This window comes from Aethalodelphis obliquidens, unplaced genomic scaffold (genome assembly GCF_003676395.1).
Source record: "Aethalodelphis obliquidens isolate GAN/ISIS:26980383/991018 unplaced genomic scaffold, ASM367639v1 scaffold15, whole genome shotgun sequence".
Classification (NCBI taxonomy): Eukaryota; Metazoa; Chordata; class Mammalia; order Artiodactyla; family Delphinidae; genus Aethalodelphis; species Aethalodelphis obliquidens.
Window position 1 is genome coordinate 32,754,491 of NW_020837959.1, and position 67,155 is coordinate 32,821,645.

Genomic DNA, 67,155 nt, shown 5'->3' on the forward strand with positions numbered 1-67,155 from the left:
TTCCAAGGGGGGAAAGTGGGAGGTGGGGGATGGGAGGTGGGATGAATTGGGAGGTTGGGATTGACATATACACACTAATATGTATAAAATAGATAACTAATAAGAACCTGCTGTATAGCACAGGGAACTCCACTTCACTGTACAGTAGAAACTAACACAACATTTTAAAACAACTAGACCCCAATTAAAAAAAAAAAGAAAGAAATGGACTTGTTAGCTAGAAATGTGATTTTAATGGAACTGCTGGGTAGTTTTTCTAAAGCAACATACAAACTTCGTAAATTAAAACAATGATACACAAAGTGACTTTTTAAAATATTGCAGTTATTTAATGTAGTATATAGAATTAAGTAAAGAGTAAACTTTTTCTAAAATAACTTTTGGTTTGTTTTCTGGAGTGATGTATCTTGTAAAGTAGTTCTATTTTCTTTCCACAGATGCTTGAGCAGGCAATGCAACACAGCACAGTAGTTAAGAGTATGGGCCTAAATGACATAAAACACTGGTTAAAGCAAAGAAAAAAATAGAATAGTCTGAGCCAATAACTGTTATTAATTTCATCTGTAACTACATCTATTCTTGTAAATCCTGACCTACCATATTTGCACTCACCCAGACACTCATGCATTTCTAAACTATTATAGGGGACTCCCCAGGGATGTTAAAATTATAGAACTTTGTGAGCTTAAAGGTCATTTAATTCAACTCTTTCATTTATAGGAGAGGAAATCAAGACACAGAAAATTGTTCCTTGCCTAAGATTACCCATAAGCCAGATCAACTTTTTTTAACTCTAATTTTGTTTTTCTCTTATACCATATTTCCTTGGTCCTTGACCCCTGATTTTGAAGATCTATAACCAACCTATATACCTATACTTAATATAACAAAACAAAATAAAACAAAAATGAGATACAGATCAGAAGTTCCAAATGGGTAAGCTCCAATTGAGCTTTGTTTGGATCACACTATTAAAATATTTTCTAAATTAGCAGTCAACATTCAAAATGTATGAGACTGCACATAAAAATACACATTAATAGCATCCTTTACGAAAAAAAAAATTATCTGGCAATCCTCAGCCCATATTTCCTTATGGGAACCATTAGGAGGAAATGAGTAGCAGCTGCCCCTCCTTAGACAAGGCATTTGTCCTTAAGTTCACCTTGGACAGGTTAGGTCTGAAAGTCTGAGACCAAGTGGCAAGTCTCATTTCCCCCATACCTTCACCATTGTTCTCTCTTTTTTTTTTAAAATAGTAGTTAAGAGGAAATGGAAATATTTCTTGTCCCCATGGGTCTGTCCAAATTGGAAAAACAAAATCACATTTCAAGAAAAAATTTTGTTTTCCACCCCAAAATCCTTCCTTTAGATTATGTGTCTAATTCTCCCAGGTATCAGTGTGCAAGGACTGTAGAGGGCAGAGCTTCTCAACTCTCCTGCTCCATCATCAGCCTTAAGGCCCCTGCAGACTCTCCTTAGGGAATGAGAGTTCTATTCTGAGGTAGATGGTGGGAGGTGCCCAAAGAGAGATGTATTAAAATCTTAGGGAGGAAAATGGAAAGTGTGTGAAACCTGAACAATTCTGCTCTCCTTAGATCTACTTGTCTGGGAAAAATGTGCTTTTCCCCATCTCTTCCACCTTAAAAATCACTGTCCTATAGTGTCTGCTTCAAAATAGAATTTCAGCTCTAAAGCTCTCATTTATATAGAATTTAAAACCAAAAATATCTAAACTTAAGTGAAATAATTCTACTGTATGTTTAATTTTTGTTAATCACTAATATATATGTGAGATTTTAAACTAAAGTCACTTTTAAATTATCATAACATTTTTTAAACTATTTGATTTGGGGAAATTCCTTTGTTTTATTAAAAGGAAAGAATAACTTATGCAAGTGAACAAGTCAGTGCTGAATTTATCAAAAGTTTCTGGAAACAATATAAACCATAAGATCAAAAGATCTTATGGGGCTGGGAGAAGATCCAAATTTCAGTAGACACAACCTGAGAAGCTCAATTAAAATCATAAAATAAATGCTCTCAATGTTCCACCAAACTATCAAAGCATTTCTCGGATTAGCAGACTGAGCTTTCACAACCCAGATAGAATAAATACTCTTCTAATTTCTTCAATAGTCTTCCATTTAACAGAACCCAGAATGTCATTATTGCCATTGCATAGCACTGAAAGGAAATTCCAGACACTCCATAAAAGCATAAAAGTCCATATTCACTTGAACTTCAGATAGACCATCCTTTTTTTTTTTTTTATAACCATTACCAGATTTCACTTTATATCTGAGAACAGAATGCTGAGAACTAATGACCTGGAAGTCAAAAATGGGTATTCAGGAAAACCTTACTAGTTAGTGATCAGATTATTCAAAGAATTGCCCACTCGAAAGTTACAAGCATTTCTGGGAGAACTGACGAGATAAAAATCTGTACCTTTGGGCTGCAGATCTTCCTTAGTATCCATCCCTTTAATACACGATATATCTGGGCCTAAGACAGTTAAATTGCTTTCAGCTCAATTATTTGCTTTCAAAGAAATTGAGAAGCTGTTCATTTTGATTACATATGACTGTGAGAAGACCGTGGTTACTTATAAACAAACTAACTTGACGTCTCCATAATTCTCTTTCTTTTTTTTTCCCTTGTCTTAAGTAAAGCTGCTTTTAGGGGGAACAAAAACCCTGGCTAGCTGCTCAGAATTGTTAAAGTTAACTGTGCTACAAATAAATTGGAATTTTTGCCCATATAACGTACGTCTCAAAGTCCTTGCTGGGAAGTCACAGAAAAAATGAGAGTTACAACAATAACTTACTTAAAACTACCTGACAAGATGTGTAGAGCACAGACAATAATGACAGAGCTGGGATAGGGGGTGAGGAGTTAATATAGATTTCTAGGACCAGGGAACCAGGAGAGGTAAAGATTTTAGCCTGTTTGTTCTTACTGAGGGGCTTGACAAGATTCGTCTCTGAAGTCCTGAACTTCGTCTCTGAAGTCCTGAATTCCACTTCTACACTAATGTGCAACACTAACTTTATTATAATAGCCACAGAATTCTGGAGATAGAAGAGAGGCTACAGGTAACTGAATTAAAAACGTTTGTCTCACAGGAGAAAATATCCAGAAGAGGATAATTAACTGACTCGCTCAGGGTAAGATCATTGGTTCACAGCACATGCGTCCATTCAGCAATACTTTAGGACCCATACCTCCTGACTCCTTCTTTTCATCATAGATGCCTTTCTTATAAATATTTTGTAAAACACGTGCCAACATCCTTACTGATAAGCAGGAAGATTTCATGCAATGTGTATTAAGGATAAGCACTACACACAAAAGATTCAAACTTACTGTCTCATGAACCGACCTCACCTAAGTTAAATATGTTGACTGTGATAGCATTAAAGATTGAATAAAGGTAATCCTCCCTTTCCTTATGATTTGTAGGACTGATTTGGATGATGTGTAGCCATTTAAAAAGAGGTGTCAAGGAAAGTTTGAACTACTATCTTCTTCCTAAACTATATGTAAAAATATGACTTTGTCCTAGTGTGATCCTCATCTACATGCATAGTTTTCCTCAAAGTCATCTTTTATATTTATCACCATGGAAGCACCCTTGCTGCCCTGGATGTGTGCCTGACCACCATGAAAATGGCAGACACATTTCCTGAAGTTACATCTTGATTTTTTTTGTCTTTGTATTTTCTTATTGCCATTCATGTTATTATATTAGAAGAGTAACAGCCAATTTCAAAGCAACAAAGTCCTAATTCAGAAGTGAAATTTTGTAAAGCTCTTCAGATAGTTCACATGCTTAAAAAAATTAAGCCAGCTCGATGGAGTGGAAGTGTTACTCCCTCACTCCCTATGGTTTCTGAAAAGCCATTAGCGACACATGTCTCTTTGGAAGCATTTATGCTTACATTACTCTTTGGTTTGTTTCCAAGTCCTGCTGCCTTCCTTATAAATAACACTTGCAAACAGGAACTTAACTGCACGTAATGGGGAAAAAAGTTGTCTGGGTTTTCTTTTGCAGCATCATAGCCCCAGATGGCTGAGAGGATGACTAGCAATTGCATCCTCAACCACTGGGGTACAGAGGTAAAACCATAGTGTCAGGACTGACTCTCATCTAAGCATTGTATCCTGAAGGTAAACATTTTAAATGCTATCTAATGGTGTTTCTGTGGATAATTTTTTCTGAAAGCTGGATTTAAAAATATGTGTATATGCATACCTATGCTTCACTAAAACAGTGATGGTGACTCAGTTTTTCATTTGAGAATTCCCCCCCACCAACGTAATACTTATTTAATCTAACCCTAATTTGTTAACCAAGTAGCCTGATTTTTCACCATTTATTATTGTTTCTTGTCTCTAGAAATGAGAGGACATTCATTTTTATTAAAATCATTACCAGTAGGGAAAAACTGGTCATATGGCATGCTAGGATCCAAGACTTGACATGAGGTTGGACATAACTCATAAGCTATGTTTCATTTAGTCAGTTAGCATTTTGAAGAAAGAGTCTTCTCCAACAGGACTTGTTAATGCAGCTATTCTGGAGAAAAGAGTAAAAACAGAATGTTTCCGGGAAGACTGCTTGGGTGGACAGTCAAGCTATGGTCCTGGGCTTTAAGGACAATTGGAGGACATTGGCACCAGAAGATGTAAATGCTCAGCAAAAGAGTAGGAGTACCTAAAGAAAAGAGGGGAAGAACACTATAGACCAATTTCATTAAAATGAATGACCCTGTCATTCCGGGAATAGTGTCATTGAAATGATGATGCTCTTATAATAATCATGGTGGGATGTACTAGACATTTCTTGAGACCAGCTGCATTTGAAAGTTACAGAGTTGCCTCTCTCAAAAGAGGTAAACAAGAATAGATGGCAAAGAACTATTTTATTCTGGATTTATTTTGACCTCAGTCACATCAGCTTATATTTTAACTACTGTTATTTTTCTACCCCAAATATAAGAAAACTGACATAGTAGTAATGCAGTTATTGGGTGAGGGGAAAAACAAAAGCAATGAATGAGGAGTAGGAATGAAAGGAAAACTGGAAAGGGAAATAAAAACATTTTTTCTATTCAACTACATTTTAATGAATTTGAAGAATATCATCAATAATATAATACAACTAATTATGTAAATAGTACTTCAAAATATGCCTTCCAGGCACATTTATCTCCTTTAATCCTAACAATAACCTCAACTGTTTCCCCAGTTTTCAGAAGGATGAGGAAATGAACACCAGTTAAATGACTTGGCCAAAATCTCTTTGTTAATGAAGAGAATGAAAAAAAAAAAAGGTTGCTCTCATTCATTTGTATTTCATAAAACTAAATCCTATGTTTTTTTTTAAATCACAACAAAATGTGTTTCCTTCTAATATTAACATTTATACACATCAAAATGTAAGGCATTCAGGTTTAGTGTGAATCAAAAAATCAAAAGAGTTCCACAAAAATCAGAGGCCAGGAAAGGCCATTTAGAAAGCCAAGCCTTGTAAGTATTCTGTTGTACATCCAGGTGTATTGCCCAGATGGCACAGGTATAAAACCTATGAAATGGGAAAAGTGAGATTGTGAGTGCTATTATGACTGTTCTACATCTATAATACATTTATCCCAAGAGGCTGTTGTACAGCTGTTAACATATATGGGCTTGTATTTTCACTTGTACTTGCAAAGAGATTTAAGATTTATAATGATAGGTATCTTTCTTCTGTAAAGACTGCAAAGTAAGGAAATTTACCAAGAGTACAATCAGGTGATGAGATGTATTCACCAAGGTTTATTGCAACAAATAAGTAAGAGAGTAAGACTTCTCAGTCCTGTCAGCTACAGAGGAATTAAAAATAACACTCTTGCTTCTTAGTTGGTTTATTCTGTTATCACATTATCTTCCACTGATTATGCTAAAGAAGAAATAGAAGGAATTACAAAATTGCAATTTGGTTTTCTGAAGAAAGACATTTAAAAATATACCTAGGGCTTCCCTAGTGGCGCAGTGGTTGAGAGTCTGCCTGCCGATGCAGGGGACACCGGTTTGCGTCCCGGTCTGGGAGGATCCCACATGCCGCAGAACGGCTGGGCCCGTGAGCCATGGTCGCTGAGCCTGCACATCCGGAGTCTGTGCTCCGCAATGGGAGAGGCCACAGCAGTGAGAGGCCCGCGTACCAGTAAAAATATATATATATACCAAAAAAAAATAAAAATATACCTAATTTGAAATCATTTTTGAACTCGAAGAAGAATTTTTCATCTTTAAAATGCAAAGAGATTTTGTACTGTTGTTTTAATATAGCTATTGTGCAATTGTAGTTAAAAAATAATTATAGCTGTGTGGTTTTAAAAATATATATGTTGAAACTGGCCCTTAAATGACACTTAATCTTCTTTAAAAAGTGTTGGGGAGTAGTATTAGTTCTTACTCCTGTTGTAACAAATCACCACAAACTTTATGGCTTAGAGTAACGCAAATTTATTAGTTTTAGGTTTATGGAGGCCAGAAGTCCAAAATTGGTCTCACTTGCTTAAAATCAAGGTATCACCAGGGCTGTGTTCCTTCTGGAGGCTCTAGAGAAGAATCTATTCCCTTCTCTTTTCCAGTTGCTAGAGTCCTCCCACACTCCTAGGCTCCTGGCCTTTTCCTCCATCTCCAAAGCCAGCAGCATCTTCAAATCTCTTTCTGACCCTTCTGATTACTTTGTGATTACTTTGGACCCACCTGGATCATCCAGTAGACCATCCCCATCTCAAGACCTTTATCTTAATTACACGTGAAAAGTCTCTTTTTCTGTGTCAGGTAATATATTCACAGGTTCTAGGGTTCAGGATATGGACAGCTTTGGAGGACCATTTTTTTGCCTACCATAGGGGATGAATACATTTTGCTTCCTTGTGAAAAGTTGATTTACCAACACTACCATTTTCATCCCCTACCTGAAATTTTTTAAAAAGCTTGTAGAAAATCCTCAATCTCACTATCACAAGTTCAGTATTGAATTCCAAACTCTATGCAATGGTTAGTACATTAAGAATGGTCAAAAATGCCTGTAAGATGATGAAAAATGATTCTCCAAGAAAGAGAACTATGTGTTCAGATTTTTAAATGTCACACTAGCCCTTTGCCCCCATCACAATCACAGAGTCTGAATTCAGCAAATGTGACAAAGAAGAGCAGTGTTCTTAAAGAGATGCTATCTCTGATTTTTCACTTAGCAGCTCCAATGATTATCAGGAAATAAATCAACCAATGGCAGTCATAGACAGCTATTTAAATCTGTGGTTTGAACATCTTAATTGGTGCTTTAAAAGTTACAGAGCCAAAGTCACATTAGATACATAAAGCTGCTAGTGTGCATAAACTATAGCACAATATTCCATGCTTAAGAAAGCATCACATAATTTTCTGCATTAAATTAACATAGCTTGAAACATTTATTTGGGAAAAATGAGGAAAACGAGAATAAAAATCTTAGGTATATATTACAATACAAAGCAATTGTCCAATTGTCTACAGCAAATTCAAAACACACATTTGGTAAATTTTAAAAAGGATGTTTTTTATTTTTTATTTATTTATTTTTTTTGCGGTACGCGGGCCTCTCATTGTTGTGGCCTCTCCCGTTGTGGAGCACAGGCTCCGGACGTGCAGGCTCAGCGGCCATGGCTCACGGGCCCAGCCGCTCTGGAGCATGTGGGATCCTCCCGGACCGGGGCACGAACCCGTGTCTCCTGCATCAGCAGGTGTACTCTCAACCACTGCGCCACCAGGGAAGCCCAAAAAGGATGTTTATTTTTAAGCTGTGTAAATATACTTCAAAATTGTCCTTTGAATTTCCTGATCTAGTCATCGTTGTTTAAATTCATCACACAATTAACTTTAATATATTTTTCTTTTTTAAAAAAAAAAATTTAAGGAAAATTTTAAAGGTGGACTTTTTTCTTTGTTAGTTTAAATAAATTGAAAATTTCAGGTGAAAATACTACATTAAAAAATTTTTAGACCAAATAATTAATTTCCCAAGGAATATGTTAAATATTGGAATCATCTTACTTTTTGAAATCTGTTTGAACTTTAAGATAATTATGGGAAGCCCCTATAACATAGTATTCTGCAGTTTTCCTTCAATTTCTTCAAAACCACAATCTTTGTTGGGGGGGACAATTAATCTAGATATGAGTTTTCTGTGCCATAGAATGAGTTGTTAAGAAGAAAGTCTGACCATCCACTGGATACACAATGAGTTTTAAATAATAAACTCCCTAAATGCTAAAGTCTTCTAAAATCTATTAAGACATTATCCCCTTTAGATCAGTACTAGTTAGTTTCAGAAAATCACAGTTTTACCACCTAATTAATAAGTAATATTCTCACTTATAGTTAATAAATTGTCTGTTTCCATGTTATTTTCATATATCATAAAGAAATCTAATTTGTATAATAAAGACATTATTTTAAATATTTCAATGTACTAACTAATCACTGAAATATTGAAAGCTATCAGAACTTCACATTTTGTAAAATTAAATAAAAACATTATTTAACTATATTTTCAAAAAATTGTTAATGTGGTTTTAAGCATCTCAGGTGTGAATTTTGATTCAGTAATGGAACTAGCACTTCTTTCCCACTGAACACATTTTTAATAGAGGTAATTATTCATTTTACAAAACTTCTTTTTACATTCATCTTTCCCCATGAACTAAAGATGTTTAAAAGTGGAATATTCCCATGCCAACTACTCAATTAAAAATGTGTGGGTTATCTATTTTTGGGATAATTCATGTCAATTTTTAAATCCTGGGTTAATTAAATCTGACCCCACATCCCAGCATGTTATTGGATATTTATTTAAGAAATGCAAATAAGTTTAAATCTAAATCTTAATATTAACTACTGCTTATGTAATTAAAAAGTAGAATCAACTGGGGAGAAATAGGAATGCATTTTTAAGTACACACACAGATACACAAAATGTTTGTGATGATCCACCATATGCCCTCCTCCTAGGGTGGATAATTTAAAGTTGATGAAATGGAGCTGTCATTTTTTTTTTTTTTTTTGCGGTACGCGGGCCCCTTACTGTTGTGGCCTCTCCTGCTTAGGAGACAGGCTCCGGATGCGCAGGCCCAGCGGCCATGGCCCACGGGCCCAACCGCTCCGCGACATGTGGGATCCTCCCGGACCAGGGCACGAACCCGTGTCCCCTGCATCGGCAGGCGGACTCTCAACCACTGCGCCACCAGGGAAGCCCAGAGCTGTCATTTTTATCTTAAAATTACTTTTGAGCAACATTTTAGACTTTTTTGGAAACATCTTCCTGGCCACAAGTGCTCATTAGGGGAAGCAGGGTGGAGGAGGGAAGGATTGGGAGTTTGGGGTTAACAGATGTAAACTATTATATATTGTATATAGGATAGATAAAAACAAAGTCCTACTGCACTGCACAGGGAACTATATTCAATATCCTGTGATAAAGCTTAATGGAAAAGAATCTGATATATGTGTATAACTGAATCACTTTGCCATACAGCAGAGATCAACACAACATTGTAAATCAACTATACTTCAATAAAATTTTAAAAAGTGCTCATTAGTCTTTTTTTGCTACTATTAAAGATTATATTTTTATTACAAAACACCAGCTTTGCTTTCCCAGTGTTCCACAGTTCCTAGAATATCACCTCCTGTAGTTCTAGAGACCATATCTGTTCTTAAGAAAGTCAAAGAGCAGCACTGATTATTGGGTGAAGACTCGTAACCACGCTACAAATATTCCTGATTTTGCAATGTAATAGTTGAATATTTTATAAAATCATGCATTGCTTTATAAAATGATTGAAAGCGATTGCTTACCAATAGATTTTATTCCATTTTAAAATATTAACTTGAATGTATCCAATAACACATTTTAGTTTCATATTTTCACTTGTCCAGTGGATTTATGACAATGCTCTTCATATTTTAATCATACACATGCTATCTTTTCAAATAAAACTTTTTAGCAACATTGTTTAATTTTTAAATATACCCAATCCTGAAAATACATATATTAAAATATTGTGTGTTTGTATAGATACATATATATGTATGTATTCAAAATAATGCTCTTACTAAATTCAGAATAGTCATTGAATATTGCAACACATTGACTACCACCTTCTTGCTAAGTATGTGATATGAACCATGACATTACAATCTTAAAACTGTAACAAGCATGAGTTATGTTTGTACTATTTCCCATTCTCATTATATTCTTTGTCACACAATGAATTAGTGTTGTGCCATTTTCTATTCTCATTACAACCTTTTCTTTATGAATGGGATATCAGAATTTTAATGTCTTTCATAATCTGTGAAATATAGTATGTGTTTTGTCATACTACTATATGACCTTGCTAATATTTTGCATTTTGATTGGTTATCCCAAGCTGTAATGTATAAAGTAAGGTTAGAGTGATTGGCCAATGAAATAATTCTTAGTGGTTTTGACTGCTTTGATCAAAGGATTTTAAGAAACATTAAAATATATTAATTTTTACATGCTTAAAAATGATCACTGTGGGATAACAGGCAAGTTTATTTGTGTAGAGAATGTATATAGTGACTTTTTCACATAAATTGAATGAACGTTAGAAAAATTATTTCAAATTAGAAGAAAATGTTAGAAGTGTGTTTTGCTTCATATTTCATTACTCTTTTAATTACCCTTTTCTGATTTGAATGTAAAGAAATGTGGCATAACCAAATTATTTTATTGTTTTGTCTACACCTTTATTCTGCATCTTCCTTTTAGTCTGTTATTTGAAAAGTTGCACTGATGGTAAATATTTTTTGCTCTATGAGATTTATTCTATTAGTACTTCATGCTGGAAATTTAAAATCTTGTCTGATATTGCATCAAATTATAAACTATTACTGTACAATTTCTAAAAAAAATAATGTTACTAAGAGAAATGATTTTTGAGCTAAGTCCTTTTCTGTTTTTTCGTTCCTCAACTTCTTTTAGAATGATGTTTCTAGTTGGCATTGTTACCTTTACATGTATGTGTCCTTCAAAATTTATATCTTCCCCTGTCCTAAGATTCTTTGGAAATTACTCTTGATAGCATGAGAAAGAAGTATACAAGAGTGGGTGCTTTTAGAAGAAAGTATATGACTGACATATAAATTGCTATGTGTTGGGGTTTGAAAATAATATGTAAATTTACAGAGGAGCAAACATGGACAATTAGAAGTAAAAATTGTAACTGGTGTAAAATGTCTGATATGAGCATTAATTTTACATAATGCATTTTTACTAGTTTTTTGGGAGTAGGAGTAGCAAAGTGGTAGGACAGTAGCTGGAAAAACATGTAGGTCCCACATTTTGATGAGTGCCCAGACTACTTTGAAACTGTAGGCAAACTATCAGGATATTACAGACACTAAGATATCAATCAAAATTTTGTCTTAAGTCATTTTAAAAACAAGGTGCCTCACTGGCCCATTCTGTTTCATTCAGTAGTGTAGCGTGTAACATTTTCATGGTGAATGGCAAGTATCAAAAAATTCTTCTGAACCTAGGGGCAGGACAGGAATAAAGACGCAGACGTAGACAATGGACTTGAGGACACGGGGAGGGGGAAGGGTAAGCTGACGAGGAGAGAGAGTGGCATTGACATATATACACTACCAAATGTAAAATAGATAGCTAGTGGGAAGCAGCCAAATGGCACAGGGAGATCAGCTCGGTGCTTTGTGACCACCTAGAGGAGTGGGATAGGGAGGGTGGGAGGGAGAATCAAGAGGGAGGAGATATGGGGCTATATGTATGTGTATAGCTGATTCACTTTGTTATAAAGCAGAAACTAGCACACCATTGTAAAGCAATTATACTCCAATAAAGATGTTAAAAAAAAATTCTTCTGGGCTTCCCTGGTGGCGCAGTGGTTGAGAGTCCACCTGCCGATGCAGGGGACATGGGTTCGTGCCCCGGTCCGGGAAGATACCACATGCCGCGGAGCGGCTGGGCCCGTGAGCCATGGCCGCTGAGCCTACGCGTCCGGAGCCTGTGCTCCACAACGGGAGAGGCCACAACAGTGAGAGGCCCGCGTACTGCAAAAAAAGAAAAAAAAAAATTCTTCTGATTTCTAGAGTCCCAATTTTTTTTTTATCCACTAGTTATGGAATTATATCAAATTGCTTTTCATTTTTAAATTAAACTGAATAATGTACATTCAGACAAATGCGAGTGATTTTTAATTCACAAATTAGTTACTTAGCAATTCTGATTTGAAAAATAAAAAAGTTTTCCTTACCAAATAAAGTTTCTCTTATCTCTGCTTAAGTATTTATTTATTTTTTATATTTTGAATTTTATTTATTTTTTTATACAGCAGGTTCCTATTAGTTATCCATTTTATACATATTAGGGTATATATGTCAATCCCAATCTCCCAGTTCATCATACCACCACCACCCTCCCCTCCACCTTCCCCCTTTGGTGTCCATACATTTGTTCTCTACATCTGCGTCTCAATTTCTGCCTGCAAACCAGTTCATCTGTACCATTTTTCTAGGTTCCAAATATACACATTAATATACGGTATTTGTTTTTCCCTTTCTGACTTAATTCACTCTGTATGACAGTCTCTAGATTCATCCATGTCTCTGCAAATGACCCATTTTCGTTCCTTTATATGGCTGAGTAATATTCCATCATATATATATATGTACCACATCTTCTTTATCTATTCGTCTGTTGATGGGCATCTAGGTTGCTTCCATGACCTGGCTATTGTAAATAGTGCTGCAATGAACATTGTGGTGCATATGTCTCTTTGAATTGTGGTTTTCTCTGGGTATATGCCCAGTAGTGGGATTGCTGGGTCATATGGTAATTCTATTTTTAGTTTTTTAAGGAACCTCCATACTGTTCTCCATAGTAGCTATATCAATTTACATTCCCACCAGCAGTGCAAGAGTGTTCCCTTTTCTCCACACTCTCTCCAGCATTTGTTGTTTGTAGATTTTCTGATGATGCCCATTCTGACTGGTGTGAGGTGATACCTCATTGTAGTTTTTTTTTTTTTTAAAGAAGATGTTGGAGGTAGGAATTTATTAATTAATTAATTTATTTTTGCTGTTTTGGGTCTTCGTTTCTGTGCGAGGGCTTTCTCTAGTTGTGGCAAGTGGGGGCCACTCTTCAACACGATGCACGGACCTCTCACTATTGCAGCCCCTCTTGTTGCAGAGCACAGGCTCCAGACGCGCAGGCTCAGTAGTTGTGGCTCACGGGCCTAGTTGCTCGGCGGCATGTGGGATTCTTCCAGACCAGGGCTCGAACCCGTGTCCCCTGCATTAGCAGGCAGATTCTCAACCACTGCACCACCAGGGAAGCCCCCCTCATTGTAGTTTTGATTTGCATTTCTCTAATAATTAGTGATGTTGAGCAGCTTTTCATGTGCTTCGTGGCCATCTGTATGTCTTCTTTGGAGAAATGTCTATTCAGATCTTCCGCCCATTTTTGTATTGGGTTGTTTGTTTTTATAATATTGAGCTGCATGAGCTGTTTATATATTTTGCAGATTAATCCTTTGTCCGTTGATTCATTTGCAAATATTTTCTCCATTCTGAGGGTTGACTATTCGTCTTGTTTATGGTTTCCTTTACTGTGCAAAAGCTTTAAAGTTTCATTAGGTCCCATTTGTTTATTTTTCTTTTTATTTCCATTACTCTAGGAGGTGGATCAAAAAAGATCTTGCTGTGATTTATGTCAAAGAGTGTTCTTCCTATGTTTTCCTCTAAGAGTTTTATAGTGTCTGGCCTTACATTTAGGTCTCTAATCCATTTTGAGATTATTTTTTGTGTAGGGTGTTAGGGAGTGTTCTAATTTCATTCTTTTACATGTAGCTGTCCAGTTTTCCCAGCACCACTTATTGAAGAGACTGTCTTTTCTCCTTTATATGTCCTTGCCTCCTTTGTCATAGATTAGTTGACCATAGGTGTGTGGGTTTATCTCTGGGCTTTCTATCCTGTTCCATTATTCTATATTTCTGTCTTTGTGCCAGTACCATATTGTCTTGATTACTGTAGTTTTTTAGTATAGTCTGAAGTCAGGGAATCTGATTCCTCCAGCTCCATTTTTTCTCTCAAGACTGCTTTGGCTATTTGGGGTCTTTTGTGTCTCCATACAAATTTTTAGATTTTTTGTTCTAGTTCTGTAAAAAATGTCATTGGTAATTTGATAGGGATTGCATTGAATCTGTAGATTGCTTTGGATAGTATAGTTATTTTCACAGTATTGAATCTTCCAATCCAAGAACATGGTATATCTCTCTATCTGTTTCTATCATCTTTAATTTCTTTCATCAGTGTCTTATAGTTTTCTGCATACAGGTCTTTTGTCTCCCTAGGTAAGTTTATTCCTAGGTATTTTATTCTTTGTTGCAATGGTAAATGGGACTGTGTCATTAATTTCTCTTTCAGATTTTTCATCATTAGTGTATAGGAATGCAAGAGATTTCTGTGCATTAATTTTGTTTCCTGCAACTTTACCAAATTCACTGATTAGCTCTAGTAGTTTTCTGGTGGCATCTTTAGGATTCCCTATGTATAATATCATATCATCTGCAAACAGTGACAGTTTTACTTCTTCTTTTCCAATTTGTATTTCTTTTATTTCTTTTTCTTCTCTGATTGCTGTGGCTAGGACTTCCAAAACTATGTTGAATAATAGTGGTGAGAGTGGACATCCTTGTCTTGTTCCTGATTTTAGAGGAAATGCTTTCAGTTTTTCACCATTGAGAATGATGTTTGCTGTAGGTTTGTCGTATATGGGCTTTAATATGTTGAGGTAATTTCCCTCTATGCTCACTTTCTGGAGAGTTTTTATCCTACATGGGTGTTGAATTTTGTCAAAAGCTTTCTCTGCATCTATTGAGATGATCATATGGTTTTTATTCTTCAATTTGTTTATATAGTGTATCACATTGATTGATTTATGTATATTGAAGAATCCTTGCATCCCTGGGATAAGTCCCACTTGATCATGGTGTATGATCCTTTTAATGTACTGTTGGATTCTGTTTGCTAGTATTTTGTTGAGGATTTTTGCGTCTATATTCATCAGTGATATTGGTCTGTAATTTTCTTTTTTTGTAGTATCTTTGTTTGGTTTTGGTATCAGGGTGATGGTGGCCTTGTAGAATGAGTTTGGGAGTGTTCCTTCATCTGCAATTTTTTTGAAGAGTTTGAGAAGGATGGGTGTTAGCTCTTCTCTAAATGTTTGATAGAATTCACCTATGAAGCCATCTGGTCCTGGACTTTTGTTTGTTGGAAGATTTTTAATCACAGTTTCATTACTTGTGATTGGTCTGTTCATATTTACTATTTCTTCCTGGTTCAGTCTTGGAAGGGGATGCCTTTCCAAGAATTTGTCCGTTTCTTCCAGGTTGTCCATTTTTTTGGCATAGAGTTGCTTGTAGTATTCTCTCAGGATGCTTTGTATTTCTGTGGTGTCTGTTGTAACTTCTCCTTTTTCATTTCTAATTTTATTGATTTGAGTCTTCTCCCTCTTTTTCTTGATGAGTCTGGTTAATTGTTTATCAATTTTCTTTATTTTCCCAAAGAACCAGATTTTAGTTTTATTGATCTTTGCTATTGTTTTCTTTGTTTCTATTTCATTTGTTTCTGCTGTGATCTTTATGATTTCTTTCCTTATACTAACTTTGGGTTTTGTTTTTTCTTCTTTCTCTAGTTCCTTTAGATGTAAGATTAGATTATTTATTTGAGATTTTTCTTGTTTCTTGAGGTAGGCTTGTATTACTATAAACTTCATCTTCCCTGCTTTTGCTGTGTCCCATAGGTTTTGGATCGCTGTGTTTTCATTGTCGTTTGTCTCTACGTATTTTTTTATTTCCTTTTTGATTTCTTCAGTGATCTCTTGGTTATTTAGTAACATATTGTTCAGTCTCCATGTGTTTGTGTTTTTTATGTTTGTTTTCCCTGTGATTGATCTCTAATCTCATAGTGTTGTGGTCAGAAAAGATGCTTGATATGATTTCAATTTTCTTAAATTTACTGAGGCTTGATTTGTGACCCAAGATGTGATCTATCCTGGAGAATGTTCTGTGCACACTTGAGAAGAAAGTGTAATCTGCTGTTTTCGCATAGAATGTCCTATAAATATCAATTAAATCTATCTGGTCTATTGTATCACTTAAAGCTTGTGTTTCCTTATTAATTTTCTATTTAGGTGATCTGTCCATTGATGTAAGTAAGGTGTTAAAGTCCCCCACGATTATTGTGTTACTGTCGATTTCCTCTTTTATAGCTATTAGCAGTTGTCTTATGTATTGAGGTGCTCCTATGATGCCGGCTGCATATATATTTATAATTGTTATATCTTCTTCTTGGATTGAACCTTTGAACATTATGTAGTGTCCTTCCTTGTCTCTTGTAACATTCTTTCTATTAAAGTCTATTTTATCTGATATGAGTATTGCTACTCCAGCCTTCTTTTGATTTCCATTTGCATGGAATATCTTTTTCCATCCCCTCACTTTCAGTCTGTATGTGTCCCTAGGTCTGAAGTGGGCCTCTTGTAGACAGCATATATATGGGTCCTCTTTTTTTATTCATTCAGCCAGTCTGTGTCTTTTGGTTGGAGCATTTAATCCATTCACGTTTATGATAATTATCAATATGTATGTTCCTGTTACTATTTTCTTAATTGTTTTGGGTTTGTTTTTGTAGGTCCTTTTCTTCTTTTGTTCTTCCCACTTAGAGAAGTTCCTTTAGCATTTTTTGTAGAGCTGGTTTGGGGGTGCTGAATTCTCTTAGCTTTTGCTTGTCTGTAAAGCTTTTGATTTCTCCATCGAATCTGAATGAGATCCTTGCCAGGTAGAGTAATCTTGGTTGTAGGTTCTTCCCTTTCATCACTTTAAGTATATCATGCCACTGTCTTCTGGTTTGTAGAGTTTCTGCTGAGAAATCAGCTGTTAACCTTATGGGAGTTCCCTTATATGTTGTTTGTCATTTTTCCCTTGCTGCTCTCAATAATTATTTTTTGTCTTTAACTTTTGTCAATTTGATTACTATGTGTCTTACCATGTTTCTCCTTGGGTTATCCTGAATGGGACTCTCTGAGCTTCCTGGACTTTGGTGGCTATTTCCTTCCACATGTTTGGGAATTTTTCGACTATAATCTCTTCAAATATTTTCTCAGGTCCTTTCTCTCTCTCTTCTCCTTCTGGAACCCCTATAATGTGAATGCTGTTGCCTTTAATGTTGTCCCAGACGTCTCTTAGGCTGTCTTCATTTCTTTTCATTCATTTTTCTTTATTCTGTTCTGCGACAGTGAATTCCACCATTCTGTCTTCCAGGTCACTTATCCCTTCTTCTGCTTCAGTTTTTCTGCTATTGATTCCTTCTAGTGTAGTTTTCATTTCAGTTATTGTACTGTTCATCTCTGTTTGTTTGTTCTTTAATTCTTCTAGGTCTTTGTTAAACATTTTTGCATCTTCTCGATCTTTGCCTCCATTCTTTTTCCGAGGTCCCGGATCATCTTCACTATCATTATTCTGAATTCTTTTTCTGAAAGGTTTCCTATCTCCACTTCATTTAGTTGTTTTTCTGCGGTTTTATCTTGTTCCTTCATCTGGTACATAACCTTCTGCTTTTTCGTCTTGTCTATCTTTCTGTGAATGTGGATTTTGTTCCACAGGCTGCAGGATTGTAGTTCTTTTTGCTTCTGCTGTCTGCCCTCTGGTGGCTTAGGCTATCTAGGAGGCTTGTCTAGAGTCCCAATTTTTTAAAGTTACTTTTAGATCTTCTAAATGAAGTAGCTTCATTTTGATGTTTCTGCATTTTTATATTAAATTTTATAATTCTATAATTAATATTTTTCCTCATTCATTCAGTCATTCAAAAACACTTCACATGTGGTTATTTCTACTAAGCATAGAGCTATATTATGACTTTTAATACATTACCAATTTTATTAGTAGGAAGAGTCTGATTTCCTGCTCAAAGATAAAGCAATAATCTTTATGTCATTTATATGCAGACATTTTCAGTATTCATATAAGGAAATACAGAGCTTTCCCAAAGGCTTATAGTGGCACTTACAAATATGACAGGAAAGAAAAAAGTGATTCAGAGACAAGAAAGTTCACTTTGGGAGCATCCCACTCTAAACCTGCTGTGCCAAATCTGAGAATTTCCTTACTCTCTGTGCGAATGAAAGAGCTTCATCATGCTAAAACATCTTTAAGTGTGTATGAGGCTACTTCTTGCCAGTAAATCTTTTATTCAGCAAATCATCCAGTCTATAGAAATAATGCAGGTTTTTACAGCAATTACAAGTTTAAAGTTTGGCTTCACATATCTTAATGCCTTTTATTTTTTACAGTTGGAGTGCTCTAGCTTGCTGAATTTTGTTACAGATAATTCAAGTATCATACTTGCCTAGTTTTCTAAGTTCAAAATACCTTTAATTTGTTTTAACATTTTTTGTTAGTTTTAATTCTCCTATCACTATTATATTAAACATTTTAAACTAAATTACATCATTTAATTGTCTTCCTTTAACTATGAACATCATAGGGGTTTCTCATCACATTTTCCCATGTTCACTTTTGAGTGGCCATTAAATTTTTTTCATTTTTTTCTATAGTGACATTTCATTAAAAACATTTCTCAATTTTTCAGAGACCAACGTGCTTGTAAAACTTGTCACAACAATTTCTTACAGTTTACTGATGCAAAAAAATTGTCTAATTTTAAAACCAAATCCATGTAGAAAATGGAGTAGTAAAGAGAAATTAAAATATAATCATGGATGAGTCAAGTCAAATTCAGATCTTTATTAAAACATAATTTGTAGGATAATTTTAGTGACTTAAAAACATGCACAACGTGAGACTTGTGAGTTAAGTTTTAGTGGGGGCAAAATGAGGACTTCATGCTGGGAGACAGCATCTCAGATAGCTCTGAGAAACTGCTCCAAAGAGGCAGAGGGGAAGGTCAGTATATATGTGATTTTGGTGAAGGGAGAGTACATGCAATCGAACACATATTTTTTACAGAAGGTTTCTTCTAGTCTCGTATGGGTTACTGCTAGTCACGAGGAGCAGACGTCACCGTGAAGGATTTTAGTGCTTTTCTAGATATGAGGAGATATAAGAATTGGGTTCACAAAATAGGCTCTTGAAAATATCTAACTATCTGAAAACCTGTTCTGCCAGTTTTTCCCAGAACACAGAGTGCCTCATTTCTGCTCTCAACCTGAACTCCTTTTAGGGGGTGTTGAAAGTCAGCAGCTGCAGCTGCACATGATTTAATCCTTGTAGAGGTAGATGGCAAGTGCCAATGGAAAATGTCAATTCATACTTGACGACTTCAGGGGGCCTCACCTTTTATAGTAGCATCTAGGGAACAAACTATTTAATAATAATAGTTGTTCAAGTTGTCCTCCATGATTAAATGTGAACAAATTGTCGTGGCAGCTTGCCCAATGTCCCTTGGGGCCAAATTTTGCCTTCTGGCTTGACCCCAAGGTTTCCATGAACTTTAAGGAAGTTGTGAATGCACGTCAGAGGGAAAATTTTATTTTCAAGTGAAAGAAGGAGAAAATGAAAGGATTGTGTTGATTGCTGCCTTTTCAGGCAAATAAACACATACGCTGATTATCTAAAATCTAACACTGATTTGACTAAACCTTGTCATTCCAGGTTGCACGATTAAATAATGAGATTCAGCATAATGCTTATTTGTTCTTATTCCGCTAAAATAAAAATGGCTAAAATTTCATACACATTCCCCGTGGGTCATGATGGATTTTCTCACCAGATAAGAAAATAAGAGGTTTTATTTTCAGCATGTCAATGTTAATAAATCTAACCCTTTTTGAGTGTTTTCAGTATACCAAACATTCTTCTGATTTTTTATATACAAACAATGAATTATCTCAACAGCCATTCAAAGTAGATACTGGCACTCTTGCTCTTTTATAGATGAGGAAACTAAAGCATAAAAAGACGTGACATAAATTTCCCAAGGGCACACAGTAAGTAGGCAGTGGATATAGATTTTGAGCCCAGAAAACATGAATTCAGAGATCTTTTTCTTGACCACTAAACTATCTCCCTAAATCAAGACAATGTATCACTCTAAGTCTATTTTCCTGATTGTAGTATCAACTAAAGTAGCCCAAGTACATTATTTCCCATTTCAGGTGTCTATGCCTTTAGGAATTAATTGGTCATTATACCAAACTACTTGTAATTCCCCAGATATGTTTAATGAAGGTAATATTTTTGAAATATTTCCTAATATAATTTTCTTTTTCAGCAAACTGCTTTTCCTGCAGGCTTTTTTCCCTTTACGGCAAAGGTGAAGAACGTAAAGAAAATAATAATAAAAACAATACAAAGAATATCCTTCCCTGAGAGGAAGGGCATAGTGGACCTCTATTTTTTTTTTAACTAGGAGGGAGGGAGAGAGAGAGAGAGAGAGAGAGAGAGAGAGAGAGAGAGAATATGAACAAATTAGCCATGAATGTCTTGTTATGGGTTCCTTCACCCACTTAAGTGAAGTCTGTTAAACAACAAGAATGGTTTGGGGTAATTGCAGAACTAGTTCTTCTGACCTCAAGACCGTGGAATGAGAAACTTAAAGTAATTTGAGAGGCCCTGTACCAATATGTGAGCCTAAATCAAAAATTGTGGCAGGGTGGGGTAGAGAGCATGAGAGAGCCTGACACAGGGCATCCCTTAGTTCCCATGACCTCCAAAGGTCATGAAGGAGATTCAGAGGTTGTCATGGGATGCTGTAGGAGTGTCAGAGAGTATCTGAGTGTATCAGCCAAGAGGAAGCCACCATGTGGGACAAGTGAGTCCCATAGCAAATGATCTGAGGTGGACACTCCAAAATCATTGGCCAAATGAAGACTTAGTTGAGTTTCATGGATCTCAACACAGAGGGAACAGCTGAGTTTTCCAGGAGCCATAATTACACCAGTCAATACAGAGAGAATTTCCATAATTTCTGTTGGATGACATCCACAGACCAGTCCAGAAAATGACATCTCCAGTGGAGATCAGTAAGAGCCTGTAGAGAAGGACCACATAGAAAAAAGGTATTCTTTCCTTTCCACAGTGAGATGACATGAGCCTTCCCTGTGCTATCTGGAGGCCACCAGAGGAGAAGCAAAGAGAGGAGAGGAAAGGGTAAAGAAACTTTAAAATATAACAAGTTTCTCAATAAAGACCTTGTTTATCTCAAGGCAGCTGGGTTGTGGGGGGTTCTTGTATAAACCCTCAAGTAATAGTTTCAGTTTCTTTCTATTAAACAGTGAAAATGGTAGGGGTGGGGAGAGGTGTCTAGAGCAAGAAGAAATTCATTATAGAAAATTCTGTAAGTTACATTTTATGTGTGTATTGTAATTGTGGTGGGCAAATTCCCACCTGTTGCAGAATAAATGTATCTCTACTCACTAGCAATCCACCAGGCATGGCCAATATAGGCAAGGTATTGGAATTTTCAAGTGTGGCGCTTTGTTAACAAACCAACCTTAATTTGCCATATTAATGATTGCATTTGATCTTTAAAAAGAACTGGAAAATTTATGTAGATTCCCAGATTTACACTACTGAAACTCCTCAGGTCAGGCAATACCACTGTACCTATTGTTCCATGAAATTAGGAATGTCTGAACAAAAAGGCCACCAAGCGTTAGAGTCTAACCATTGTACAGACGGAGGAAATGGGAACTCAACTTGTAAGACTGCCAGGGGTATAATCACCTTCACTTTTCCTGGTGACTCTCATAGCAATTGCCCATCTGGCCTTGGGGGAGGTGACCTGCTCTCTTCTTGGCTCCTCTACCCAAGCACAAAATAGACACGTTCCTGAATTCCTTGCAGCATAGCTGAGGGGGGGGGGGGGTAACTACTACCCCATGTCCCATATTTAGGACTTGCTGATAGAAGATGCATAATTACATGTTGATTAATTTCCAATATTAGGAACTCTGTCTTTAAAATATGTTTCTTTTTCTTTCTAAGATAATACATTTGGCAATCAAATTTTTAGTGTTTATTTAACAAACTCTTGAGTGAAGTATAATTATACCCTTTTTAGAGACTTAAAACTTGAAGTAGAGGTGGATATTTTTGGTATGTGTGTATTTGGCATTAATATAGAGCCTGAAGCACTGTTGAAAAAAATTACTAAGTTTTAGCAAGCTTTACACGTGGTTTGATTGCAGTTGTACATCCAAAGAAAACAAATATAGTGCCTAATTAATTCACCTTAGAATAGAAACTATTTGTTCAAAATAAGCATTTTAGTGAAAATTATAGATAATGGTTTCTAGAATTTTTAGTGTGTGGCTTTGTTATAATTTCACACTTTATAAAATGACTATTTTTTAATCTGTTTCCCTAGGTTCTGTACTATACTTGAAATTTTTCTAAAACGGTACACTTACTGTTTTATTTTGATTTTATTCTGTGATTTTACCTAATGTCCTACCTCAGAAAAAAATGACTTAGTGAAAAAAATTTTGTTTTTTAACTCATTGTTCATATGCTTTCTTTCATATGTTTCTTATGGCCAGATATTTTTGGAGAAATATGAGATTAATTTCCCTGCACAGTTTTCCTTCTTGACCACTTTCATGTTTAATTGTGTCCACAATTCCTTCTTAAATTAGATTTAGAACTTTAAATAAATTCTGGTAATGCGTAGTCACCTATGTTACCTTGAATTTGTCATTCGGTCAATATATCATATAGCAAATAATTAAATGTCTACCATTAGGAAATACAAAAATGTTTAAGGCACATTTCCTCCCTTAAGGGAGGGATCACACACACACACACACACACACACACACACACACACACACACACAAGCACACACACATGTATACACAAGAACTATCAGCACAAAGAATTATAACATGTGTCAGTTGAGTGAGAAGGTTGGATAAAATTATCTCTAAAAAATTTTAAGCTCTATAACTCTGGAATTGCATCATGAGTTCATGAACAAGGTGTGCTCCAGCTATTCTCAGTGGAGAGTGACGCTTCTGGACAATATTCAACTAGACACCTCTCTATTCATATTAGATACTTGTATTCTCAGGATTCGACTACAGAGGTTATTTGGGCCAATACCTCACTGGAAGTTTTAATTCTCTATTTTATACCTGTAGTTAAGCAGAGAAAGTTGTTTAACATTCAGGTAAATACAGAACAATGCAGATGACAAATTAGGCAGAAGAGATGCTTTGAATAAATGTCACAGCGTGAATGCATGATAATGATGGTGAGGTTGTAGCCAGTAGCCAGGGATCACTAGAGTCAAGGGTGAATGTCGAAAAAGCAGCAAAAATAAAACTAAATGGGAGATGGTGCCAATTTATAAGAAGCTTTGAATACAGGCTAAGGAGTTTGCATTGTATCTTATAGATTGACATCTCTGAGATTTGGGGGGACATGCATTTTGAATTGGGCAGTCTCATATTTTTAAGTATTTGTTCAAGGAAAGAAATTGAGAAAAGCATCAGATATTCTGATAAACGGAAGTTCTGTCAGAATACCACAAGGATCAAGGGAAGAATTAGGAGTTTGCAGGCAGCCTTTGGTCTTTCAGTCTGTGTGGTTTCTAGCCAACTCCCCCAAATGAATGGAACATGCCAGTGAAGAGGGACATGCTGAAATCATGTCCCTCTTCACTTCTAATCATTCATATTCTCTTTAATCTGGGGCATTTGAAATGCAAGTAAGTGACTGGCAGGCAGCCCTCCCTGTGCATTTCAAATGTGTGAGTCAACAGTAGTGGAGAGGCCTGCAAAGAATGTGGTAATGTGGTTTTATAATCCATCTGGCAAAGGTCTGTGATCTGCCTGCTGGAAAACCCACCTCTAGGCAATGTGGCACCGTTGGAGGTTTCTGAGAAAGGGATGGACATGATCAAAGTGGTTTAATCTGACTTTTAAGGATTGAAATATTAGAAATACAGAAACCAGTTGAGAAGCTATTTCAGGAGTTGAAATAAGACGTGATAAAGGTCTGGGCAAGGGAAAAAATCAGACCAGAGAGGAAGGAACCAATACAGACAACTTTACAGAGACAATTGATATGACTCTACTGATGAGACACATCACTGTTCAGTGGATCTGGCTTTTCCTTTGAACAAAACAGGCATGGTATGTTTGAATCTTAGGTCCAATGCATCCTAGTGATATGGCCTTGGTCAAGTCACTTCACCTTCTTGATCCTCACTTTCCCATCTGTTGAAAAGGAGTAATAATATCTACCTTGAAATATTGTAAGCAATAGAGAGAATATAAAACTTTGGATCTAGAATAGAGATGGCAGTGATCATCATTTTTTATTAGTTTTGTCGATGGGGTAAAGACGGGAAGAAGAGGTGGACAGATGGGAAACGGATGATGTCTTGCACCCCAGTAACTGAGAGAATTGTGGTGTCATTGACAGAACTATTGAGCCAAAAGTTTGAGTTAGTTCAAATATATTACATTAAATGATAATTTTCTTAATTTGTCTTTATTCAATAGCTAGTACAACTATGCATAGTTGAACAGTATATTTGGAATATAAGTCAGATAGATTTCTCTGGAATGAAACAGGAAAAGTAAACAGAATGGACATTGGTACACTGAAATAGTTGACAAGACTGAATGGTGGAGAGGACTTCTAATTTCAGTGGAATATCCACTATACTACTTTGTATCTTACCCGTATACTGAATGTTTAACGTAGGTTTAGCTAAACATACAATGTGTTTCTATATTGTACTTCATCAAATGAGCTGTAAGAGTTACCACTGAAATGCAAATACTTTAGGAGTAGATCATTAGGCCCACATAAGAAATATATTTCAGAAAGCAGTTGTTATGACTGTTGAATCTAAAAATGAAAGGGTTAACGAAAATCATGTCTAAATAAGAAAGTGGGCAGGAGTCTAGGTGTACCCATCTTGGTTCAGGAATCAAAATAGTTTTCAGAAGATGTGTTAATCCATGACATAGCTTATGATTTTGCATACAGCTACTTAGAAAAAAATAACATTTTTAAAGAATGCAGTTGTTTAGAATTTTGGTCTTTTTATCTTGAGGACTAATGGGAATTTCTCCATCACTTCTTTTAAGACATTTTATCGTGTGTAGTGAATTTTGTTAAAAGAGCAAGTTTTGAAAAGATCTGACAGCCTCTTCAGCAAAAGATCCAGGATTGTCAGCCATTGATGCAAAGACCTGAATCTGCTTTGACACTCTAGAATAGGCTTCTGGCAATGTTATGTCTTTCTTTTAGATGTTTGGATAAATCACACAGCTCAAAAACTGCATCATACATTATGCTTAAGTCATAAACAAATGCTGCTGAGGTAAGGGAATTCCACTGTACTTTCTTCAGTGATTTGAAGCTATAGATGTGTCACTCGAAAACATCAGTAAACATTTCTTGAGGGTTTGGATATGCATTCAAAATGGCTTTTATAGATCTTTTTATTTGAGTCACCTGAAAGAACTCAGCACTACTAATTTTAAGCAGCCGTATATTTTTTTTACCATTAAAAGAGCAATGTAAACTATTTGTGAAAAAGACGTATCTATGAAGAAAGCCTTAAATCTTATGGAGTTTAGTTGGGCTATGTGGTAGGCAGAATAATGACCCCCATCCCAAGATGTCCACATCTGCGTTTTTATTCCTGGAACCTGTGAATATGTTAGGTTCAAAGAAGAATTAAGTTAGTAAACAGAATGAAGTTTTCTAATCAGCTGACCTTAAAATAGAAAGATTATTCTGGTTTATCCTGGTAGGCCCAATTAATTACAGATGTCCTTAAACTCATAAGAGGGAAACAAAAGAGTTGGTATCAGAGTGATACTATGTGCAAAAGACTCAATTGGCCATTGGCAGCTTTAAAAATGTAAAGGAGTCATGGGCCAAAGAAAACCGGCAGCTTCTAGAAGCTGGAAAAGACAAGAAATCACAGTCTTCCTTAGAGCTCCAGAAAGGAACACAGCTGTGTTGACACCTGGATTTTAACCCAAAGGGACCCACTTTGGACTTCTGACCTCCAGAACTATAAGATAATTAATATATGTTGTTTCAGTCTACTAAGGTTGTGGCAATTTGTTAGAGCAGTGTTAAGAAACTGATTTATACATGTCTGGATAATAAGAAAATTTCTGAATTCTTCTCAAATTTTAATTAGAAACAAAGTTAATATATTCCATAAAATTATAATAATTAATTTTAACGTTATAAAAAACTTCATATTTTAAGCCGTAACTTAAATATATTTTATATATAAATTTGTATGTGTGTGTGTGTATATATATATATAATTCTTCAACTTTTCCTTTTCATGAATTTGTGTCTTGTTTTCAAAATCTGCTCCAAGATGTATCTTATAGAAAGTATTTTTGGCTAAGTTCTATTAAATCTCATCTCTATTCTGTTTCTCCAGAAAAAATTTTAGTACTTGAAGGTAGTTCAAAATGATTAATAATTATCATATAATTTATTTTTGGTTTCAGAATGCATTTCAGCAACTGAATATATTGTTGAAATAAAATAGAAAAGTAACATACTAAACCACGTAACTCTATTGTGCATTGATAGTTTCTATTGATACATATGTATCAATAATGTCCTGGGAGCTATAGCAAAGTGACCACTCTCATCACTGTTCCATACCTGACACCCAGGAATATTGGAAGAAAATCAGAAAAATATGACACTTTATAATTGTAGCCTTCAAAATATCAGCATAAAATATTTTAGATTGGTCATCCTCAAACATGTCTTGAAATTGTAATTAAGGATATCAGAGAATCTTCTAAATTTGAAATAATTTTTACCTTTTTTATGTTACATTATTATAAGATCAGAAGTTATTTCTTTAAAAAATCTTTTTACTATGGAAAACTTCAAACATACACAAAAGTAAACAAAATTGTACAATGAACGCCCGTGTATTCATCACCAAGTTTTAACAATGGTTAACTCATAGCCAGTCATGTTTCATCTATCCCTCACTTATTTTTCTCCTCACTACATACTCAATTTAAGCAAATCATACATTCATATAAATTTATCCATATATTTTAGTATATATCTCTAAAATATAGAATTCTTTAATATAAACTCATTACTATTTTCATACCATTAAAAACCTAATAATATCTTACTATCATCAAATATCCAGGTATTATTCAATTTATATTTGTCTCACAAATGTTGTATTTTTGGACAGTGTGTTTATTTTAACCAGAATTCAAATGAAGTCCATACATTGTGAATGATTAACACATGTTATGTACCTTTTAAACTGCAGATCTCCATCCATGTCTTTCTTTTGTCCTGTAATTTATTTGTTGAAGAAGCCATGTCATGTATTCTCTAGAGTGTCCTCTCTCTGGCTTTTGCAGATTGCATCTTCATGGTGTCATTTGATGTGTTCCTCTGTCCTCATCCTTCTCATATATTGATAGTTGGATCTAGAGACCTTATCAGGTTCAGGATGCTGTCTGACTGCCTCTCTTTTTGTGATGTCAGCAGAATCCATTTTATTTTTCACCATTGCTTGTAAATGAGCAGCCCCTGCTCATTTAAAACTTAATGAGTATAAATTTAATCAGAATATAAACCATGGCCTAGGAAATTTTTCAGTTTTTCCAACCTGAAGTCTTTTCCAATGCCATAAATAACTGCAACAAACAATATGTCCTTTCAGAATAATGGAAAATAATACCTTAAGGGAGAAAAAGCTTATTCTTAAAAAAAGCTCATGGCTACTTAAAAGGGAGGTGAAAGGGGAAAATTTAAATAATAAAGGAGAATCTAAATATAGTTGAGAAGACATTATCTCCACCCAAGCTGAGTTAAAAAGACTAGAAAGACCATATATGAGGAAAAGACTGGATGGAGCACTGAAAGTGGTACCATAGATAACAGCACAACAACTAATATTTATTGTTGACTATGCACAAGGTATAGGCCTTTTATCAATATCATCTTGCTAAGTTCATGGAACGATTTTACTTTAAAAATAAAGAAATTGAGAGAAATTAAATAACTCGCCAAGGTCCTCTGGAGAGCCAGGGCCAGGATTCAAAGTCAGAAAGGGTGATTCCAGACTTATCTTTTAACCTATAAGCAAAATTGTTCTCTACAAACATGCCCCTAAAAGGAAGACTTACATCTATAGTTAATCAGAGGCTGCATTGATTTTTGCAACAATTTATTTTGTTGTTATGGATGTTGCCTGTTAGTTTTACACCTGAGTTTCATTGCCTTTGATTAAACTGTAGTGTAAAACCAATCCATCTAAGAACGTTATATTTGCTTTCTACTCTCTACAGAGTCCAGAAAAGGGGTCTGCCTAGATGCTTCTTGAGCTATGAAAAAAGAAACATACATGTTTAAGTACTGGTCATACAAAATAACTCATAATGTTGCATATGTTTTTCTAGAATTCTATCTTTTGATGTTTGTTTTATTTTTTCTAATCCTTCTATAATCTACACATTTTTGGCTACTCAGGTAGTGGCAAAAATGCATTTTCATTGTTTATTCTCAATCTACTAATCTTTTCATCATACAACTAGACACAAGGGTTAATGTATATTCACAAATAAGATGCAAAATTCTAGGATTAGGTCTCATAATTTCTGCCTTCAAGTTATAATGTAAATCAGTCCATGGATTGAGAGGATTCTCTAAGACAAAATGTAGAATACAAATGAATGAAAGTAAACTTTGGATCTGAACTGGTAGTATATTCCTCTACTTGGAACATCCATATAAATAGGACACACACACACATACACACACACACACACACACACATACACAAATGCTTGGTTGTCCCTGGCCCTTGAGAGGCACCATTGCATGGTAGAAAAACCACAGGCTTTGGAATAAAATTGACTTGATGGGAAACTCTTCTCAGTCTCTTGCTGTAAATGTGACAGTGTGTGTAACCTGTTTGAGCCTTATTTTCCCTACCATAAAGTGGGGATATTAATAATATATGGGTAAAGTACTTGATTCGCAGTGATAAAGCCTCTCTTCAGACAAACTTTATTCAGGCTCTTCTGAATCCTCTTTTTGACCAGGCTTCACACTTGGGCTCTGTCCTTGACTCACTTAGTACAGTTTTAGCAAGAATTTTGTTGGATCAGTTTGCGAAAACCCCTCACCATTGATATCGGATCAAATTCCTCATCCCTTACCCTTGGTATCTTATCACCCTGGCCTGCCTTCAGCAAGAACCCTCTCAAGTCAGTTTAGCCAGAATCCCCCTACCTCTGATGTTTTCTCTTGGTAATTTTCCATCCACAGCCCACACCCCACTCCTTGGTTATACAGCTCTGTTTGTCTTTATTTCCTTGAAATCAAGTTCAGTTCTACACTAAGGTCTCTTTTCCCCTATTCCAATAGTTCTGGAATAAAATTTGCCTTCACCACTTTAAGATCTGCTGTCTGGATCTTGTTTTCTCTGAAAGTAGTGGCATTCTAGAAATTTTAATTTTTATATTATAATGAATATATTCTGTTTTAAAATTTCAATTCATATGCCCTACCACTTCCAAATGTGTAAACTTCAAAGATAATGTAAAAGCATACAATTTAGGAAAACCAAGAATGCCTCCCCCTCCCTGTTTCCAAAGTATATAAGACTTGGCACAGTCAAATATTGAGTACTCATTCTCAGTGAACATGACTACCAGGGGAAAATAGTATAGAAGTTAGCTAAGTTTCAAATCTTAACCCAACCAATTACTATCTTTGTAACCTTTAGACAATTTACATAAACACATTGAGGATCAGTTTCTACATCTGTAAAATAAAGCTAATACTGTTTGTATTATTAGGATAAAGTCAAGTTAATGTAATTAAAAAGATACCAAAATACAGTGGCTTAATGATATAGTTTATTACATAGTTCTGAGGTGAATGATGTGAGGCATCATGGTGACTGTAACCCCACACAGTGATTCAGGGACAAAGACATCCTCCATTAGGTTATCCTGCCAATTCCTAGAGTGATGTTGTCATATGCATGATGGAAGTGGAGTAGTTGCCATGTCTGAGTTCCTGTGAGAATGAAAGTAAAAGATATTGTGAAGGAGGAAAACCCTATATATCTGAGATTGCATACATGACTTCCACTCAAAGTTCCTTTGCAAGAACTTTACCACATGGTCATATGTAACTGCAAGGAGTCTGGAAAATAAAGTCTATCTGGGAAGACATTTGATTGGAAAGAAAGGGAGATGGAGTTTTTTGTGTTTATTAGCAGCCTCTGCCATTTTTTACTTAGGATTGTTGTGATGATTAAATAAGATTATCTATAAGAAGTGTTTCTACAATGCTTAGCACTTTGCAACCACTGAAAAAGTGTTAGCTGGGCTGTATTTTTGTTGTGTGACTCAAATATTCTATGATCTAAGCCTTAAGGAATCAAGGCATAAAGTAACTGGTGACTAATGAATGCAAGCATATATCTAAAGAGCAAATTGATGAAAGTATCTGAGAGCTAGAGCTATTCAGGATTCAATAAACAGTAAGCTCTTACTCATACGATAAACAATCTACTAGACACTTCATATTGTTTCAGTAAACCTCCTAACAACCTAAATGAGTTAAGTAAGATTACCCCTGTTTTTGAGATAGAAAAATGAGGGTAAGAGAATTTGGTCCAAGATCACAGATGTGGGTGACATCTGTGATGTCATCACATCACATCTGTGATGATCACAGATGTTGGAACAGCAATGGAGCAGGATTTTGACTACAGTTATTTTAATTCTGGAGTTTTCCATCATCAATTGTTCTGTTTCAAGGATGGGTGAAAATCAGGAGATATTAACAAATAAAGTCAATTGACACAATCATATTTGGGGACTTTAGATAGTGAGTCATATTCACGAGAAAAGAATTCCGAAGAAATGAAACAAGGAGATTATATCCTTTATATTTCATCACCACTAAAGGGAAAAAAAATTAATTGCTAGAAACTTAACTACAAAGGTTATCTTGGCATTGTATTTTGTTTTACTTATGGATGGTTTTGATGAAGTAGTTAAAAATCTATTTGGTCTCTTGTTCCAGAATGATCTCTCATTTCATAAATTATAACCTTGTCTATAAAGTTTTCTGAATAATGGAGAAACTATAAAAGAAATTTCCTGCAAACAGAAGCAAACATTCATAAAGCCAGTTAATCAGAAATTTGTTAGTGAACATCAGAAATTTCAAAATTACATAGAAGAAAATAGTAAGATGGAAAAGGACTTAAGATGATGGGAAAATGTAACTTAACATGAAAGTAAACAACTGAAAATGTTTTATTTTTGTAAAATCAGTCCAATATATTTTCCATATACATTTGTGTGTGTGTGTGTGTACCTCATCCCACTTTCTACATATAACTTTTGTGCATTATATGTACTCCTAAAAGACCAATGGGGCTTAAGATGAGCTTTGAGTAATGGCTAAGATTTGTACAGTACAGGAGAAGAGGAGATGACATTTCAGGTAGAAGGAATAACATGAACAAAGATGAGACAGTCATCATGTACTAAATCTGGTCTGATCCTGAGAAGGGTTAATTTTGGCAGTTAAGAAGAAAAATTGGGAGGCAGGACACACATTGGTTAACGACATGGACTTTTTGAGTTATATGAGTTTGATTCCTGGGTCAACTCTTGAGAACTGTGTAATCTTGGACAGCTTTCTTATCCTCCCCAAGTATTAGTTTTCTTGTCTTTAAAAATGAGGATAGTAAAAAAATAAAATGATATAACCAAAGCACTTAGCAAAATGCCTGGTTTATAGTAAGCATTAAGTAGTAATAATAGTATGGAAACAAACATAAAATGTCTAGTTGTGGGATTGAGGAACTAGTAATTGTTAGTTCTCTGAATAGTCACATCACAAACATTCAACACATGAATATGTAGGTAGATTTGTCTGGCACTTGGATGTCATGCAGTTTGCAGTGAAAGCGTCTACCACTTTTTTGCTGGATTAACCCAAGTACTTGTCTCCCCACACTCTTCTTTCCTTTCAATTTCCTGTCCTCATCACTTAAAATATTGAAATGGATTACTGCTTAACAAATGAAAGTTTTGAATGATTTTTGTTAAATCATCTGGCTTTACTTATACTATAATGTTTCTCATTTCTGTTTTTGGTTTCTGCTGATGTGGCTCATTGTTTCCTTGGGTGATGTTCAGGTTAACCTTCCCACCTCCAAGGTTGAGATCTATGCAGAGAAGGCAGCCAGAAGACAATTTTATTTGCCCCGAGCCCCCAACACACACCCGAAGTAGGCAGTTTCTGTGCCTGGACTAAGTCTCCTGAGCAGTCTTACAACCCCTCCCTCTTCCTCTGGCCTTTGTGCTTTTTCAGGTGGAAGGAGAGAAACCATGAATGATGTTTTCTTTTTTGTTTTCTGGGAATACTGAGATGGGGTAGAGGTCAATAGGACTTTCTTTCTATATATGCTAAATTACAATTGCATCTCACTTCATGGCCTGATGCTTTCTTTAAATCCAGACACTAAGCAGATACCGATATCTTTAAATTTGGAGGCACATCATCAACTCTCCCAAGGCCTGTAGTTATTGCAGAATCAGAGTGGGTCAGCAGATATTTCGCATGTACAGCCAAAGAGCTCCCGTGACTGTAGAAAGCCCTGGTTTCTAGGAGTGATTTTATTGAAGTCCTCCCCAAAGTGACTTGGTGGAGAGGGAGGTCACCCACCCTTCTTCCACAGAGGAAGGGGTGAAAAGAACCTACTCATCTCAAACACTATACATTTTACAATGCAGAATATGACTAATTCCTCCTCTCCAGCCTGTTCTTATATAGCCAGAGAAGTTGTGATTTCTGGTGGTGGTAGAATCCATTCTACCTCTTCCTTAGTGAGCATTGGTGGATTTGTTTAAGAAAGTAGACTTTTGAGTACCTTATTCATCTGAACTTTGGACAAGAACGACCAATTCCAGGACATGTGAAAAATCCCACTCAATATTCTATTAAAATATTATCAAGCATTTTTTAAGCTCTATTCCATGAGGTAGATATGATTAGTATCCCAGTTTTAGAGATAAGGAAACTGCGGTCTCTTGAAGATTAAGGAACCTGACTCCTGATATACAGTTGATAATTGGCTTTGCTAGGATTGGGAATCGTATTTATTATTCTTTGAAACCACTTTCATATTTCCACTGTGGCACTTTATTTCAACCAGTAAATCTATTCAGTCTCTATAACTTTAATTTTTTAGCCAAATCTATAGAATTGAAAAATTATATTCAGTAAGTCTATGATTTAATCAGATTCTCTCAGTTAAAATACAAGATATAAATCTTGAATTATCAGTATTATACAAGTAAACAAGCAAAATCTGATAGATTTCTACTTATATATTATTTATAGGCTCAATTTTAAAGAGAGTGGCAATGCTCATAAAATAGAGAAAGCAAATAACCTTGTGTACAGAGTGAATCTGCCTCTCTCTATTTGATAAGTTAGGGCTGAATTGTTCCTATCTATCACTGAGCTGTTTGGCTTTAAGAAATAAAAGTGATCATCTCATTATAAATTCTTGGAAATAACATCTACTTAAAAATAATTCCTTCAGTTGGCCCACACTTTGCATTTCTCACCTAGAAAAAAAAAAGGTAAGGATGAGCAAAAGCAGGAAAAGAAATACAGTGTCATTGAGGTTGTTAGGAAGATTATATTAGCTATTCTCCTTAAACTCAAATGTGTTAAGTATCACTTTATTTAAGACATTTAGATATATGTGGCAATGTGTTTGTTCTGGCTTTTTATTGCATTTTTCTATTATGCAAGTGAAATGGTTATTTCAAGCTTCCTGGTGGTTGGTTTTGTAGGAGCAACTTGGGAAGAGAATTCCAGTTCCACAGAGAGTTAATTAATGTGGAAAACAGGCATTACCCACATCAGGCTGCCAGTTAACATCAGGACAGTTTGCCTTCAACACACGTGTGACAGGATGGATGGCTGACTCTTAGAGTTCATGTGATGAATTTGAGAATTGAATACTCTCACGTTGGCTGAAATTCCCACCTTGCAAAGAAGAGAAAATTAATGATGGATATGTAGGCAGGTAGTAATTAGTTAGTTAGATGGATGGATAGGAGGTAGATAGGTAACTAAGTACGTAGGTAGAAAATTACTTTGTTGGTGTCTTTACACTGAGCATAGATGTATTCGTAACATCTTACGAAGAACCGTCAAACCAATAAATGTTGGGCATCTTTCATGAATACAAAGAAATGTAAGACCTTCAACAAGCTTATGTGGATGGGAAGTAATATGTAAACGTAACAAAAGTTAAATGATGAAGTACCTAATTATCATTTTAAGATAAACATTGGGCTGCAGTCATAAAAAGTGCGTGCAAATGAGTGTTCATTTATACCGATTTGGGAGTCCTATCCCTGTTGCATCTATCATCTATTTATCTATCTATCATCTATCTATCTATCTATCTATCTATCTATCTATCTATCTATCATTTATCTACTATTATCTATCTCCCTATTGCTCTATCCATCTATCTATGTAATCTATTATCTATCTCCCTGTCAATTTATCTATCTATTTATCTATTTATCTATCTATCTATCCATCCATCCATCTATCCATCTATCACCTATTATCTATCTCTGTCTATCTCTCTCTCTCTCTCTCTCTCTCTCTCTATACTATCTAATCTTTCTACCTTTGTATTTTATTGTAGAAATGGATCATGTACCAACTATAGTCAATAGTCGGGAGGTTTCGTTTTCTCTTCTGATAGTTGAATAATTCCCTCTTGAAAAGAAGCCCTTACTTTCGGTAAGATTTATCAGGTTAAAAAAAGGTTTTGATTTAATATTTGAAGATGGACTTAATCTCCTGCTGTGCTTTAAGCATTTGAAAACCTGCTGCAAAGTGGCATTTCAAAGACAGCTTAATATTAAATTCAGTTTGCAATATTCATATCTAATTGTTATAGGAAGCATTGCTCTGTTAATAAGTAGCAGAATAACAATGTTATTATGTTTGGTTTTCATAGGCCTTTTTAGACTTTTGTCAAAGGCTGCTGTTCTTACAGATGTGTAGAGAAACATTTATACAAACATGAACTCTTACACTTAAAAAAATATGGATTGTCATTTTTTATTCAGCTAAGATATTCTTGAATTGGTACTGTATTTTCTTATTTTAAAAGGTCTAGCTCTAAATTCAAATCCACTGTATTATAATGTAAAAATACCAATGAAGATAATGTAATACATGCAAAACATATGCCATCTCTTCTAGAACATGATAAAATAACTTACTGAAGCCTAGGTATTATAAGTTAATTATTTTGAGTAGAGTGGAGATATTGATTGACATTTCTCTTTTATTTCAGCTGTTCTGTATGTTCAGAGTATCTTTATACCCCCTATACAGCAAAAAAAAAAAAAGTCTTATGTTAGAATACTACTTTTATCTGGAGACGAAAAAAACGATTGAGCATACAGTCATTATTAATCATTAATAACATGACAGAAAAGTTGACTGCAGTGGGAAAAATTAAGTCAGTTTTATTATTCATTAAGACATCCTGAAGGAGTTAACTTTTCATAGAAAGAATAGACAATAGAATTATATTTCACATTTATGATGTGAAATATGACCATTTGCTAAACTGCTTTGCCTTTTTATAATCAGATTTTCCCAATGATTTATGGGAAAATACTAATTTAAATGGTAGTATTACCATCTGTCATCACCATCATTCAGACTTTGTTGTTCAGGTTTTTTTGCATCACATAAATGTTAATAATTTTACCTTTTCAAAGGAAATAACTTATTTTAATATGAGATTTCAAAACATGTTAACTATTAGTATAATCATTAAAATTTATTTTAAATAATGTTTTCTGTGTCCCACGTTTGATCTGAGCATAGTGTCACTTTAGATACAGTCTTTGACCATAACTATGGCTTCTGAAATGATTATTTTCTTACAGTAGTAGCGTAAGTATGTAATTCATCTCCAATTGTATTATATTCATAGTTTGTGCTCATTATCACTTAGTTTTACTGGAAAGATGTCAGAAGAAGTTGTCTGGTCTCACAGCAAAATGACAAAGTATTTTGTTCAGTTCATAAAATAAAGTATTAAAATTTTAATATCTGCTTTATTTTAGGGGCCATATAGTATAATATTAGGGATCATTTATAATTTTTATACATTTTTTCTATAGATGATCTTGCCTCTTCATTAAAGGGAAAGTTGAAGGTCATCCAATGTATTTTTCCTTATTTTTTTCCTTTTTCAATGTTTTAATATCTTTACATCATCTTCCACTTCTCTTCTGTCTTTCCTCTTTCAAGAAGATACCTATTCAACCTATCCATCCATTCTTCTGTGAGACTAATACCTTCATCAGTGCCTTCTCTTCCATTTCCTCAGACCTTCTAAGACCTTCTTTTAATAATTAGCCCATCTTTCTCTTGGTTCCTTCATTCCCTCAACTTCCCATTTTTTCTCGTTTCCTTTCTGGCCAAATTTACTGAAAATTCAATCTTATTGCCTCTATTGAGTTTATATTCATGCCTAACTCACTGCCATGACTCCTCTTCCTGACACTTTACAATACAGATTGAGTTGTTCCCAGGCTCTACTGAACATTTCTGAGGAGGAATAAAATTCTCAGGGTATGTATCCAAAAAAGAATCACTCTAGCTATTGAGGCAACAAACCCAGTTGCAGGAAGAGGAGTTAGGACAATTTTCTAAAGGTCTAGGGGTAGAAGATGGTTATCTGAAAGGATGGGGCAATGGAAATGGCAAGAGGCAGAGAACTCTAAGAGATACTTAGAAGATAGAATTACAATATTGATTTACTTGGCAACCATATAACCCCATCTGAATCCATAAAACACTCAGCTATAAAATAGGACATAAATATAATACTATTCTCCTTCTAGGTAATACATGAAAAAGAATATATGTAGATTTTACTGCACAGTGAAAAGTGATAAGCAAGTTACAGATTGGGATAGTAAAGTACTCTCAAATTCATTCTTTCTTCCTATGGCTTTAACAAAAAATAAGAACGACAACAACAACAAAAAAGCATCGTGCTACTACGGAGAGGAAGTGAATTTTCAAACCAGAGCAAAAAACCATTGTTTTATAGCTTATATAATTAATGTAGGCTGTAAATCCCAACTTTAAATTAGGAGTACTACATAAGTAAACCCAGCTCGTATTTCCTTTTAACATACATTCATTTCAGATAGCAAGAAAAAATAATTTATAAGCCATGAGAATTGAATTTGAACTTGAGAATTAGTTTAGTTCTAAACCCCACATGGGTGACTCATAAAGTTGACACTCATCTTTGAATAATATTATGTCCCTAACAAAAGAATTAACAGAATCTTATTAGCAAGTTGTGTTATGTAAATTTTACTGTATATAATCCTTGCTAATTTCTCCACTATTCCATTTGCCTTCTCACTGGATTTATTTTTCCCCATCACTAATTATTTAAGATATTTGTTTAAGAAGAACTTGTTGAGTGTTTGCTCTACTCCAAATACTGTGGCAGTGCTGCAGATACAAATAGAAATTAGAGGCGTCCTCTATCCTTACTTTCAAAGGGCCACTGACCTGAAAGTAACTTCTCTCTGCCTCAGGGTCTTTGCATACACTGTCCTCTCTGTCTGTAAAGCTTCCCCACTACCTTGTTCTCTCTAGATGTCCTTACCACATTCTCAGAACAGCCTGCACTTTTCCTTTGCAGCCTTTACCACAGTTGTAATTAAATAATTATACATGTAATTATCTATTTAATGGCTCTATCTCCTATTCTACTCTAAGGCTGAGAGCAACTGTTGTTTCCCTAGAGCTTAGCACAGCACCTGGCATATAACAGCAGTTCGAAAATACTTGTGGAATGAATGAATGAATGAACAATGAATGAAAACATGATGCAATTGCCCAGAGAGGGCAGATGGAGGTAGAAAAGGAGACAAGCCAAGGACAGAACACCAAGGTCACCAATATTTCAGAGGCAGACAGTGCTAAGAAACAGAAGAGATAGAGGTACCTGAGGAAAAGCTCTATTAAAAATAAAATAAAATAAATAAATAAACTTTGAACTTAGAGTTACAGTGTCAACAGTGTGTAAATGTGATAAACTGTAGTCTCAAATAGGCCTTCCCTGACCCCCTTGTTGCCCCATCCTCTCATCCTTATGATTTATCTTCACAGCACTTAGTGAATGTTTTATATACTTCAACCATCTATCCATCTATCCACGAGTACACTTGGATGTATTATTTTTATAAATTTTATTATTATTATATAAACATATAAATTTTCTATTATCCTCTTGGACCACATCAGTAATGGTATTGGAGAATGTGTTCTACCTGATAGCATAAAAGATTTCTCAGGCAACTTTCTGCTCAAGAAAGTTTAGGGATTTGAGAGTCACAGAATCTAAATCTCTAACAGTCACAGAATTTTTGAGTCCAGGCCGAGAGTTTCTTTGGCAGTATAACTCTCTTAAAAAATTGATTCTGGTTAGTTCCACAAGCCAGTAACTATCTCCACAGATATTTCTTTTTTAAGCAGTTCATAGATCTGTTTTCTTTCTCTCTTTTCTGGTTTTCTTACTTCTCTCTCAATTTGAAGGACAATCCTCTGAGGTTTTCTAGCTTCTGAGTGAAACTGACACCTTAACCTGATTTTTTTCCGAGTCAATTTAAACTCTTCCGGGGTTAAAACAGTAGGTGCGAAGGCCCTTTCCTTGGTGTGATCTTTGCCACAAAACCAGGTTTTAATCAGGCTTTGTTGTGCAGAGACCTTCTATTTTTGTTCTCAAATGATTCAGCAATTCTTAAAATATAAGTCTCTCAATTTTTGGAATCTCTTGAATATCTTTCATTTCTTTACTGAAATGCACCTCTTCTAATATCATGCCAAATGCAGTCATTTACACAAAAAGCACACTTAAACATCTGTCCTCCAACCCTTTTCCTGATGCTGCCAGTTCATTAAACATACATGATTCTTCACAGATCATAACAAGCAACAGTTTTACCAAATATTTTGTTTCTGTAAAATATGGATTGCCATCTTTCCAAATTCCAATGTCTGTTTCCATGCTACCCTAGCCCGATTGCTAAGCTAATGTCACATATTTTAATTTTATTGTTATTGCAACAGTCCTCTCCTTGTGCAATTTCTATATTAGTCAGGATAAATTAAGCTACGTTGCAATAGCAAACTACCACTAAATCTCAGCAGCATAATCCCCCAAATTTGATTTCTGTGTTATAAAAAGTTCAGATGAGTGAGGGCCAGGGTGTCTGTCTGGGCACTCTGTGCAATAATTCTGACTGCCTCGACCTCATGGCCATGCCATCTCAACACCTCATGTACAATTTCCAAAGCAAAGGAAGTACACCTCTGCTCACTGCTCTGGGGCTGCCTTGTTAATGTGAGAGTGAAGGCTATTGTTTGTCTGGCTGAGGGCTGCAAGCCAAACTTAGAAGTTCAAGAGAATTAAAGAGCCTTGGACACAACTTTGACTCATGGAAGCAAGCAAATTAAGTTTTCCCCATGTCTTCCTTTAGACACAACTGACCTGACCTGTAGTTTACTTAGGTCTTGGAGGAAGTTTCTGCAAGATCAAGCAGTTCCGGTCAAGGTGACTGGAAATACATCTTCATATTGAATCCCTCTCCTCCCCTTCCCCACTCCCCTTGTCCGGGACTCATGCTCCCTGGGTTTGCAAAACTGAGAAAGTAACAGGTAAAATAGAAATGAAGACAGCATCCTAAGAAGGACTCTAAATTGACTAAGAAAGCAGCCAAACTCCTTACCTATCATTCAGGATCTTTCCTGGTCCAGTCCTATCGACTGTGAAATGCCATTTCCCCTCAGAAATCTGATTCTTCCATTCCGAAACATTGACCATAGAGTTTTTGTTGTACCTGTTAAGGTACCAATTATTTTTCTTACTTTGATGATAACTTTGGGGAGTGCTTATACATTAATACATTCAACAAATAGTGACTGAGAGCCAGGCTTTATACTGTAGCTAAAGCAAGAATTAAATCAAGAAGACAGAGATGCCGCCGTACAGTACCGGTGGGAATGATAAACTTGGATACAGTCATTCAGTAATTAAATCCTGACACCAGAACACAACTCAGATCGACCTCAATTTCAGAGCCACACTCTCATTTCAAAGCTCTACTCACTCTCTCAATAAATATTTATGAATTGTTTCACTTTTACTATGTGAGTATAGTGAGTTATTTATTTTCTACATTTGGGTCTGTGGGAGTTTTAAAGTATTCCACACATCACATTTTAAGGTCAAGTGATGGTGAAAGAAATTGTCAAGAAACTGCTGCTCTGAGGACATCTACAGAACTCACATGAGAAAACACATTTGAGGGAGGACAATTAAAACCATATATGTAGCCGTGTAAGAAAAAAGATTTTTTTTTTTTTTGGTAAAAAATAAATTCTTCTTCCCTCCCTTCTCCCTTCTTTCCCTTTCTTCTTTCCTTCATAACCACTCTGGCTCTTTGTGTGCTATAACCTTGATCTTTATACCTAAGTAAACTTTCTAACTCTCAACGTTATAAAGCTCACTAAAAAACAACTATGATATATTCACTTAACTAAAGGGCACAAAAATGACACACTGACTCCATTCTTTAAAAAAAATAAAAACAAACTTGCAGAAGCCTTTTTTTATAGTGTTGCAGAATTCCTCTGCAGTGTCTAACTTAATTTCTCTGGTGCTGTGATGCAAATATTAAAGCAAGATTTTAAAAATCAGCAAAAAAACTGATGAGTGAAATATCAGCCAATTTGGGTACAAAGCATACTTTCTTTGGCTATTGTTATGGAGTCAGTATTTGTAGGGAATGAAAGTTTCTTAATGTGAAATCTGTGGAAATAGAGCCTTCCAATCTAAAAGCTAATGCAAAAAAACATTTGTATCATTGGCAAATCAGTGATGTTTCTCATCTCTAGAAAATCATATGAAATAGTTCACCGTTATTTTTTTTAGTATTTTTTCTTAATTTTGCTTTATAATATATATTAAGCATCCTTGATAAGATACAGAAGATAATTCCCTAAAATGTAGGGAGACAATTTCATTAGTATATTCAGTCTGATTGTGGCTTTCTTTAGTAAAAGTGTTCACAGACTCACTAAAATGTAACTTGATTTTTAAAAGTAGAAACATGGCCCAATTAATTTTACAATTAATTCATTTGTTCTACAAAGCTTTGATTGTTTCTTCTGCCTAAAGATTTTATGTAGGACAGTTAGAAAGACAAGCTCTACAGTCAAGATGGATAATTATTTTATTCACCAACTCTTCTAAATATAAAGCTGCACTAATAATAGGAAAATTTGAAATGATCATTAACATAGTTATCTATGAAACCAAACTACCCTTTGGCTGGATGACTAAAAAGTTATAAAGCATCATGTCAGTGTCTCCTAACAATAGATCTTGATTTTGACAAAAAGTCTCATAATCACAATATTTTAATTTTCATAGAGTATGAAATTACTTGCTCTAAATAAGCTAGGTATCATCTAAAATAAATAAATTATCACCCTTGTCTACTTCTAAGGTAAACATGACCAAAATTAATATAAGTACAGATGAAAGTATGAAAATTGGAAGTAAAAATTTGAGAACATTGGACCTCAAGCAATATAATGCTAGAATGACAACCACATTGTCTAATCCAGAGGATGTATGCATGCATGTAGGATTTGAGTTCTACAAATTTAATTCAAGGCTCAAGATACTAAAGTTGGTGAACATTAGGGATTCTAGATTTTTAGGTTGTGCGTGATGGGATTCGGTTTGTTTTTGTGGCTTAAAATTAATAATTTCCATTAAGGAAATTGCAATGCCTTCTCCATACTATAAAGCTCTTTATGTGTACTTGTAGGGTTAGAGCGGCTTTGAGGATGCGGACATGTTCCCCTGCATATGTGAGTTGCAGACAGTATCTTGGTTTATAATGCAAATTTTATGTTATGTGTGCCGCAAAATAATTTTTAGTGCATACCGTCAAATTTCCTTTATAAATTTGTTAGATTACATAAATCTATTGTGCATTTGCACACGACATGGGATTTACATTTGATTCACTCACTTTCACGTTGCACATATAAATCTAACAATTAATAAACTTATGGTCTTCATCTTTAATCAGCAAAGAATAAATCATCTGGATAACAATCTTATACGAATATAAAAAGGTTTTGGGAAGAAAGCGGAAGTAATGTTCATTTAAGAATTTATTCAAAAAGAATAGCCTGGCCATCTTGTGGTAAGAGCTGAAGCAGGTACTCTCAGCTCGGCGCGGCCTGCTGCAATCCGTGGAGGAATGCGACGCCGAGCCACCATCATGCCTGGGCACTTACAGGAAGGCTTCGGCTGCGTGGTCACCAACCGATTCGACCAGCTATTTGACAACAAATCGGACCCCTTCGAGGTGCTGAAGGCAGCAGAGAACAAGAAAAAAGAAGCCGGCGGGGGCGGCTTTGGGGGCCCTGGGGCCAAGAGCGCAGCTCAGGCCGTAGCCCAAACTCCAACGCGGTGGGCAAACAGCTGCATAAAGAGTCCCAGAAAGACATCAAGAACCCGCTGCCTCCCAGCGTCGGCGTGGTTGACAAGAAGGAGGAGATGCAGCCACCTGTGGCACTTAAGAAAGAAGGAAAAAGACGCGTTGGGAGAAGACCTGATCAACAACTTCAGGGTGAAGAGAAGATAATTGATAGGAGACCAGAAAGGCGACCACCTCGTGAAAGACGATTTGAAAAGCCGCTTGAAGAAAAGGGTGGGGGGCTTCCCTGGTGGCGACCTCTTGGAAGAGGTCGAGGAGGTTGTGGACGGGGAATGGGCCTGGGAGATGGCTTTGATTCTCGTGACAAACGTGAATTTGATAGGCATAGTGGAAGTGACGGATCTGGCCTGAAGCATGAGGACAAGCGTGGAGGTAGCGGATCTCACAGCTGGGGAACTGTCAAAGATGAATTAACTGACTTGGAGCAATCAAATGTGACTGAGGAAACACCTGAAGATGAAGAACATCCAGTGGCAGACACTGAAAATAAGGAGAATGAAGTTGAAAAGTGAAGGAAGAAGACCCAAAAGAAATGACTTTGGATGTGTGGAAGGCTATTCAAAATAAGGACCGGGCAAAAGTAGAATTTAACATCTGAAAACTAAAAGAAGGTGCTGACAGGCAGTGGAAGAAGGGATTTGTTCTTCATAAGTCAAAGAGTGAAGAGGTTCACGCTGAAGACTCGGTTATGGATCACCATTTCCGGAAGCCAGCAAATGATATAACGTCTCAGCTGGAGATCAATTTTTGAGAGCCTGGCCGCCCAGGACATGGTGGCAGGGGAGGACGAGGTGGCCGTGGGCGTGGTGGACGTCCAAACCATGGCATCAGGACTGACAAGTCAAGTGCTTCTGCTCCTGACATGGATGACCCAGAGGCATTCCCAGCTCTGGCTTAACTGGGTGCCATAACACAACCCTGGTTCCTTTGTGGACCCTCCCCTTTGAGGCTTGCATGCTTAAGGATCCCAAACAACTAAGAAATTTAAAAAAAAAAGAAAGAAAAGACTGTCATTCATACCATTCACATCTAAAGACTGAATTTTATCTGTTTTGAAAATGAACTTCTCCTGCTACACAGAAGTAACAATATGGTAGTCAGTTTTGTATTTAGAAATGTATTGGTAGCGGGGATGTTTTCACAATTTTCAGAGATTATGCATTCTTCATGAATGCTTTTGTATTACTGCTTGCAAATATGCATTTCCACATTTGAAATATAGGTGTGAAGAGTGTGTACCAGTTTAAAAAAGAATAGCATAAAATAGATTCTGTGGACAACTTTGCATATAAATATAAGGGTCTGGAGCCTCAAAGAAACCAAATTCATTGTTAATTTTTCAAAGATGAAAACCTAAACAAAGTGGCACATTACATAAATGAGCCACTAATGATAAATAATGAAACAGTTAATTTTCTCTAGTGAGCAATGACAACAAATTTTTGAAAAGTAAACATTTAATTTCATGTTGATTAAAAAAATAACGAGGTTTGATTTCAGTATTTTAATGAGACTGAACTAATTTTGTCTTAGCCTATCAAATAGTGATTCTAAAATTTTTCTGAAGTGTCCGAGATTTGTAAGCTATGGTTTACTTGGTGTAACTTTATTGGCTGGATATTTAATTATTGTACATTAATTTGCTCATTCAGATTATGTACCTCACTCAAGGTACACTTTTTAAAGCAAAATCCAGGAAATACATAAATGTTCTCAATCCATCTATAGCCAGCCATTTCCAATCTGCTTCTCATTCTGTGCTCTGAAGTCCATGGGATTACTTCTAATTTGCTCTTCCAAGTTTCTCTGCTCCATCAATACTGATTCAGTATGTGCTACTCAGACTATTTTGTGGCTCTATTATTTACTCCAATAGCTTCTGTCAAATGCCAAGAAGAGAAGATGTTAAAAATGACATAACGCTAGTATCAGGGAAAAAAATCCCAGCTACTCTGCCCATGTGGTAGAGACAGAACAATACAGGGTAAATATTTTTAGTTTTTTTGTGTGATGGGATTTGGTTAGGTTTTGTGGTTTAAAATTAATAATTTCCATTCAAGGAAATTACAATGCTTTCTCCATACTGTAAAGCTCATTATGTGTAGTTGTAAGATTAGAGTGGTGTTTTCCCCACTTCAGAGAGATGCTGTTACAGCAGAAATTAAAGATGTGGAAAAGACGGCACACATCAGAAAAAAGGAGGAAGAGGACCCAGTGACTTAAGTTGTATTTTATATTTAAAAGAAAAGGAATTGGTGATGTCACACAGCAACGACAGCAAAAGCAGCCAAAGTTGGAGAGAAAACAGAGCCATCAAGTTGAGAGAACTGTGCTGACATACACATGCTGGAGGCATGAGGGACTCCGTGTGGCTCAAGGACTAGGGTTTTGATTGCAAATGATACATTTTCAGGGACTCCCTAAAATGTTGAAAAGATTTTGTGGATGGCCCAAAATAGTGTTTTATTACAATTATTATGACCCTATGTTTACTCCAAGGTTATGTGACTCTCGACTTAAGAAAAAATGCACAGGGCTTCCCTGGTGACGCAGTGGTTGGGAGTCGGCCTGCTGGTGCTGGGGGCGCGGGTTCGTGCCCCGGTCTGGGTGGATCCCATGTGCCGCAGAGCGGCTGGGCCCGTGAGCCATGGACACTGAGCCTGCGCGTCCGGGGCCTGTGCTCCACGGCGGAAGGGGCCATGGCAGTGAGAGGCCCGCGTACCACAAAAGAGAAAAAAAAAGAAAGGAAAAATGCACAACGTGAGAGTTGAGAGTTAAGTTTTATTTGGGGCAAAATGAAGATTGCAGGCCGGGAGACAGCATCCCAGATAGCTCTGAGAAACTGCCCCAAAGGGGCAGGGGGGAAGGTCAGTATATATGTGATTTTGGTGAGGGGGGAATACATGCAATCAAGCACATATTTTTTACAGAAGGTTTCTGCTAGTTTCATGCAGGTTACTCCTAGTCACGAGGAGCAGACGTCACCATGGAGGATTTTAGTGCTTTTCTAGATATGAGGAGATACAAGGCTCATAAAATTGGCTCCTGAAAATATCTAACTATCTGAAGACCTGTTCTGCCAGTGTATCCCAGAGCACAGAGTGGCTCATTTCAGCTCTCCACCCTGAACCCCTTTTAAGGGGTGTTGAAAGTCAGCATCTGCAGCTGCACATGATTTAATCCTTGTAGAGGTAGATGGCAAGTGCCAATGGAAAATGCCAATTTGTAGTTGACATGACCCATTCCCATATCCCGTTATCCCCGTCCATTCACAGCCAAATTTCCAGAGAGAATAGTCTATAATAGCTGTCTCTATTTTCCCCTCTTTACTCACCAATAATCACCAGTGCTTGTCACCCTGAAATATGGCATCGAATACCAGCAATTGCTCTTTCCTCTGGTAAAGGTCACCAGTGTCTTCTAAATTATCCAGCTGTGGGAGAATTTCTGTCCCTGAACTTTCTATAGCATTAATGGATTGAATACTTTCTCCTTTTCAAATACCTATGTTCCCTTTGCTCAAAATGTCTTTTGCCCCAATATTTCTCCTCCAAGGTACTGCTTTCTCCTGATTTGCCCCCATTTTGCTTTTTGTTCCCCCTTATTTTCTTTAGTGTTTCTGGTATTCATTTTTAAAATATGTGTCTCCCCTGGATTGTTTCATTGACCCCGTTTGCTTTACAATTCGTACTTCTCAATTTGCCCTCAATTCACGCTCTGCCTGGGTGATCTCACCCACTCACATTTATTCAAATACCAGCTAGAAAGAAAAAAGGAATCCAAGAAAGTCTTCCCTGTCTTTTATTCACACAGGTCCAACAAACTCACCTCCTCCAGAATATCTTCACTGATGGTTGAGTCGGTTTAAATATATAACCTCTTTTCACTTGCAGCCCAATTATGTTTACTCCATAAACATTATTTACACTCAATGCTGCTAACTTACTCCTTTGGAGTTCAAGAGTTTTATGTGTTTTTTGTCCTTATTTTTACTTAATTATATTGAAAAAAAGTAGCATGTTTAACTTCATTTATGTGATACTTAGTAAGATTTATAGAAAAGCAGGAATTGTCTTTTGGGTGCTAAATTTATCTTACAAGTTTCTCAAAAACATTTTTAACAAAAATCATATCAACATCCCAATTCCTTTAAAATTTCAACTACACACACACTGACACACCCACATTAAGAAGCAGAGTTTGTCATATTATTGGACAATAACAGTCATGATCTATCTCCAAAATTAAGATATTTTTGTTATATATGGTTTTCCATTATTCACATTTTAAGTAAGAAATCTTAAAAGCTAGAGCATTGCATACAATGAATTGAAACCAGCTCAAGAGTCTTTAAAAATTCTTGGTTAAACTCAGACATGAATCTAAGACTAACTATGTAATGTTATAGAAAAGTACAGAAAAACCAATGTTCAAAAGATTAAAATACACATGTGAAAAAAGATAGATGTAAAAAAATAAGATAAATGCTACATAAAACATTTTTCTTATTCAGAAAACTAGCTTCAGAATAACTATCCCGCATTACTAATTAACAAATAATCCTTTCAAACAAAACTCAAAATAATATGAATAAAATACATGATATCACATTATGAGATGTTTTAAAAATAATAAATAAATTTTATTCAAGGGAGTCATGGCCAGAACTGATGATGTTCCAGACAGAAGATGTTTATTTAGCTTACAAATTTCTTTTACTAATTAGAAATATTGGTGTTAAGATGAGAACTCCAAATTTCATTTATTTCTTAAATTTATATTCAAAAGATAAAGTTAGAATTAAATACATTAATAAGCTGCCATTGATGAAAAAGAGAAAGCTTTGACCTAAAAATATGATGATTTAGTGTCTTCACTTACTGATTATATCTTGGCTCTTCCTTCATTTTACTGATAGAAGTTCAGGTAAAGAGCTTATTAACATAGAAAAGAAAAGCCTCAAAGTGTGCATTTAAAATAATGCTTTGAAGAAACGTAAAAAGATCTGAAGCATGTGATTTTTCCATAACTGCATATACATAACACGAAAAAAACCTTAAATGCATTTTACATTTAAAATATTTGAAACATTTAATGATTTGACATTTCAAGATAATTTCTAATGACAAAAGGGTCTACCTATTTTTAATATTTATGTATTTGCCTTGCTAGCTTATAATTCCTGCAATGATTTATTTGTTTTTTTTTTTTTTTTTTCAGTTTTTCTTTCCCAAATTCTGTTAAGGTCACTTTCAATCTCTCTCTGTTGTCATATAATCTCTTTTTTTTCATCTTTATTTTTACTTTGAGCCTTCATTTCAAAGTAGATAAAAATAATAGAAAGTGCTTACACTTAACATCATACTTAGCATTTATGAAGTACTCCCCCAAGCACTTTGCTTCTATCAAATCATTTTCTTCTTTTCAAGAACCTATGAGGTAGATATTATTATTGTCATCTTCATTTTGCCATTGAAGACACTGAAACACAGAAATAATAAGCAATCTGCCAGGTAACCCAGCCAATAACCTGCAACTCAAGATTGAACACCACGTGGTCTGGCTGAAAGGCCATGTGTTAGCCATAGTACTGTGCTGACTGTTAACTTTTTTGAAATCAAGAAGAAGTGTTGCTTCAAATGTTCTTTTGCTCTCTCACAGGTAAGCAGCAAGGATGTTCCCTCACATTGGAGAAATCTGGCCTGTATTGGACATGAAAGTTTATCCATGACCTCCAAATCCCCAAACCTCAAAGACTCTTCCGAACCCACCTAGGATATTTGATGATGTCTATCCATCCTTATTTGAAATTCTGTTCTTGTTTAGTTAAACATCAGTATGAATAATTCCTTCTGTCTCTGATGTCACTTTTCTGTCTTGCTTCTTTGTTCTACTTCTTCAGTGCTGCTGTTCTCCGAGCTTCTAGCCTCAGTTCTCTAGACCTGCGATGTGATACACTCTCCTTTGGTGATTTCATCCCCTCTCATTGAACGAGAGCCTCACTTATGCCAGTAACTCCCCTCTCTGTAGCTTCAGACTAGCTTTCCTACTGTTTATTCCTACATTTATCCTGCTGTTCCTGGACATTTCAAACTTCATGTCCCACAAGTGCCCCTTGTCATGTTCTAAAGGAGACCGATTTTCTTTCTTTACAAATTTATTTCTTGTTTATTGTTTTATGTTGGCTAATGATATTGCTCTGCTCTGTTGACTAAGCCAGAGACTCAGGCTTTCCCTAGAGTTTTCATTTTCCACATTCTGCTCTTCTCATGTTACCATATCCTTCCATTCTATCTGGGTGATGTCTACCACATCTCCTTTCTTCCCTACATTACATAAGCCACACCGCCTTAGTTTAAGTCCTCATCAAATAATTTGTCTCCCAGCATCCATCTTACACCCCTATGATACCTGTCTCTCTTGCTGTTAGAGGAATCTTTCTAACATTCAAAAAAAAAAATTTAATACATTTATTTATTTATTTATTTTTGGTTGCATTGTGTCTTCATTGCTGCATGCGGGCTTTCTCTAGCTGCAGCCAGCAGGGGCTACTCTTCGTTGTGGTGCATGGGATTCTCACTGCGGTAGCTTCTCTTGTTGCAGAGCATGGGCTCTAGGCATGCGGGCTACAGTAGTTGTGGCACACAGGCTCAGTAGTTTTGGCTTGCAGGCTCTAGAGCACAGGCTCAGTAGTTGTGGTGCACGGGCTTTGTTGCTCCATTGCATGTGAGATCTTCCTGGACCAGGGCTCAAACCCGTGTCCCCTGCATTGGCAGGCGGATTCTTAACCACTGCGCCACCAGGGAAGTCCCTAACATTCAAAACCGATCATGTCACTTCTAGGAATCTTACTACAGGTGTGACTCAACCTCTCAGTTCTTGTTTCCTCCACTGCAAAAGGCAGACAACAGTAGTACTTCCTTGCGATATTGTTTTAAAAGTTAAGTGGGACGAATCAGGAGAAGTGCCTGGCACATATTAAGTGCTCAAAAAATGTGCTCACTTATTATGGTTGCCTGATGTTCCCTCAAGCTGAACTCCTTTCAGTTTTCTGAGCGTACCCTGATCTCTCTCATCTCTGGACCTTCATAGATGTCTCTCCCTGGAAACCTTTCCCTCCATCTTTAAATGAATAATTTCTAGTCATCTCTGGAGTCTCAACTTATCATCACTTCCTACAAGATGACATCTCTGTTACCTGGATAGCAGGTTCAGTGTCATCACTATGTGCTCACAAAGCATCCTCCATTTCCTCAATCTACTGATACCATTTTTTTTTTTTTTTTTTGTGGTACGTGGGCCGCTCACTATTGTGGCCTCTCCCATTGCGGAGCACAGGCTCCGGACGCACAGGCTCAGCGGCCATGGCTCACGGGCCCAACTGATATCTTTAACTAAATTTTAGGCACTGTGCGAGCCCACTACAGTACCTGGCATATAAAAGTACTTTAAATATTTTAGAGTGAAAGCATAAAGGTGTATTTTTAAAGGGTCTAGAGTGTAGGCTTTTAGGTTGGCCCACATTATTTTTTATCCTTGAATTTGGTTACTTGTAATTTCACCATCATGATAGAACACTGCAGCTTGGTCATCTGCTGTGCTTGTTACCAGAGCTCAAATCAGTGTGCCCGAGTTCTGTTTCCTCTGATTCTCTGTAAAGCTTACATAGATTCATTAAATGGAAAAGAATCTCCACATGCTTTGCATCATTACTAAGAAATCTATTCTAGTATTGCGTCCTTGCTCCATACTGAAATTATTTGCTGATATTTATTTACATACCCAAATACCTGGTTAATCTGTGAGGTCCTTTTATTATTCATATCCTATCTTCAGCACCAGGAAGCACTATTCTCAGTTGCCAACTCCCTTTCTCCATTCTCTGCTTTTCATTGTCCTGCTCTGTGCCCTTGAAGCCTGACCCTGTGGACTACATCACCTGGGCTCCCTTATTCCCAGCTTCCCTGGAGTCCAGCCAATGGGAAGCCCAGGCAGAGGTGGTGGGCAGAAGAGGAAGCTCCAACTGGGAGGCATTCCCTCCTCATGTCCTGGCGGCTACAGTTCTAACTGAACATGTGGTTATATCATTTTTTTTTTCTCTTTCTCCTTCAAGCCTAATGGTGAGATTAATGGCGTTCTGAGTTCACACTGCTTTTTATCTTGGAGACCTGAAAAAGTTGTAGATTTTTCTTAACTTTGCCCACACCTGTAAATATATCCTTTAAAATTTTGTTTCAGAATCTCAGTTGAGAGATTGAGATTGACATATATACACTAAAATGTATAAAATAGATAACTAATAAGATCCTGCTGTATAAAAAATAAATAAAATTCAAAATAAAAAAATCTCAGTTGACAATTTCCAGCTTCTTTTACCTGCTGGGATTGTATATGATAAAAAGTAACTTCTGAGCCAGGCACATAGAGAATGCTAAATGAGAATTTATTAAACAAACACACAAAGTAAGTGAATGCATGGAGGCTTAGTTCATTCAGCCCATCCTCCTTTTGTGAAAAATCTTATCTTTTCATGTTTAAATAGTCTGCCAAAGTGGAAAAATTAGTAGTCACCAATTATTATGAGTCTTTGAGAACTTAATCCCTGTTAACAAAGTATAATAACTAACAAAGATATCTCATTGGAACTAAACAATCAATCCCTTTGTAACTTTTCATATTCAGCAGGACGTTGCTTTTTTTTTAAACTGCACATTTCATAAAACCTATATGATTTTTTGAAAGCACATATAGGGGAACATTTTGCTATTTGCAATGCATATATAGGTGAATACAAAGTTGGTGCAAGAGAAAATGGTGTTATGGTTGAGGTTGGAGTGCTCAGTGTTAGAAAGCCAGCAATGTTAATGTTTAATATAAAATGCATCTGCTGAAGATTATCTTTCAAGCTGCATATCTCTGAAATCCATTACATTAAAAAGTATACACATGGACAGATATTTCACAAGGCCTGTAAATTATCTCACAGTTGGTTATTGATCAGCTTATAAAGGCAAGTAAATAATTACTTACAGAGAATACCCAGAAGAAGAGGAATGTGAAAAGATTAAGAAAATATAGTAGATGTTAAGGAAGAGAAGCAGTCCCTAACCCACTAAAAACTAAAACAACAAATCCAGGAAACATTGTTATGTTTACCTGGAAAAACAGATTCTTACTTTAAATAACGTTTAAGGATTTTAGATTTTTAAGGCTTTTGTCCCTGAAAGACTACCTTAGTATTGTGGTTTCTAAATGTAGACTAATTTATCCAAAAGTAAAAAATAATATTTCTGACAGTTTGGCTAAATAGTAATTTAATAAATATTTTGATATGGTTTCCTTATTTTTAATAATTGAGGATAGTCATTGACGGCCAAAGCGGTTCTACTACTCCAAAAAAAAAAAAAAAGAAAGTAGTTCTATTTCTAGTTCACAGATTGGCCTTATATACCATGATATTTTATTAGAAATGAGAGAACAATGTTTTTTTTCTCATAAAGTATTTAAAATGTTTGTTAAGGAAAGTGCCATCCCAAAGACCTTAAACAGATATATCACCTATTTTATGTCACAGCTACCACTTTAAAAAGAATGTCCCAAACAGTGAAAAGGCAATTGCTGACTATTTTTCTTTTATCTATCTCTTTTTAATTTTTACTCTGTGGTCATCTCCCTTGTAGAAGATTTTAGGTGAAAATTATATTTATCATTATTTTGTAATGTTCTTGTTACCAATGAGTAGATATGTTAACTATAGTAAATTTAGATGTGCACAATTTGTCACAAAAGAATTAAAGAAAACAATCAAGTAAGTTTGCTATTAAATTATATTTTTAAGAAAAGATTTTGCAAGTTAGATTTATCTACTCAGGGACTAGGTATACAGATGTAGATATTTCAATTTAACATTCTACACATATTTAATGAAAGAATAGGATTTTGCTGAGTTAATATTTGCTAGAGGAAACTAATTAATAGATTTCAGGAACCTTGTCTAGCTCTTTTCAAGATGATGTGAGGTGAATAAACCAACCAGTAATAAAGGTGATCATTTACTAGTTTATAAATCGACATGATTCTCACGAAGGTTGTTTTCTTCCATCCGTTTTCTTTTTTCTCGTTAAATTTCTTCATGCTGTTTTCTACAACATGTTCTCTGACGAGCCTGGAGTCATTGTTGCACACAGGCAAAAGCCCATAAATTCTCCCCATAAATACAAATATGTGTTCACATTCACACGCCTATAGAGACAGACATTTAGGCTCTAAGGTGAAGCAATTTCAAGCTCATGTGTTTAGAGGGACACTTTCATTCTCAGCTGTCAGGATGCAGCGCAGTAAACATCCTCCAAGTGGAGCTCAACCCCAGCCGACGGCAGAATCTCTGAGGGCCTACCACCTTGGTGCAAGGTCATTCACATTCCCTGCCTCCTTCTCTTTCCCCTTTAGCCAACTGCGAATTCAACAACACAATCTTGACCGGAGTTTTCAGACTATACCATTAGCTTATTGAGCAACTGCCCCTGCTTTTAAATTTTAATGATGCATTTTTAATATGATAAATATAGTATACTTGAATGGCTTTATGCAGGTCGGATAAACTGATTTTTGTTACTCTTCAAATATTACTTTCTGAAGACTAGACTTCTAATTGTATGGCTGATATAGTTACAGATGTGCCTGTGGCTTCCAGACGGCAGCTGTTCTGTCCCAGTGAATAGAAAACAGAGGTTGAGAGCAAGTATTTTTTTAGGGTTTTATAAATGGAGGCATTTTAACTTAGAACTGATAAAACTAAAAAAAACAGGTTTCACCCATATTGTTGCTGATGGTGTTTAAGGAAACTTTTATTTACTGAAACAATATAAGGGTGACATGTAGAAATTACCATTGAAATTATTCAGGACTCCATTTTCCCAAGGCTTGGAAAACAGAATTCAGGAAGTTTTGCTATGGTAATTGCCTGCTTAAGACAGGAAATCAGATTGATTTAAAAGCTGGGATCTTCTAGCACATCCTAGACACCTTTAATCTTACAACTCCCTAGGGAACTGACAATGACCCAGAAGTAGTGATAGGAGGAAATTATTCTATTTGGAGGGTAAGACTATTTAATCTGCAAAGTAAAATAGAATATTGAGGCGGAAGATCAAAGCAATTTGCCAGGTAATTTTAAAAGTTCCTTCAAATTACCTCAGTTATCTAGGTATTTCACAAGAAGAAAAGATACTTGATTTAAATGGATAGTGTATTAAATTAATTTCTGTAGTTTTAGTTTAGTTTCTTAAAAACATTCGTTGAAACAAATAATTATCTTTTAAAGTGTCATTTCTTTGTAAATATAAAAATCTCTACCACGGAATAAGAAATATTTTCTATTTCCTGAATAAGTGACATTCCTCCTTTTCTTTAAAATGTTTTTCTGTTCTTTCTGATATGATTGCTACTACACATACATTTTTTGTGTGGGTGTGGTTCTTTTGGAGTGTTGCATATACATACCTTAAAAATGCATAGGAAACCAAGTAGCTAAAATCTGAAAGAATCACCTTAAAATCGTCTTCATTAAAAGGTAAGCATAGAAGATATCTGAAAGTATCAGTGTTTTCTGAAAAGAAGCATTAGCAAAATGGCTTTAGTAAATCCAATGCAATATTACAATAGTTATAACAAATGGTCCAATTTAGTCCTTTCTCATAAAGCATAACACAAAGTCCTATTGAACTTAGAAAGTTGGACCTGGAAAACACACACGATATGCATACACATTTATATCAGAGTTACTAGCATTCAAACAAGGTTTTGGACAATGCAGACATTTTTAAAAGGAAAAAAACCCATAATATATATACATATATATATATATGAATAGATTGAGAACATAAAACTCATATGATAAGAATCTCATTTTTTGGATGAGACAATTCACCAGAAGAGTGTGTAGTTTTTTATGACCAAGAAGAAGAATCATTTGTTTTACCCAACAGTAATTTTATATATGGCTACCCCTATATCTTTCTTTCTGTCACTGAATTTGGCGATGGTTCAGTATGAACTAAACACTGAAGTTAATTTAATAATTTGAACAACCGACAATAGTGGAAGAAATCAGGAAATTAGACAGGAATAACAGATAGTGTAATGCATCTCACATACTGAATGACATATTTATCATCATGCTTTGTGAGATAGTAACTAATTTGTGTTACTCTTTTAATATATTTTAAAGCTTGTTTTATACATTTAACTAATTTGCTGACTGTGCAAACCATCTGGTCTTAGAAAACAAGTCAATCTTTTAGCAAATGGCATTATGAGAAAGCAGAACCAGAGTGAGATCTTCCTGGTCTCAGGAGACCTGGGTTCCAGCTGCTTTTGAGGAACCAACAGGATATATGGACCTCCTTTCTCTCACTTGAGTTGGACTCAGTGATGTTGAGGTTTCTTTCAGAGCTAAAATTCCTTGAAAGTGAAGCTATTTATGATTCTAGTACCATACATCTCACCCAGCACCACGGTGGATCATTTGTGAGTTTTGTCCTCCTCATTCGACTGTGAACTCCTCCTGAGCAGGAATTGTAATGTCTAATGTCAGCATCCTCAGAGCTGCGCACAATGCCTGGCACACAGTTATGACCTAATTAGATGTGATGAATATGTATGTATATATACACACACAACTATGATTCTTCTGATGAATGTCAATAGTTCAGTGAATTTCACTTTGCACGTCCTTATGGAGGCGAATCAACTGAACACATTATGCCTCCCTTCCACTATATAGAAAGGTGTAAAATATGTTCTTTATCAGGAAAAACGGTAAAACTACACATACATGTACAGAGAGCTATTTAAAAGAATGGACATTAGGAAGCATTTCAGAGATCATGATTGATAAACATTATATAGAGACCACAGGCAAGATAACCTTCTGGAGGAGAGGGAAAGATGAAATTCTAGGTTCTGTGCACACCCTGACCTCTTTGCCGAGATTACAAATGTGTGCACATTTGCTCTCGTGTGCTTTTGGACATTAATTTACTAGAAACTGAAGTGAGTCCAAAATCTATTTCTATTCTGGCAGAATAGCATGCCAGATCTTTTCTTCTTTATGTACTTTTGGCATATATTCAATTATAATTAATTCTTAAAGATAATATTTCAGTTTCATTCTGGTTTGAAGATACTAAGTCTTACGAAAGTTCACTTGCAAAAATAAGGACTAATCTATGCCTAAAAAGCAGTGAAAGTAGAGGTTGATTTTGGGGATAGCAGTTAGAGGTAAGATTTTTCAAATACAACACATGAATCCAAGAGTCTTCTATTTGTACTTGCGAGGTAACGTGATTTAATGTAAATATTTTATCAATATGCAATCCACACACTGCTATGTGAAATGTTTTTTATTTGTTTTGTTTCTTTTTTGTTTTCAATATCTACCATTAGAACATAATGGCAAGTATGTTTAATTTTCTGCTGTATCCTCAGTGCCTGATATATAATGGTTATTTAATAAATATTTATTGAATTGACTAATACAGTTCCAAGAATCTGAGGAACACCTACTGTGTACAATATTTTGCTATTAATTAAAGATACTCACTGATATCAAGAAGTCATGCCTAGGTCACATGTAGTAATCAGAAAAACATAAAAGATAATCCATAATGAAATGCAGAGAAATTGCTGTAGAAAATGATGTTTTTAATAAGGGTGTTGAGATACTGATAGGTTCATGTGGTGTAGTGAGAGATGTCTTCATGTAGGCATTGGTCACTTGAACTTAACTTTGGATGATGTGTCATGTATTAAATACATTGCAATATGGAGCAACCATTGTACATATTACAATATAGGGTAGATATATAGTATATAACCCAAAATTCTAATATGGGAAAGAAGTGAGACTGGATGCTTTGTCTATTGGGGTAATAAGGAAATTTCTTTGATGAGAACAGAGGGTGTAAATGGAAAATAGTTTGGAGACTTAGCATGTGTCCAATTATGAAGGTCCTTAAAAAAGAGACATTTTTTCCTGACTTAGTAGACAAACAAGTGACATAATGAAGGTGGTATTTTAGGAAAATTAGTCTAGCAGTGAGATTTAGGATCTTTTGGTATGTTTATGGAGTCTGAAACCTGGGTGACCATTTAAGAGGCGATTGCAGTAATTCATATATTAGATCATAAGGGTGTAAAGGCATAGTCAGAATGGAGGAAGGCAGAATACAAGTGACATTATAAAGAAATTATCGGACATTTTAAAGTAACTAGAGTAGGAGATGAAGGGGAGCGGATGTGCCAAAGTGATTAGAAGGTTATGGTTCAGAATGACAAGGAGAATATTGGATCTCTTGATAGAGGAGTGTGGAGGGAGAACTGGTTTTGAGGAAGATGAGATAGTGTGATTTCAGGTGGATACAGCTGAGATCTGGTGGCCAACTTGCAGATTATTAATTCATTCAACATTATTTATCACGTACCACGTGCCAGATAACATGCCAGGCAGAAGGCATGTTCCCCACCTCCAGGGAAGGAGGTGCTGTCCAGCTAAGATTTTCAGGGTGAGTGGGAGGAAAACAGGCCAAAGGGCTCTCCCCTTTGGAAGAGTGACAGAGACAAGGTGGGAGGCATGTATAGATGCTTGAGGGAAGGGAAAGCCTAGGACATTCTAGAGGGTAGCTCAGCGTGATTAAACTGTGCATGTTCTACTCAGTTCAACTTGATTCTAGTTTTAGTCCTTCACCTTGGCCTACATGGGCCATGCTAGTGCACAAAAAGTGGATCCACTTCTTAGGGGGAAATTGAAACAAGTACTTTAATTAATTAAATATAATGAATGTACATGAAGGTTATGTATACAAATTTACATAAAGATGAATAAGTAACTCCAGACATTCTTGGTCAAGAAGGACTTAGCAAATCATCTATCTTTTTCTTAAAAGTGACGCTATGTGGCCTTCTGGTTATGTATAGGTCTTATTTCACCCATTATACTTGGAAAAAAGTGTAATAGAATCCTCTATAGCCTGACAAAGGTGTATTCTACACAATATCACTTGATATGCTACTATGGGAAAGGAAAAAGAAATTTGCAACATGGATCCAGGAACCCTCTAGAAAATAAGAGAGTGAGACCTCAATTTTCTGATCTTGCAGTTAAAAATTAGGGAAGCCCACTTGGAAGGACTAGGGTGACTAAATTCAAGCTGTGGGGAGAAGACATTAATGGCTCCAGAAGAGAACTTTAATCCAGTGACCTAAGCATAATCCAAGGATATAAATGTTGAGAGGGAGGGCAGATCTGACACCATGTGTGGCTGAGACTAGGGCCCCTTATGACTCAGAACTCTTGGCATTCTATTGTGCTCACAGGAAAATAACTGTAAATATGAATATAAGCTAGTTTAGCCTGAGGCCCAAAACAGTCACAGAAAGATATCTGTTAGATTGTACATGATCAGAAATAGCAGCAGTAGTGAATTAACAGATTCTTCAGCTCTTTATTGTTGAGGAGTTTGGTTGGCCCACTTGTGGATTAGGATGACCAGCCAAGCTGAGATCAAGGAGGCCACAAAGAAGAGACTGAACTTCCTGCTTAAAAGAATGGTACATGCATTTTCAAAAGATTAGCAGGAACAGAAGAAGAGTTGTAGCTCTCAGTACTTCATAGGATTGTTGTGAGGATTAAATAAATTCATACTTAACACTTAGAACCATTCATGATATGTTAAATCCTCAATATTGAGAACTTGACTTGATGAAGTTGCTCAAACTGGAAGATATGGAAAAGATCCTCTCTTCGTAGAGAATTACTACTTGGGAAGAAAAATCATCAGTTTTCTTGATGAGCATGAACGAAAAACAAGGTCAAGTTAGTCTTAAATTTTCTTAACTGAGATATCTGTATGGGTGATAATACCAAAGAAACCATGATGATTAAGACCAAGTGGTAAAATCTTTCTATGCCCTGGACATGAGTGACCCTAACTCTCATCCCTGTCATTCTGCCTTTTCTCAACATTTGAAGCTAACCAGCTTATTCCCACTTTTGTGTATAGTATTTTTTTTTTCTTAAGACATGTTAACATATTCAACCAGGTATTGTCTAGGCTCATAGACCTCGGAACAATACTGTCTCTGTGTCTGAAAGTTAATCTTTGTGTTACGAGGCATGCCTCCTAAAGTATGTCCTAACATATCCCATTAGGACCACCTCTCCATAGACACTGAGGAGAGAAGCTGACAGAGAGGTGAATTTAGAGGGAGAGCAGTGAAGACTGTGTTCTCTGGAGTAGGTTTATAAGTCATAAACTTGTTGGGTGGGCTTGAGGGAAGACCTTGCAGCACAATATGTCTTACAGGACTTCAAGGAACAGCACTTTGGGGACGAAATACTTCTGCATTCCTGCATCACGCTTCATCTGATCTGACTGCAGGTATGCACCATTATTTTCTGAGCTCTAAAGAATTTATAGGAGCACTCTCAATGTTACCATCAATAATCTTTAAGAAGATAAGGAGATTATGGATAGGAAATTGTCCTCTTTTAGAAATAAAAAAGGATATGTTTTTAAACCTATGATTGATAATCCTACTCTTTGTCCCTACTAGTATTCTAGAATAGTTAGTCAACAGAGAAAATGACTCTAGAAGTCAGTGTGGATTCCTAGAAGTCACTGTGGATTCAAAGGCTATGCTTGCTAATCCCATTTCCTTCTAGATAGCATTGCTAGATCACGAGATGAAGTCAGTGTTGCAGAGTATATCCGATACTTTGTTATGAAACCATTGTGGGTGAAATGGGAATATGGTGACCAGATTATGTCAGAGGGACCCTCAAGTGGCTGATCATTCAAAATCAAACAAACACACATACACTCACAAGAGAAGTCCTGTGTTCACTGCTACAGAACTGACTGTGGCTTATTCACTTTGTCCTTCTCTAAAGATGAAGTTTTCTTCTTAAACCTTCAGATAGCATTAAGTGGAGAGGCCTATTAAGCTATACATTGGATGATAAGTATGAGAATTGAACACATTTCTACAGGCTGTATATAAAGGTCAAACCAAAAAGATCTAGGCAACGTCTTCTTAATTTGAGTGGTTCTCTGTCCGTAAACTTTTACTGAGATACGTTTGAAAAATGTCCTTGAACTCGGTCTGTATGCCTAAAGAGAAAAGTACTGCATTCCATGTTTCTGTGATCATTGTCCCCTGCACAAAAAGATCTTAGGGAAGAAAGAATCCCAACATGCCAGCTACTGCTTGAACAGAATGTACCTGAGACATCAGAGCTTTGAGAGTTTGTACAAATGTATGTACTCCTTGATTTTTCCCCGACACATGGGAATTCAGTTACATATAAATAGCAAGAAGATGACTGTTTCTGATTATAGGCATATTCTACATTATATACATAATTTTAGAACAATCAAAACTATGACATGATGTTTCTATTTAGATTTCTGAACTCACCATTGGATTCTACTAATGGACATAGAAATGAAAATTAAATAGTGTAGTTCCTAACTTGCCCTCTTCCCCAGAACTCCAGGTTTAATAAATACCCTTTCACCTAAGAATCCTAACTGAGGCAGGAACACTTGCTTAACTGTCCTTGGAAAAAGGCCCCTACTCACCCCTATAGGAGGTTCTATAGTCTTGGTTTTGTGCTTCCTTTCATATAGTTCAAGTTCAGTGAGGACGATAATTCCTTTTGTGCCCTTGCACAAATTCTAGTATGTTACTGATTACGTAATAAATTTTCAATTCTCATTGTTTGCTGTGCTGTTGGCAATAAATGTGTGTCCTGCCCCCACTCCTTCTCCTCTCACACTGTTCTCTAGTTGATAAAATCAGATTGCTTTTCTTTAGAGAAAAGTTACAAATTCAAAGTATTTCATCCTCCCAGTGAAGCCAAACTATTCTCTTTTAGGCAAGTAAACAGACAATACTGAGTCTTCTGAAATATCCAAAGGACATTATCTATCAACATTAACCTCATTGGCGGGAAGTTACTGTTTCTCTACAAGTACTATCATTGAGATACCTCCTCCTTGTCAGCTGTTTTTTAAAACAAAATATATTAAAAATTTTACTTTAGCGAAATAACAGATTTACTTCTCCCCTTTATCTTGGGGAAGAAAGCATGATTACACTGATTTCTCCCTTCAGGTTTTTGCCTGGAATAGTGAAAGCTAAAATACTCATTTTGGTATCATTTACCAGAGTTAATTATAATATACTCACTAACATAAAATACTTTAGTTTCCAACTAAATTGTCATAACAAATTATCAAATATACTCTGCAACACTGGCTTCATCTAGTGATCCAGCAATGCTATCTAGAAAGAAATGGGGTTAGCCAGCATAACCTTTGAATCCACACTGAATTCTAGGGTCATTTTCTCTGTTGACTATTCTAGAATACTAGTAGGGACAAACAGTAGGATTATCAATCATAGATTTAAAAACATATCCTTTTTTATTTCTAAACTACATTATAATTACCCTTTATTATTTCAATCTGCAAAGTCCTTTGCTTTTGAAGGTGGGAATAAGTGGGAGATACAGTGTAAAAATATTTTAGGTATTGGAAGATGAAATGACCTTTTGTATTACTCACTTTTGAACCATATGTAACTTTTTGCAGCTAAATAGTACAAGTTGCCATGGAAATGAACAATGGTATCAAATGTGGGTGTACACTCAATGGTCTCTATCATTCTTTTAAGTAAGGAGAAATGTTTGTGTTAAATGATAGGAAATGAGAGATGCTCTTACACATTATTATAAAAAGATGCACAAGTTTGGATGGTATGTTGTAAAATTTGATACTCCATGCAGGACAGGAGACTTTTGTGGTACAGGATTGGGGATAATAAAAGACGTTTCATTTATAGATGCTGGGGGAAAATGTGTGGAAAATAAAGAAATGCTTGGGAAGCTCTGATTCACACTTAGGCTTGGTAGTTTTATTTTGGACTGTATCCTAAGTGCACTTCTTTTTTTGACTTGTAATAGAAATCTCATTACATGGTACAGATTAAGTACTTAAAAATCTTGAATTTGTGCTTTAACTTGATGGGCAATGAGTCAGAGTTTTCAACCTTTATAAATGGAATGTATTAATATTCACATAGAGCTAAATCCCACCAAGATGTCTGGTAAGCAGAGAGAAATTACTGAAATTTAAGGATGGGGAGTATTAGAGAAATGTAGTATCTAGAGTTGAATAGTTTGACTCAGAAAACATGAGTTCTGGACCTCGGAACTGGTCTTGGAATATGAAATTTGACCAGGTATTTTTGACTCTCCAACTCCCTGATTTTTTTAAAAAAACAAAAAGTGCTAATTTTGTGTTATGGAAAGAAGTGGAAATGTGAGAATGAATTAATTATTTCATAAGCCACTTGAAGATTCAAAAACAATCACTGAACAAGTGCCCAGAATCTGTAAAATGTTCAGCCTTCAATCACTTTCCTCAGTCTTCCTAATACCAGATCGAAGGGCTATGAAGAGCTTTGTTTCCCCAACTGTTCTCATCATGTACAAAATTTTGCAAAAAGCAGTGCTCAATTTATGTTTTTCACACCTAATGAGGTGAGAAATTCTAGGCAGACCCAAGAAACATTTTCAGTGTACTGGAGTTTGATCTCTGTGAAATTTAGCAGTTTCGTTGTGACAGGTTTAGCTGAATTTTACATAGTTCTCTCTTGCATTGTTTTAAACTTATGCTAGCTTTACTTTGCTGATAGCACAGATGGCACCAAAAACAAATCAGTGAAATCCTGCTTTTCTTTTTTGAAGTGCAGAAAAAAATGAAAATTCACATAAAAACTCTCAAGTTAGAGAAGAACCCTTTTAAAATATAACATTAGAATAAGAATGTCACAAATTCCTTAGGACCTTAGTATCAAAAAAATGAAGAGGGGATGTTAAATATCATTACCATTAAAATGTAATATTTACTGGGTATCAATCATAAATTGTGTCTGTACAGTTTTAAAATGGGGGAATTTTCTCAAGACATTGGAAAAATATTTACCCAGTGTGTTTGTGTGGTAATGATAAATTTTGATTTTTTTCTGCATACATATTAGTTAATTCTTCAAAAGTGTGTCCATTCCTTCAGGTCACTAGGCACACAGAGCTGTTGTATTATTTCTTTTGTGCAATTAAGTAATAATCTTTATAGGTTTATAATTTATGCTAGGGAAGCAACCTAAATCACTAAGTAAATAAGACTAAATATACTATTTTCTGGATTATGTTGTCCTCTTGTCAAGTCTGGATAACCCAGTAGTGGAGGTGGAAGGTAAATATCTTTTTAAATTGAGAGGAGGAGATAAACTACATACTAGCAGTTACTCATTTTTCTTCACATTTACATTTTCCCTTCCCGACACTATCTTAGATGATTGCAATAGCTTCCTAACCAGTCCCTTTGATCGCAAGGCTTATTTTCCAAAACTAATATACAGAATGATATTGGATTTCTTTCTAAAGTATTATACATCTCTAGTCATTTCTTTACTCAAAAACAATCAGTAGCTACTCATTGTCTGAGATCCTCCACAATATGTCTTTAGTTTTAGCCCATCTTCTCTCAAAATATAATTAGTCCCCTGAACTTGCTGAAAATAGACTGGGTGTGAACCAGACTGAGTTTGAGAACCAAACTCAGTGCTCACGTAGGCTGATGACTTACACACTCTGTGCCTCAGTTCCTCATCTGTTGAGTGGGAATAATAATAGGAGTACCCACCGTCTGGGGTTTTTGTGAGAATGAAATGAGTTAAAGCAGGTTAATGCTTAGAGCAGTGCCTAGCATACAGGATGAGCTCATTCAATGTCAGAGATTACTCTTCCTACGGCTGTCCCTGTGACTTTGCTTTTGCTGTCACTACCTGATGTGTCTCCCAGTTTCTGCATATCAGACGATCACTCTTTTGCAAGGCCAGAGTCAGATGCTTTAGCTATTATGAAATTTGAATGATGATTAAAACCAAATGTTATGCTCTAAATTACCAAAGCGTGGTTTATTCCTATCATAATGCACTTCTCTTAGCCTGCCTTGTATTCTAGTTACACACATGGGTGTCTTTATCCTGCCCATGGGCAACTAAAACCTTAGGGGCAGAGATGACATTTTATACATTGTGCCAAATGTGTCAATGTGTCAATGTGTCAAAATAGCAATTATGCATAGTAAATATTGAAAAATGTCTCTTTAATAACTAAATATTTTAATCCAATATCTTTCAAAATGGGAAGCTCATGTTAGTCTGTGGCTAGATTCCATTTTATAGCTTGAAATTTTAACATTTGGTTAAAAGTTCTCTAATAGATGGTTTGTTAGCATTAGTTTCCCCTGGGTTTAATGAAACTAAAACTAGGGTAATTTCTTTTGATAGAAAGTTATATTTTCCTTTATGGTAGAGTATACATTTTGTGTGACATGTTACTGTGTAATGGTCTTGGACATTTACATTTAATACATAGAGTCTTTAAGAGCAAGGCTTAATATATTTATTTTATTTTTCTCCTCATGAGCATAACTACATACATAGGAAAAATTATTCAGAATTCACACTAAGATATTTGTCCACTGAGATCTCTTGATATTTCTGAAGGCCATGTCCCTCTCTCTTCTTTCTATTCACCCATTTTTCCAAGCATCACTTAATACTTAAATTCTAGGTTTCAAGAGAATATGGAAAAGTATATTTACTAAATCCAGATATTCTTCATCTGAATTTCAGCCAAGAAGCAACTTATCATGCCACTGAAACAAGATTTGTCACTATGGAATTTGATTTATTACATGCTTCAGTTCTTAATGGAACAGAGTAAGGCAATCTACCATGAGTGTTGCTTCGGTTAGAGAAGAAGTAATGCAAACAACCTCAAAATGGGGCTGATGGAATCTGTCCGCTTCTCTCCAGGCTTCTCGCTGACACCTACCGTGGATCCTCAGGTCACTCTCAGTCAGATCATCTCCATCATCAGCCTCCTTGCATGACATCTGAACAAGCTGAAAAAATTATTTTTTTTTAAATTGCAAAAAAAGAAGTGGTTACCTTGCATCCTCTGTGGAAAATTTGGAAGTATACTTTGTAAATATAAGAAATTCATGAGGCTAAAGTGATTTATATCCTGCTTCAAGAGAATAGGGACTGAGGTAACAGAGAACCTTCTTATAACTCATGCAACTCATTGCAAGGTCAGTAGCCAATAAAGATATCACCATCCATGATTAATTGTGGATGGGTCCACCCATTTTATGCCTTTTATCCCAGAGTCCTAGATAAGTGCCATGATGGGGCCTTCAGTGTTCCAGCTCTGTCTTTCTTAGGTACCTAGGGAGACATAGTAAGGGGGAAGTAAAGAAAAGGTAATGTTAAACTGATAAAATTTCATCTCAGAAGCAAAATACCACTGATACTGAAGAGATGTTTTCGCAGGATAAGAAATAAAGAAGTAGAACTATTTGACTGGCATAAGTATTATCCTAATATGCTTGTCATCATAATTTACAGATTTCTGCATTTTGCTTTGTGTCTTAAAAATACCCTGTCACTGCTTTTCCAGTAAATGAGAAATAAATTTGGATTTTTGTGGGTAAAATAGTGACTTAAGACTTGTTCTCTGATGATATTTAACTATATTCACAGAGACAGTCACTTATTGGTAACAGTTTCTAAGGTCACATTCATAGATGGTCATTCTTACTTATTTCCATAAGTCCGCTGATAACCTCCAATGCATATTACAAATCTTTTTATTATCTCATGTTTATTTGAAACTTACTATGTATTTTACACAGGATTCTAATTTCTCTCTGTGTATGTGTGTGTTTGCAAAAGCAGGATCATAAAATGCTTATGTACTGTATATACCAGCCTTATCTACAGGGTAGAAGATAAAGTTTAGTAGCATTGCCAAATGTTTGTAGGAGACTTCTTGGTTTTCAAAATAATCTCATATATATTTCTTTTGATACATAAAGTAACTCTATAAGACATGCACAATATATTACCATTCTAATTCCATTTTGCAGTTGGGAAATGAAGTATAAAAAAATCAAATAATTAGCTCTTAGTAAGTATCAAAGCCAAACTGTATTAGAAGTAAAGATAACTAGATTTCATATTTCTTTCTCTCTGAATCTGGTCCCCAAATTTGATAAATCTTGCAAGCATTTATTATGCTTGAAACCCTATAATGTGCAGAGCTGAAGGAGGCATATAAAAATGCAGGGTTTTGCCATTACACCAGAAAAGATATATGTAGAGGAGAGGAAAAATGTTACTATGCTACTTTAAAACACAATTCTGTCCCTAAGTGAGTAATGTGATTCATTTCCGGTGAGATGTCTTTGATCAGAAAGTAAAGCTTCTAGGGTAGGGTTTAGAGGGAAACTCCAAAACAAAAAAGAGAGCTAGACTTCTCCACATAAGAAACGAAGATGAATTTAAGGGTGAAAGAGCACAGAGTAAATGAAAAGGAAGAGAGGAGTGAAGAAAAAAGCACCCTGAGCCAAAGTCAGGATGGTTACATAGAATACAAGCGGTGAAATTTCTTGGTGACCAAGGATGTTTAGTATTCCAAGGTAAGGTATTCGCATGTGGTTCTGAAATTTAATCCTCAATTAAATCTTCAACCTGCAGTAAAATTTTCTAGACTTATATGATCTACATGTATATATCCCCCTACCCCTGAAATCAGGAAAAGCGTCTGTGTTTCACAATTGGATTTGTGAATAGTGTATACAAACTGGAGGAGGAGAGACAAGGAGAGTTTGAGAGGAGATACAGGAACACCAAATAAAAGTGACTGCCAAAACATAAACAGTTGGGAATTTTCAGAGAATCTGGGGAAGGTCTGAAGTTTTTCAGAGGAAAAGATAAGCTCTTAGGAGAACAAGCACAAAGTTAGAATGAAATGGTTCAACTTGCTCACTCTGAATCATCTCATCCTACTTGTTTACTTGCTTGTTGTCTGTACTTTGATCTTTTTTCCCCAAAATCTCTTTTATATTTTAGTAGTTCTTTCTAGTGGCTAATGATATAAGTATGACATCAACTATACTGGAAAAACTCGTATAGGATTCAGGGAAGGTGAGGAAAGAAGTCTAACTAATCCAAAAATTGTTTACTTAATGATGGAAAGGTGGAAAGAAACTATTTACCAAGGAACAGGCACTGTATAGGCTGTTGGTGTCTCTCTGTTCTTTGAAGAGCAAGGTGAACTTAGAACTCTCAGTTCTTGGACCTGTGAATATCAAAAATTATCCTTCCCCATGATTCCTGAGAATTTTCTAAGGCTTGCATTTTGCAAACCTTTAAAAAAATTATTTTATTGAAGTATCGTT

At 35.7% G+C, this 67,155-nt stretch overlaps 1 long non-coding RNA gene and 1 pseudogene across 1 annotated transcript; both read left to right on the forward strand.

Annotated features, from left to right (window-relative positions):
- Positions 1-33,013: 33,013 nt before the first annotated feature.
- On the forward strand, positions 33,014-43,942 carry LOC113625502 (uncharacterized). The gene is made up of 4 exons (XR_003434701.1): positions 33,014-33,026; positions 35,550-35,563; positions 40,502-40,506; positions 43,756-43,942. It is a non-coding gene; the product is annotated as an uncharacterized LOC113625502 (long non-coding RNA).
- On the forward strand, positions 42,557-43,771 carry LOC113625501 (plasminogen activator inhibitor 1 RNA-binding protein pseudogene; annotated as a pseudogene).
- Positions 43,943-67,155: the final 23,213 nt, after the last annotated feature.